Raw genomic sequence first — 61,615 nt, 5'->3', positions numbered from 1 at the left:
TGCTGGTTCATATGGCAATCCATGTTTAACTTTTTGAAAAAGGCCAATCTGTTTTCCAAAGTGGCTTTACAATTTTTAAAAGCATTCCCACCAGCAATGCATAAATGTTCCCTCACTCCACGTCCTCACTGGAACTTGGAAATGCACGTTTTTCAAAAAATTTAGCCACTCAAACAGGTATTTCATTGTGGTTTTAATTTGCATTTTTCTAATGGCTTAGTGATGTTGACTATCTTTTCATGTGATTGTGTGTATATTCTTTGGAGAAATATTTAAGCCTTCATTCATTTTTAAATTGGGTTATCTTTCTGTTATTGAGTTTTAAGGGTTCCTTCCAAAATAACTTAAGTTAAAAATATATTTTAAAAAGTACATTAAATAATAGCACAATTGGGCAAAGATAGTGAAGGCGATATAGTAGTACCCCCTTTTCTGTGGAGGATATGTCCCAAGACCCCAGTATTTGCCTGAAACCACAGAGAGCACCAAATCCTACATATACTATGTATTTTCCTATGCATATATACCTATGATAAAGTTTAATTTTTTAATTAGGCATAATAAGAGATTAGCAATAAACAATAATAAAATATAACAAAATGCCTGGCTGGTTTGCATCAGTGCGTCCTCCCATGCACCAAAAGGCCATCGGTTCCATTCCAGGTCAGGGCACATACCCAGGCAGGGCACATACCCAGTCAGAGCACATACCCAGTCAGGGCACATACCCAGGCAGGGCACATACCAGGGTTGCAGGCTCGCTCCCCAGTAGCTCCCGGAGGGTGCAGGAGACAAAAGATCAATGTATCTCTCTCTCCCTTTCTCTCTCTAAAATCAATAAAAACATATTTTAAAAAACATATAACAATATACTGTAATAAAAGTTATGTGAATGTGGTCTCTCTCAAAATGTCTCACGGTTGTATGTAGTGTGTGGATACCTTCGACAAAGGAATGATTCATATCCTGTGCAAGACGGGGCAGGAGAGCACAAGTTGCTACTCAGAAAAGGGTGCAACTTAAAACTTATTATTGTTTATTTCTGGAATGTTCCATATAATGTTGTCAGGCCAGGCCAGCGTTGGCCCAGGATAACTAAAACAGTGGAAAACAAAACCACGAGTAAGTGTGTGGGTGTAGGAGGAGGGGCGGGCGGAGGAAGACGACTGCATACAACTCAGGGACTTACTTGAGCAACACCAACTCAGATGTTCAGAGCAAGAATTCTGGTCACATCATCCAAATTCAAACCCCAGCTCTGCAAAGTGCTGTGCCTGACATTTTAGTCAAGATATTTAATAACCTCTCTGGGACTAAGTGTCTCCCGCTTGAAAACGGGAACGGCCAGGTCAGGTAGTTGTTGGAACAAATGAAATGACGGCTGGGAGCACTTACTCAATGCTTGGGACGGATAAGCACTCTAGAAATGCGAGCCATTACGTGACGCGACGCGGCCCGCAGTTCTACAGGTTCAGCGGGCAGGCCATGCTCTCCCCAATTGCAAGAACGAACACGCCGTGTTAGCCGCCACCGGGCACAGACCTTTATGCGCATGTCAAGCTTGCGCCGGCGCCCGCCCCTCGCTCGGAGCCGCAGTGCCAGCGCCGCCTGACTTCCGTTTCCGGGGTTGTCGAGAGTCGGCTTCCGGCGGCGTGACCAGAGCACGTTGAGTCGGCGGCGTGCCGGAGCCGGAAAGGTCTGCGCTGCGGGCCGGTAAACGGGCGGCGGGTGGGAGTGGCTGGGTGTGAAATCGCTAACCCTTGCGAGGGAGGGGCGGCCTGGGTCTTGATCCTTGGGGTGGTGCCGCGCCGGACTTCGGCCTGGTGTCATTGTGGAGCCCTTCTCGCTGTCTCTCCCTGTCCTTGACCGCCTCTCGCCATTCCTGTAACGAGGGCCCAGCGGGTGGGTGTCCGGAGACGCGGTTTTCATTCCAGCCCGAGCCACTGATGGGCCCCCTGACCTTGGGCAGGATATGTCCTTTTACGGACTTGGGTCTCCTTATTTATTTATTTAACCAATCAGCTTTTTAAAAAATATATATTTTTTATTGATTTCAGAGAGAAAGGGAGAGAATCATTGATCAGCTGCCTCCTGCACGATGGATCGTGGATCGAGCAGCAACCAGGGCATATGTCGTGACCTCCCGGTTCTTAGGTTGACGCTCAACCACAGAGCCGCCACTGGCGGTGCTAGCCTCCTTCTTTAGAAGCTGGAGGTCTTATTCACAGTGATTGTGAGCTCATTAAGGGCAGGAATTGACTTTTATTAGTGTTAGACACTGTCGCTTGACCCTGGTTATGGAACAAGGACACTGTAGGTACTCGGTGCCTACTTCTAGGTTGCAAAACCTTAAAACATCTGGTGAGAGCTATTGATCTCCACTTCCCACCTCTCTAACCCCAACCCCAACCATGCTCAGGTACTGGGAATTTGGCTTACTACTTCAGATATTTCACAGATCTCTCTTGATGCCCAGTCATGGGTTCCGGAGCCTGGTCAGTAATAGGCACTAAAATATGTGTAGTCAGTGAAGTTGTTTATCATTTTTAAACGCATGAATCACTATCTCCTTCACAGGAGGAAGATAGATATCCTATTAGCAAGTTTTAATTATGGGCCTGGAAGTATGCTATTCTCACTTAAGTCTCCCAACAACTCTAGAGGAAGATATTCTTTAATTCCCATTTTGCAGATGAGGAAATTGAGGCATAGGAAAATAAACCTGTTTTATGTCATTCAACCTATGAATGGTGAGGACAGGAAGTCAAATCTGTGTCTGAAATTCCAATTCCCATGTTCTTAAATGCTATCTAAAAAAGGCCAAGATGCAGAAATGTATTTGAATGCGCTCTAGTAGCCTCTGTTTTTGGAGTGTTAACTATTATAGTTATGAGGTGGCTATTATCAACATAGATGATCCCAAACCAAACATTGTGTGCTGTGAAAATTCTTTTATTTGTCTTTCTTCTTTTTCCCCCATAGTATCTATATTGCTTATTTAATAATATATTTTACATCTATGCCCATGTTATTCAACCCTTTTATCTTTAGTGAATACTGATTCAGGCATTGTTGACTGAATATGGCTATATCAGTTGTGTTGCCTTGTTCTTCTAGCCCTCCAAAACAGATGTTTTTATTTATAGTTGATATATGAGGTGATAATGTTTGGAGATTATTTTTTTCTTTTCTGTACTGCTTTTGAAGGGACTATATCAAGAATTTTGGAAGCATTGCCAACATGTCTGATGTTCAAGAAGCCACTAACCAACTTTTGCATGTGAACCTTCATGAGAACCAGAGATCTATACACGTGACAGAAAGTGTCCCCAGAAGTGAGTCCGAGCATCTTCGAGTCACTATTGGAGCCACTGTACCTACTGGTTTTGAGCAAGTAGCTGCAGATGAAGTGAGAGAGAAATTGAGATCATCATGCAAAATCAGCAAAGATCGGGGCAAGATATATTTTGACATTTCAGTGGAAAGTCTGGCTCAGGTTTGAATGAAGCAATTTTAAAATAGTTTTCTAAATAGATCATTTTATGGGTATTTCCTATTGTATTTTGTATTGGGTACTGATTTGTAAGATTGACTGGTAGGTTTGTTACATTTTTAGAAGTGATACTAATATTTCCTGAGGATGAATTCACCAGGAGAGTTTCATGTACCTGAAGAAATTCTGGATATCCGCTATACATCTTTGAATTTACTTTAGCATCTAGCTGAGGTTTAGATTTTGGGAGTGAAGCATAAAAGGAGAGTTTTTTTTTTAATCTGTATTAAAAAATACTTGTTCAAAAGTAATTAGGAATCACTGCAGGTGAGAAGTGAAGGTCAGCAAACTGCCATCCCATTAGAATAAAACAGCTAAGCTATATCTCATTACCACTTAAGCAACATGAGGACAGGGATTGCCTTTTTTATTTTTTTTTAAGTCTCCCAAGCTAGAAATCCCACACCCCCAAATGTGTGGGATGAATTGGTAAGCAGGTGTTTTCCATCCAGTATTTTAGTTAATAACCTCAATAGCTTTGTGAAGATAGGCATGATTATCTTCATTAGTCATTAGGCTTAGTAATATGTAATCTGCCCAGGGTTGCTCAGCTAGTAATCATAGAGCTGGAGCTCAAGCCCTATGCTCTTAACCCCAATATACAGTGTACCCCAGAGAGCTATGAGGGAAATATGATAAAGCTTCTCTTGACTGTCTGTATTTCCCTTCTCCCCCAAACCTGTGTTGCTCACATAACACACTAAGCTTCTATTCTTTCATCTGTCCTTCCTTTTCTCTAGAGGAATAGAAAATGTTAGATAACCAAAAAGATGGGAGACTGGGTAAATGGAAAAAAATTTAAATACAAATTATAGGCACAGTAGACCCCCCCACCCCAAATCCATGGAGAAACATTCCAAAAACCCCAGAATCCTATATATACTATGTTTTTTCCTATAAGTATGCTTATGACAAAGTTTAATTTATGAATTAGGTGATTTCATGGATATAAGATTGATTTTTGCCATATATCTTAGCAACCTCAGCATACAGTTTTTTTCTTTCCTTATTCAGTCAGGAACTTTCACCTTTTCACTTAAAGGAAACACTTTACTGCTTCTCTTGGGCATATTCAAATTGCTAGCATCACCACTCTTACACTTTTGGGCCATTCTTAAGTAAAATAATGGATACTTGAACACAAGCACTATGATACCATGACATGGCACTAAGTGACTAATGGGTGGTTAGCATATACACTCTGGATACACTGGACAAAGGGATGATTCATTTCTTAGATGGGACAGCATGAGATTTCATCAAGCTACTCAGAACAGTGTGCAATTTAAAACTTAAGAATCCTTTATTTCTAGAATTTTCCATGTAATATTTTCAGACAGTGGTTGACCACAGATAACTGAAACCACAGATGAGAGGGGATTGCTCTATTAGGTGCTTTAAAGTCTTCGTACGTAATTTTTGTATTTAAATGTCAATAGTTTGTGTGATTCAAAAGCTTTCTCAGAAATTTGTTTCCAACATTATTTTCCTCACCAGGTTCATCGTCTGAGATCAGTTGATAATTTATTTGTGGTTGTTCAGGAGCTTAAAGATTTCCAGTTCAAAGAAACAAAGGTGAGCTATCCCAACCAAACATGGTAGCTGATTTTCAGCCATCATCCCCCAAAAGATTATTTCTACTTTTCATGTTCTATCCTTTAGCATTACTGCTGCTTTTATCATATAGAATACTGGGAAAGTTTTTACAAGAAAATTTAGAGATTTGTTGACAGTCCATCCCAAAAGTTGTTTCTAAAATTTTTTTTATTGATTTGAGGAAGAATCATTGGTTGATTCTTGTATGTACCCTGACTGGGGATCAAACCTCAATCTAGGCGTATTGGGATGGCATTCTAACCAACTGAGCTGTTTGGCCAGGGCCCAAAAGTTGTTTCTAAAAATCAGTATTGGAGGAGGTGGAGAGTGGGCAAAATGAGTGGAGGAGGTCAAAAGGTACAAAATTCTAGGAATAAAGTAAGTAATTGGGATGCAATTTAAAACATGGCAACTATAGTTAATACTGTTATATAGTATATTTCCAAGTTGCTAAGAGAGTAGATCTTAAAAGTTCTCATCACAGGAAAAAATTTTTTGTAACTATGTATGGTGGCAGATGTTAACTAAACTTACTATGATGATCATTTCTCAATATATACAAATATTGTATACCTGAAACTAAAATGTATGTGTCAATTATACCTTATTTTTTAAAAAGATGAAAGAATAAGAAAATATAAAAATTAATATTGGAGCCGAAACCGGTTAGGCTCAGTGGATAGAGCGTTGGCCTGCGGACTGAAAAGTCCCAGGTTCAATTTCAGTCAAGGGCATGTACCTTGGTTGTGGGCACATCCCCAGTGGGGAGTGTGCAGGAGGCAGCTGATGGATGTTTCTCTCTCATCGATATTTCTAACTCTCTATCCCTCTCCCTTCCTCTCTGGAAAAAAATCAATAAAATATATATTTTTTAAAAAGGGAATTAATTAGCAGATCTGTCTTTTTAAAAAATCATTCCACCTAATATTTTTCAGGTTGTGGGCAAAAAACATTTATTTAACTTGCATGGCTATAGTAGTTTGTGCCATAGAAACTGAGAAAATAAAAATCTATGCATTCAGGCAATAATCTAATGCTACATTGAGCATGCAGTCAGTCATACTGCAGCAACAATCCTTCTTTGTTCTATTTTAAGAGTTTAAACTCTTTTGTCTTTAGAACTAAAATAAAGTTTTAAGAAATGTGCCTAAGTTTCTATCCCAAATATTATAATAACCATTTATTTTTTAATAATCAGTTCTAACTGTTGCTCTTCCCTTTCTGTCTGGTTTCTCTTATTAAAACAAGTTAACTCTCAACGGCCTACGTTAGTAAAGAAAAAGGTACTATAAATGCAGAGGTAGTGTAACTGCCAACAGGTCCTTCCAGGTTCTTCTTCATAAATAAAACCGTCCTTGGATACCAAACAGTTGATTATTAACTACAGATCATCCTCCTTCACAAAGCCGTGAGAGCAAAAACTATATGTGTTGTGGCATGCAGAAGTTAGTGGGAGGAGATAGAATTTTTCAACACAGGCCAAAGATCACAACAGGACAAAAATACAAAACTGTGGTCCTGATCGGTTTGGCTCAGTGGATAGAGCGTCGTCCCGGGTTCGATTCCAGTCAAGGGCATGTACCTTGGTTGCAGGCACCTTGGTTGCAGGCACATCCCCAGTCGGGGGGTGTGCAGGAGGCAGCTGATCGATGTTTCTAACTCTCTATCTCTCTCCCTTCCTCTCTGTAAAAAATCAATAAAATATATTTTTAAAAAATTAATATTGGAAACATCAAAATTTAAAAGAAATAAATTTTCACTTTCTTTTTTATTTTTTGACTTTGTTACAAAAGATTAGCTTTGCTAATATATATGGTTTCAAATAGAATTGCTTCCCACCTGTGAGCCAAAGAGCAAGTGACAGTTTGTATCATCTACAAATAACACTTTCCCTCACCATTGGGCTTTTGCCTGGCTTTTTTCTCTAAGTTTAGTTTTTGAAATAAAGCCAAAGTACTATCCCAATAATCCTTCAGTTGTTAAGACAACAGCTTTGTCTCCAACCTGTATTTAGCATCTGATTTGTAAATATTGAGAGGCTGCCTAAGCTGAAGGTTGAAAATAGATCTCGGTAAGGCTTTAGTATTTTTCCACATTGCTTTTTGGTCAGGTTTCCAGAACCAAATGCTTGAAAACTTTTTTCTATTAGTTTTATTGCCTATATGAGAAATAACCTGTTTTTAAAAACTATCATATGGTGCTTAATTCTCTAATTTTTATTTATTGGCAACAGGTTGATTTCCAAAATATCATTCAAAAACCAATCAGCCCTGGCCTGGTGGCTCAGTTAATTTGAGCATCATCCCATACACCAAAAGATAGCAGGTTTGATTCCCGGTCAGGGTGGGAGGCAACTGATATAATGTTTCTCTCACATTGATGTTTCTCTCTTTCTCTCTCCCTTTCTCTCTCTCTAAAAATCAATAAAAAACATATCCTGGGGTGAGAATTAAAAAAAAAAAATACACATACAAAAATAAAGTGGTTTGAACCCACAGCCTAGAAAAAATTAAAACCAGACCTAAAAGAATTCAGAGTGAAAATAGATAAAAGTTGTAATAACCAAAAATGTACTTTCAACACTAGTATTAGATCACTTCAGACAACTGAATCGTTATCTGTGAAACTAGTAAATGATAGGCAGGCTACTAAACATTTTTGCCACGGAGTATTTCAAAATGTTAATAGCCACAAATAAATGTTAGCAGGCATTGAAAAACTAGAAGTTTTAAAAATTTTAATTCTTGTTTCTAACTTGGTGGGTAGATACTATTAAGACAGTGGAACCTCGTTTCTCGAACTTAATTAATTCCAGAAGGCTGTTCGAGAAGCAATTTGTTTGAAAACGGAATCATTTTTTCCCATTAGAAATAATGTAAATTGAATTAATCTGTTCCAGACCCCAAAATGATTCTTTGTTTCAACCTTTCTTATATTCAGTACAGGCCTAATGTACTGTTTAATCTATAAATAAACACTTCTTAAATTTATCAAACCACCTCCTACTAGCCTTAAAGGAATTTTTCACATATCGTTGCCTCCAAAATGCTATCACTGGCTTACTGCCTTTCCTTTATCTAATCAACAACAGTTTTTCTACCTATTCAATTGCCTATGATTGCTGTTTTGTGAGCACTTTCACACGCTTAGCAACATTAGCACTCTTGATGGCCTCTTTATGTTTTAAAATTGTGCTAATCGCCAGCAACAAAAGGATTGCTTGCAAGACTTTTTGTCATGCTGAGGTATCCACATGAAAGGGTTGTTAGGTCGAAAACTGAAGTTTTGGTCCACAGTGTAGACCTTTTTTTCTGAGAACAACTTAGTTGAGAGCCGAATTGTTAGAGATGAGAGATGTTCGAGAAACGAGGTTTGACTGTATTCTCTTAATTCCTGCGTTTTTTTCCATCTTAGAGTTTGTATTATTTTGGTGTTTTTGATCTCTAATTGGTGGTAAATCTGATGTTATGTAATGGTTCTACGTGAGCCAGCTTTTCGGGGTTGTTTTGTAAGTAACTACAAAAGAGGTTGCTGGTGAAGTCCCAAAAGAAGATGAAGTATTAAAGTAGATTTTCAGATCTGTGCATGGGCAACTTCTGTTGTGTGTGACCATGAAAAATTGTTAAGCCCTTCACTTTGTAGACTTTAGTTGCAACATGCCCCAGTAAAACATTGCTTTTAAACATTTGCTTCTAGCTTTTATTCTGTTGACCATCAATTTTATTCTTTGTAGCATTATACTTTCCCTTGTCTTATAAAAAGCCTGTTAGTTTAAGCATTTTAATTGGTATTTTTAAGTATTCAGATGATGTCATGAATCTTTTTTTTTTTTTTAAAGGCTAGCATCTGTGAATTATTTTTCTTTGAACTCTACAAGCTCCTGTTTCTTCTTCTGGTGGCTCACCCCCTCGTTCTGCTTGTCTATCTCTGCCTTGAGCTCTTATTTTTTCAAAGGTATAGCCTCATTACATTTTTTGATGCCATATCCATATGTTTGATTATAGCTTTCAACTGCTCTTCAGCATTGTCTTTCTGGTCAGTTGTTTTTTGTTTTACTCTATTTGTTTTTCTGTTCCTTTCCTCCTTTTTCCTTTCTATGTCCCTGTAAATCTTCTGCTGATAGCATTGATAATTGCTCATCTTTGAATGAGGGAGTTCCTCTTGGACCTGCTATTTAGAGGAGGTTCTCCTGGGAGAAGCCAGAAACTGTTAACACCAGGTCAGCAAGAAATCCCTCTGGTTTGCTTTGAAGTTCCTTCTGACAAAGGGCTGTGGGTGAATGAGTTCTCTTCTTTTTTTAAAAAATAGCTTTACTGAGATAATTTTAAAAAATATATATATATATTTCAGAGAGGAAGGGAGAGGGAGTGAGAGATAGGAACATCAATGATGAGAGAGAATAATTGATCGGCTGCCTCCTGCACATTGTCTGCTGGAGACTGAGCCTACAACCGGGCATGTGCCCTGACCAGGAATCGAACTGTGACCTCCTGGTTCATAGGTCGATGCCCAACCACTGAGCCGCATTGGCCTGACGAGATATAATTTCCACACCATTAAATTAGTTCTTTTTTTTTTAATATATTTTATTGGTTTTTTACAGAGAGGAAGGGAGAGGGACAGAGTTAGAAACATCGATCAGCTGTTTCCTGCACACCTCCTACTGGGGATGTGCCCACAAACAAGGTACATGCCCTTCACCGGAATCGAACCTGGGACCTTTCGGTCCGCAGGCCAACGCTCTATCCACTGAGCCAAACCAGTTAGGGCTAAATTAGTTCTTTTAACTATTACTTCTTCCTAGCCTAAAGAGATCAGCACCTTCGGGGTTATTTACTATATTGAGTACTGTTCCCAATTCTTCCTTACCAATGGACTGCTTTCAGCAAATAGAACTTGTCTGTGAGGTTCCTTGTTCAGTCTCCATTTCTTTCCCCTGCTTCTTCTTGGTACAAACGGAGTCCAGTGCACATACTTCTTCCCTGCTGTTCCCAAGAAGAGTTTATTTGCTGCAGCTATGCAGACTGGTCTACCCTTTATCTGAGATCTATAGGCATTCTTCCTCTATGTCCGTGGTTCTCAACCTGTGGGTCGCGACCCCTTTGGCAGTCGAACAAACCTTTCACAGGGGTCGCCTAAGACCATCCTGCATATCAGATATTTACATTACGATTCATAACAGTAGCAACATTACAGTTATGAAGTAGCAATGAAAATAATTTTAGGGTTGGGTCACAATATGAGGAACTGTATTTAAAGGGCCAGAAGGTTGAGAACCACTGCTCTGTGTCTTCCTGCACCTGTTTGACCTTCACTGCACTTGGGAATTCTTATGTTAGAATTCCCATGTTATGGTTCAAGGTTATGAATATCATGCAGATTCTATTAAGATAGAGTTGGTATTTCTGTTGTTTTTTCTTTTACAATGGTTTCTGAAGAAAGAAAGGGACTGTACCAGTGTTATTCCACCATGCTAAACCTAGATGCCCTTTATAGGAAAATTATTTGTCAATGGAATTAGATCTGCCAAACCTGAAATTACCATTATTTTATCAGGTTTCTTGTAGTATCAAAGCCTTCACTCACTTCCATTTCAAGTTTTAGTTCCATCAGCCAGGATGGATTTCGTTCTGCTTTGATCTTCAATGACATGTACTGTCTACCAGCACTCTGCAGTAGCTTTGTAATGGCAATGTTCTGTGTCTATGCTGTCCAGCATGATAGCCACTGGCCACCAGTGTGTGAAGTGTGGCTAATGTGACTGAATTTTAAATTTTTTAAATCATTTAAATATTGACTACATGTGACTGATGGCTGCTGAATTGGACAGCTGTGTATCACCCATTTTAACATTTAATCACGTTATCCAACAGCTATTGATTGAATACCTTTTGTATATCAAGCACTTTTCTACGAGTGTGGCTTATAGCAATGGTCAAGACAGGTAAAGTCCTTCCCACCCTCCACTTAATTCTGGGAGGAACTTTGGTGGTGAATGTTAGAAATGCTCTCAGCGATGTGGCAGGAATGAGTCAAACACTCGAAACTGGATGGGCAAGGCAAATTTGCTCCTGCAGAAGGGTGCTGTTGCCAGCTGGGAATCCTGGGCAAAGCACGCAAATGGGAAGTCCCTTCAGGGTTTTATTTCCTGACTCGGGTCTGCCCTGCCTTTTACTCTGAACTCTGACTTGATTGGTCAGGGCTCAGAGCTCGGGTTCCCATTATTGTGTGATTGGCTAATTCAGAGGAAGGAGAGGGGTAAGGCGGAGCATAAGATGGCGGTCCCCTGAGACTCTGATGGTCATATCAAAATGGGGGCAAGCTCCTTTCTTTGATGGAAAAGATCGCTGGTTCACTCTCACAGTGAACAATATATAAACCTAGTAACTTTAGATAATGCTAAGCTCTGTAAAGAAAATAAAATGAAAGAGAAGACTTGAGAGGACTAATATTAGTAGAGCAGGTCTCTCAGAGGAAATGCCTTTTAAATTGCTATTAGATAATGAGAAGAAAGCCAGCAGTGCAGAGACCATGTGAACCAAATAACTTCCAAGCAGAGGAAGTGAGGGCGAGAATGATCCTGAAGTGATGTATGAGAAGTAGGCAGGAGTGAGATTATGTTGGGCTTCTTAAAGAATTTCGATTTTTTTAATGTGCATTGGGAAGCTATTGACAGACTCTAAACAAGGGAGGGGAGGGGCACAATCAGATTTCCTTTTTTTTTTTTTCTTTAAGCCTTGCCGAAACAAGGCCACTAGATTTCCTTTTTTAAAGGATGAGTTTAGATACTATTTAGAAATTGGATAGATAAATTTTTAACTGCTCAAAATTTTTTTCTTTTGAAAAATAGTTAATATGGTCCTGGCTGGTGTGTCTTGGTGGTTGGAGCATCAGCCCTCGCATGGAAGGGTCTCAAGTTCAATTCCCGGTGAAGGGCATGTACTTGGGTTACAGGTTTGATCCCCAGCCCTGGTCAGGGGCGAGTGTGGGAGGCAGCCAATGGATGTGTCTCTCTCACATCAATGTTTCTCTCTCCCTCTTTCCCTCCCTGCCTCCTTCCTCCCACTCTCTAAAAATCAATGGAAAAAATATCCTCAGGTGAGGATTAACAAAAAAAAGTTAGTATTTATACATAGCACAAAATTTAAAAGGTAATCAGTGAGAATGAGGTAAGTTGCCCTCCTTTTCTTTCATCCACCCACTTCCCATCTCTGGAGGTAACCACTGTTAATAGTTTCTTATTGCTTACATTTTAATCTTGAAGCTCAACTTCTGATCTATTGTTCTGTCTTGTATTCTTCTTTAGTGATTTAATTTGTATATATCTTAATTTTCAATGAGATTTTTATTTCCTCAATTACAACCATTATTTTATTGACTCTTGTTTTGCACCCCTACCACCCTTAACATAATGATTAGTGTCATCTGCAGGCAAAGTAGGAGTTTATTTGTCTAATTAAAGTGGTGAAAAATTAATGGATTTTATTCTCTGTCCCTTCTAGGAAAAAGTCCTAAAGGATTTTGAAGAATTGGCTGGGAAGCTTCCATGGTCAGACCCTTTAAAAGTATGGAAAATGAACACCAGTTTCAAGAAAAAAAAAACAAAGCGCAAAAAGTTAAATCAGAATTTAAGTAAAGAGAAGATTGATAATGGAGGAGACAAAAGAGATGAGAGAGATGTTAAAAAAGAGTTGTCTAATAATGCCTTAGATTCACATATTTTAGACTACTATGAAAAGCCAGCCATCAAAGAAGAGATATCAACATTAGTAGGTGATGTTTTGGCATCTTGCAAAAATGAGGATGATGAGAGCTCAAAAGAAGACACTGATCCCGAAGTGCTAAAGTTTAGAGTCACATGCAACAGGGCAGGAGAGAAACATTGCTTTTCCTCAAATGAGGCTGCAAGAGATTTTGGGGGTGCTGTTCAAGATTATTTTAAGTGGAAGGCTGACATGACCAACTTTGATGTGGAGGTAGGTACAGGCTCTGATTGTGATGATTCAAGAATGCCATTATAGATTTGTAGAATTTTCAGGCTAACTTAATCTATGGACAATTAAACAGGCCACAGAGCTAATAGTGTGTGGCTAATAAGAGCATGGGCTGTGGAGACTGATATAATCCAAATTTAGATTTTGTACTGTATAACTGGAAAAAATATTCTCTCTGAGCCTGTTTTCAAATAGAGCCATTGTAGTATATATCTCTAAGTGTGTCCTGAAGGTTAAATGAGATAATACATTTTAAGTGTTTGGTGTAATACCTGGTATATACTATGTGCTTAATAGATGAGAACTACTAAGACTTGAGTTTTCTAATTTCTAATCTAGTACTTTGTACAACATTACATGGACTTTCAGATTATAAAATTCAACTAGGGTACCTTTGTTTTAGAGGAAAAAAATTTTTAATATATTTTTTCTTTATTGATTCTAGAGAGAGGAAGGGAGAGAAAGGGAAAGAAGGACAAAGAAACATCAAGCAGTTGCTGCTGCACAAGCCCCTGCCAGGGATTGAACCCACAACTTGGGTATGTGCCCTTTCCAGGAATCGAACCTGCCACATTTTGGTGTACAGGACAATGCTCTAACCAACTGAGCCACACTAGCCAGGGCTAGAGAATTTTTAAAAGAGTTTATTTCAGCCAAACTGACAACATATTCTGGGGATCAATTGATTATTTTTTTAGAGAGAGAGTAGGGGAGGGAGAAAGAGAGAAACATTGATGATAGAGAAACATTGATTGGCTGCCTCCTGCAAGCCCCCTACTGAGGATTGTGCCCTCAATCCAAACCAGCGACCTCTTGGTGCATGGGACAATGGCTCGGCTGGAGTACATTTTTAAAACAAACCCCGGATCTCCTAAAATCAGGACATCATGGTTAATACTCATCCTAGAGCCAGCTCTCCTCTTGCTTAAATTCTGCTAGATTCTCAAACCCAGATACCTCATTTTAATATGCTTACCCTCCTTAGTCTCAATCTATTACATGGGTGATTCACATGTGAACCATACTAAATTGTTTTTAAATCTCTAACAGCTTAAAAGGTCCCCAGCAGCTGATGTTTTTACCAAAAAGTCATTTTCTGTTGCTTTTGGGACACTTGAATCTGGGGCAAGCTACTTATTCTCTCTGTAACTTTTATTATATTTTATATCAAATCAGAACAATAACTCCCCATTCCTTTTTTTCCTCATAAGAATAAAGAGGCTAACTAGAACACTAATGTCCAAAAGTTAGCAAGGAGGCTCAGAGGACAGATACTAGAGCCATACTACCTGGGTTCAGATCCTAATTTACAAGCAGTATGACTTGGGGCAAATAAGCTGACATCTTTGTGCCTCAGTTTTCTCATCTAAAAAAAGTAGGATAATATAGTATCTAGCTCAGGGTGTGAATATGAAATGAGATAATAAATATAAAGTGTGTAGAACACTGGCTTGCATATGGCTAGATAAGTGACAGCTGCTGCTGCTAAGATCATGATGAGACATTTTATTTTTGTTTTAATAGTTTATATTTAATTATATTAGAAAAACTGTAGGACAGAAAACATTTCACAGACATTGAGTCAAATTTTAAAAAACATTAAGTTAGAAAATAATAGGTGATAAAGCAGATGTATTAACAATTACTTAAAAGTTAAAATTTTAGCCCTAACTGGTTTGGCTCAGTGAATAGAGCGTCGGCCTGCGGACTGAAGGGTCCCAGGTTTGATTCCGGTCAAGGGCATGTACTTGGTTGCGGGCATATCCCCAGTGGGGGTTGTGCAGGAGGCATCTGATTGATGTTTCTCTCTCATTGATGTTTCTCTCTATCCCTCTCCCTTCCTCTCTGTAAAAAAATCAATAAAATATATATTTTTTAAAAAGTTAAAATTTTAAAAATGTATATTAAGGCTCGACCTGTGTGACTCAGTGGTTGAGCGTCACCCTATGAACCAGGAGGTCACGGTTTGATTCCCAGTCAGGGCACATGCCTGGGTTGTGAACTCGATCCCTAGTAGGGGGCGTGCATGAAGCAGCCGATCAATGATTCTCTCTTATCATTCATGTTTCTATCTCTCCCTCTCTTTTCCTCTCCGAAATCAATCAAAAAAATTTTTTTTTAAATGTATATTAAGAAACCCATAGACATTCAAAATATGTTTATATTATAAAAATGAAGGGGACATGATTATAACCAACTTACAAATACAGGAAATGAAAAGAATAAAATAGATGTTAAAATTTAAAAGTTATATATATATATATTATATGATATCATTTATATGAAGTTCAAAACAAGATAAAACTAATATATAGTAGAAGTAGTCAGATTAATAATTACTGGGAAGGGCAAAGGAGCATTCTGGTGTGCTGGAAATACTGTATATCTTTATCTGAGTGGCAGTTAAATTCACTGTGTTGCATACTTAAGATTTGTGTACTTTATGTAAAGTATACCTCAATAATAAAGTAAAAAATTTAATAAATTCTGAAATTTAAAAATCCTAGTAATAAGTGCAGTTTGAACAATTCTAAAACTATTTTATTTTATCTTGCTTTATTTTAGGTGCTTTTGAATATCCATGATAATGAAGTCATTGTGGGCATCGCATTGACAGAAGAGAGTCTCCACCGAAGAAATATCACACATTTTGGACCTACAACTCTAAGATCTACTCTTGCTTATGGAATGCTCCGGTAAGAGAATGGGTTACCATCTAGCTTAAAGTGGCAATTTGGTTTCAGGTTTCCCTTCAAAATACTTTAATTTCTTGTGAGGTACTGTGTGGGGGTTTAGTGGATAAAGAATAGGGCAAAAAGCTGATGATCTGTTTCCCTTGTGTCCAGTGTTGATTCTTTATGATCCTGAAAATATCACTTAATTACTATATCAGTTTTATTGATTTTAAAATGGGAAGATAGTTTTCATCTACCTCTTGACTGGCATTGCCACATTGTTTAGAAAGAATATACTGTATGTTGGGAAATAGAGAAAATTTTACTTTGTTTCATTTCTGCCAGTGAAGCAGATGAAAGCAGAGATTTTTTAAAAATGTCTAATGTGTAAATGAACACAGAGAGCATTTACTTATATTTTTAAATTTTATAATCACTGCAACCTAGGAATCATCCTGGAATTTTCCACTTTCCCAAATGTAAGACCCAGCTTCCTTGCTTCTTTTCCCTGTTCCCTTTTATAATAGGTGCTTCTTTCCACCACTCAGACAGGTTGTCTTCTCTAGGTTTCTATTTTTTAGAGTGAAAAATAGGTTTGCTGTGAATCTTCAAGGATTAGTAGTGAGGAGTAAATGCAGAAACATATGCAAAATACCTGTTATATACATGGCATATCCTGGCAGTCCTCTTTTACCTGCTCATCCATGGAGTCACAGTTCAAACACAGTTAGAACCTATCAATTCGATGATAATAATAGAAAACTGGGGACATTTGATTAAGTCTTTATTTATTTAACGAACATCTACTGCCAGGCATGGTGGTGGTGTAGGAGCCAGGGACATGAATAGTTATTTTGGGTGCAATGATTAGAAACCTAAGTAAGCTAGTTTAAGATTTTAAAAAGTGTTGTTGGTGTGAGAAGGGGATTTATTGGAAAAATACTGAGAAGTCTTGGGGAATCCAGAGAAAAACTGAAAGCCATGTTTCAAGAAGAGTAGGAACCAGATCTTGAAAAACTACCTAGACAGTAATTTTTGTCTCTCCCAAGGGTTTGTGTGCTCTTCTCTGCTCATGTGTGTAAATGGCTGCCCGTCATCCACAGTTATGTATTCCCATTTTCAAATGACCAACTCCCTATTGCCTAGGGCAGTGGTTCTCAACCTTCTGGCCCTTTAATACAGTTCCTCATGTTGTGGTGACCCCCAACCATAAAATTATTTTCATTGCTACTTCATAACTGTAATGTTGCTACTGTTATGAATCGTAATGTAAATATCTGATATGCAGGATGGTCTTAGGCGACCCCTTTGAAGGGGTTGTTCGACCGCCAAAGGGGTCACGACCCACAGGTTGAGAACCGCTGGCCTAGGGCTTCTAGTTCTTTATTCTAAATTCTTGGAAGAGAGAATCCGTTTGACATAGTTTTGGTCAAGTGTTCACCCAGACCCTGGCAGCAATGGCTGGGAGTACAGGGTTGCTTACTGTGAACAGGGTTGCTAACGATTCTGTTGCCATGTGTGGAGGGGCAGGAACAGGGAGGTAGAGCTGGAAAGGTATTAAAACAAGAATCCAGTGTTATCCCCAAGAATCTCAAGTCTTGAGAGGGAGGTAAATAATTACCTTACATGTAAAAATACCATAATAGAATGTGGAAAGATTAGCAGGACAAAAGGAGAAACCTAATGAGCTGTCTGAGGAGGGGGTGCTTCAGAGAGGGGGTAACATTTAAGCCACTAACAGTAATGTTTCTAATCCCAACTCTGTCACCTATTAGTTTTGTGTCTATGGACAAGTTTTACATCAGTTTATCTGTAAAATTAGAATAGTAATAGCGACCTAGCTCATAGGGTTATTAAAAGATTAAATGAGATGATGCATGCAAAGAATTAAATCCAAGCCTAGCAAATACAGCAGGTCCTCAAATAACATTGTTTCTTATAGCATTGATGAGATGCCAGAGATGGTGGAACTTAACTCATTTATATCCATTAGCCTGTGATAAAATTGGTTTCTTTATATGTCATTTCCCTTAAAGTTGCAGAACCTATCAATGACATCAAGTGAGGAATTACTGTATTAAGTACTCATAGTAAAGCAAATATTTTTATAGCAAAATTATCTTTAAAATTTATAAGGAAAGGAATACTGAATGTCTAATTTCCACTTCTATTTGAAACATGTTTGTGGTTTTTTATAATGTACCAATACAGGCTTATATGCAAAATAACGTGTTTTCTAAAGGCATACATGTATATTAAAAGATCTAGAGACTAAGTTTCATCTGTAATGAAATGGGATTTTGGATAATAGTAAAAGGATACTTTAGTTATATGTAATGCTTTTTTTTCTTTTAACTGCTAAGATATAGAGTCAACATGTAATTACAGATTGATTTTTTAAATGAATATTGATTGGTGTTTCTTCATTGCTAATGTAATAGGTCCTTGATTTTATAGCTTCAGAAATAGTCACTGTGGAAGCTTCAGCTGTTGGCTGAAGTCTCTTCACATAGGTTGTTTTCTTTTCTCTAGGCTCTGTGCTCCTCAACCTTCTGATATAATAGTTGATCCGATGTGTGGAACAGGGGCAATACCAATAGAGGTAATAACTTTTCTTTAGCTTTTAATAAGCAAGTTACATTCAGAATGTTCTAGAACCAATGAGCATATTAGACATAATGAAATCAAAGGCCCCTTTTCCTCCAAAAAAAAAATATAAAAAACTTGAAGCACTTTCATGTAAGAGTAGATATGAGAATGTAAATGTAGAAAAACCTAAGCTGATATATGATCAAAATGAATGAAATTGTCAAAGGAATTGACAAGTTATATATATATATATATATATATATATAGATTTGTTCACCAAAGTATAAAATACTTTATTTAGAGTACTCCCCTTAAACTTGGAAGTATTACAAAACCCCTCTCTTTTAGAGACTAGAAATCTAAATAGGTATTGAAGAAAAAAATGAATGTTGGGAAATCAGAATCACCTGAAAGGCTTTCATCAAACTCTAGGTCTCTTTTACATCCCCTGTACATCACCCCTCTACATCACCCGCAAGTGTCTGGGCAAAAGAAAAAGCGATGAAGCACTGTGTTCATGGATGAGGGGATATTACCATTTACAAAGAAAGAGGTGTTTGTTACTAAACAGAGGGCAGAACTTTCCCTGCCTTCATGTCAGAAACCTGTTAATCTGCACAAACATTGTTGAGGCCTAGGGGAGTATGCCACCTTATTCCACAAATATGTAGCAGCTAGGTATTTACATTGTGCTGACATGTTTTTTACCTAAAATTGCAAAATCCTTTCAGGGATATGGTAGTTATTATTCAAAAGCCTATATACAATGGAGATTACATTGTATTTTGAAATTCTCAAATATTCCAATATATCAGATTATGCAAAATCTTATCATCACAAAAGGATATAGGTTAGTTTGATTTGGTTGTTTTTTCAAACTACATTTGTATTTAAGGTCTGTAATGCCTACTATAGTGTGCCAGATACTGCTGCGTGAGGGGTTGAATAAAATACTAGACTTGAGTTCTCAGATTTGTTGAGAGTCAGACAGGCATAGAAATAATTTAAAATAGCACAGTGCAGTGACAGACATGTACAAAGTGCTCTGGGGAGGAGCAAATGAGGCAGCTTGGAGAGTTAGGGTTTATGCACACAGCTAGGTCTTGAAAGATTAGTTCAGCAAGCAGAGAAAGAATAAGGGCATTTCAAACAGGGGGTATAGCAAAGTTGACAACATGCAGTGTTTTGCCACTTTAGAAAAGCACTGGACTATTGGATTGGATGTCTTATTTGTTAACAATTGAAATGATTTTTTTCTTTAATCATTTTTTGCAGTTTGTGACTTCTGTTTCAATATATACTCTTGTCTTTTAGGGGGCTACTGAATGGTTTAACTGCTTTCATATTGCTGGTGACAATAATCCATTGGCTGTGAATAGAGCGGCAAATAACATCTCATCTTTACTGACCAAGAGCCAAATTAAAGAAGGGTAAATTTTTTTTCAATCCTCACCTGAGGATACACTTACTGATTTTTAGAGGGGAGGGGGGGAGAGGGGGGAAAAAACAGTGATGTGTGAGAGAACATCGAGGGATTGCTTTCTGTACGTGCTCCAAAGGGGGATCAAACTCACAATCGAGTTATGTGCCTTGACTGGGAATCAAACCCACAACCTATACAGGCCAGTACTCCCAACAACACTCACAACAGCCAGGGCAAAAAAGGGTAAACTTTTTAAAGTTTCTATAGCATATCTTAGACTTAGGTATTGACTTTATATGATTAATACCCCCAGTGTACTATGGCATGATTTAATCAAAATAAACGTATCGAGACTCCATTTAAATTTTAAACAATTGTTTATTGATTTTAAAGAGGGAGAGAAATGTCAATTTGTTGTTCCACTTATGCATTCATTGGATGATTCTTATTTTTCTATTTCTGAACATTTTCTTGTTTTTTAGACCTCTATACCTCACTTTTGTCTGTTCCATCTGTACTATTTCTGCTAGATTTTTTTTAATGTTTTTATTGATTATTAGAGGAAGGGAGAGGGATAGAGAGATCGAAACATTGAAAATGAGAGGAACATCATTGATTGGCTGCCTCCTGCACACCCCCTACTGGGGATTGAGCCATCAACCTGGGCATGTGCTCTGACCAGGAATCAAATCAGCAACCTCTTGTTTCCTGGGTTGATGTTCAACCTCTGAACCACACCAGCTAGGCTTCTTACCTAGATTTTTAATATATTTTTTTTTATTTTGTTGCAATTATTGGTGCTTTTGATTGTAAAACTTTTTTTCAATGTGTTTCTCACCCACCCATTATATCATTTTTCTTAAATTCTTTATCAATAGTATAACCCTTCATTTATGCTCATATTTTGTTTTCCTGTTGTATTTTATTTCTTAAACCAGTAGCTTTGCCTTAATGGAATTTAAATCATGCTATTATTTATTACCTTTTGTCATCTATATTAATATATGACAAAGAGGGAGGGGGATAGAAACATCAATTTGTTGTCCCACTTATTTATGCATTCATTGGTTGATTGTTGTATGTGCCCTGAATGGGGATCAAAAAACCCGCAACCTTGGCATATTGGGATGATGCTCTCACCCAGGGGCGGGGAACATCCAGCCGGTGGCCTGAAAAATATTTGGTCCAGCCCTGCCAAGGCAACTGAAGATAGGACTCGAAATTCAATAAACCTGGGAACTTTTTTCATAGCAACATAAATTTATATTAAGTGAATTATATTAAGCTAATGATGTTATAAATATTCAAATGGCCCTTGGCAGAAAGTTTCCCCACCCCTGAACCAATTAAACTACCTGGCCAGGCCCTGTCCTCTCTTTTTTTTTATCTTACCTTTCTTTGCTTCTTATTTAATAATATGATACAAATACTTGTTTCTTAATCTTAAAGTACCTGTATATTCACTAATTTTACATATCTGCTTTTAGGTCTCCTGTTATTACTATGTAGATTTATCAAACTTTATCCTTCAGAATTGTCACCTCACTTTTTTTTCCCTCTTTAGCATTGATCCAGTGTCTATTTTATCAATGTTTTACATCATCAGTTACATAATTTACTGTTGCAAGTTTTCAGTTGTCTATCACAGTTGTGTTGCAATCTTGTTTTTCCCCTTGATCCTTTCTCTTAAATCGTAAGTGAAGCAGATGAAATCTTTTGCACACCAACCTAACGATTAAAAATCACTTGCTTATTTTTATAAATTTGGCTTTATCTTATAAGCATATACTTTCTTTCTACATTCTACTTTAAAATTTTTGATATTGTCAATATCAATTGATATTTTAGTATTTTGTACTTTATAGCAGTCTTTTCAGAAAAACATTCTTCAGAATATGTTGAAGCACCTTTCCTTTGTCCCCACAGCAAATTGTCCTGGGGCTTGCCCATAGATGCTATTCAGTGGGATATCTGCAATCTGCCATTAAGAACTGGTTCTGTGGACATTATTGTAACAGACATGCCATTTGGAAAAAGGTGGGACTTAGTTTTCTAAAATACGAGTTTTACCTTCACTTGTTATACTAGTACCCATGTGTCTTCTAAACCTGTTTCTGAGTTTATGTAAAAATCTTTCATTCCTTTTAGCAGACTGTCAGCAAAGCAATTTTCACTTAAGGATTATAACAAGACTATTCAAGCACAGGTGGGGTCCAGACGGCCCGCCCCAATTGGGACAGGGGTGGGAAAGTGGGGGGAGGCCAGGGCGGTTGGCCAGCCAGCCCCAACCCAATTGGGGTGGGGTGGGGGCGATTGGGGTTTGAACTGACCAGGGGGAGGGGCTACAGGTAGTTGGCCAGCACAGTTTGCATGTTAGCTTTTTATTATATAGGTTATTGGATTCACCCATTTTTTCTTCTTCTGAAAACTGAGGAATGTATTATATTTTAATCCTGACCATCACAGGAAGTTCATCCTCTTTCTAGACCATTGTTAAATTACATAATTCAAAAAGGTTGAGGAAAACTTGGTTCTATTTCTCAATATAAATTATTTTTAATCACTGATTTGGTTCCTACAATTTGACTGCTCATGCTCATTGAGGACAGTTTATATACTTACAGTTCTCAAAGTTCTTTTCTGTAAACTGATTTATCTGATTCAAAATTCTATGCAACTTTAGGTCTGATCGCTCATTTCATTGACATATAATGCTCTAGCTTCTAAATGGCAACTGTTTTTCATACCTCAGGATCTTACTGCAATGAGTTTTTCTGTTAATTCTCACCCAAGGATATTTTTCCATTGATTTTTTAAGAGTGAAAAGGAGGGGGACAGAAACATGGATTAGACCAGTGGTTCTCAACCTATGGGTTGCGACCCACAGGGGGTTGAACGACCCTTTCACAGGGGCCGCCTAAGACCATCGGAAAACATATATAATTACATATTGTTTTTGTGATTAATCACTACACTTTAATTATGTTCAGTTTGTAACAATGAAATTGGGGGTCACCACACCATGAGGAACTGTATTAAAGGGTTGCGGCATTAGGAAGGTTGAGAACCACTGGATTAGAGAGACACATTGATTGGTTCCTCCCACATGCGCCCTGACCAGGGCCAGAGATCAAGCCGCAACCTGTACATGCCTTTGATTGGAATCGAACCCAGTACTCTTCAGTCTGCAGGCTGACACTCTACCCACTGAGCCAAACAAGCTAGGGCTGCAATGAGTTTTTAATAACTTCTCAGTCTTAGATATTTTTTGCATGTTTGACTCACTGGACCTTCTGTTATAGGATGGGCTCCAAGAAAAGAAACTGGAATCTTTACCCAGCTTGCCTATGGGAGATGAGCCGTATCTGTAAACCAGGGACAGGCCGAGCTGCACTACTTACTCAGGACAAGAAATGCTTTACAAAGGTACAGTGCAATAACTCAAAGACTCAGCCTGAAGACCCAGGAATACAGTGGTGCCTTGACTTACGAGTTTAATTCGTTCCGTGACGGAGCTCGTAACTCAAATTACTCGTATGTCAAATCAATTTTCACCATTACAATGAATTGAAATGCCATTAATCCGTTCCGGACACCCAAAAAACACTGCAATTGTTTTGTTAAATGTTTTTAAATAAGAAAAATGTATTTAAAAATAACGAATATTCTATAAAAACACAATACTGAACAATAGAATGTAGTGCAATAAACTTGTTTTATTAAGTTTAATGTACAGCATTTACCTTGGAGATCAAACGACTTAAAGATGCTGATGGAGTTGGAGGAGAGAGGCTGAACTGAATAACTGAATCTTATTTGCTGATTTTTGCCCTTTTCACCACGCTTTCATCACTTTCATCTACAGGAGTTTTCGATAAAAACCTGTCCAATGAGATCTGTTTCATCCTCCTTTTCAGAATATTTCTGAAATGAGTTAGGCAAGTGTCATTAAATAGCTCCATCGCACGCCCAGTTGCAATTTTTTCTGGGTGTTTCTTTTGAATAAAGTCTGAAAGTTTCTCCCACATTCCCAACATTTCCTTTATCTCACTTATTGAGATAACCTCCTCCTCCTCCGTGTCATCTATTTCATGCAAAACCTCCGTGTGCTGCTGTGTCTGTAGCTCTTTTAGCTCCTGCGTTGTCAGTTCCTCGGAGTGCTCCTCGATGAGCTCGTTGATGTCACCTTCATCCATGTCCAGGCCCATGGACTTGCCGAGAGATACAATCTCCTCCACCACTGCCGCTTCGGGTTCGAGTCTTTCAAAATCCATTTCAGACACTACCTCAGGCCACAGCTTCTTCCATGCAGAAGTCAAGGTCCTCTTTGTAACACCCTGCCAGGCCATATCAATAATTCCGAGGCATATCACGATGTTATAGTGGTCCTTCCAGAACTCTCGAAGGGTGAGGTTTGTGCTCTCTGTCACCTCAAAGCAGTGGCGGAACAGGTGCTTGGTGAAGAGCTTCTTGAAATTAGAAATCACCTGCTGGTCCATTGGCTGCAGGATAGGGGCGGTGTTAGGTGGAAGGTAGAGAACCTTTATAAAGTTGAACTCTTCGAGGATGTCATCTTCAAGGTTAGGCGCGTGAGCAGGTGTATTGTCCAGGACAAGAAGAGCTTGCAGGGGTAGGTTATTTTCCTGGAGAAATTTCTTAACGTCAGGACCAAAGACCAAATTCACCCACTCCACAAAGATCTGCCTGGTGACCCACGCCCTCAGGTTTGCCCTCCACATAACCTGCAGTTTTTCTTTTAGAATCTTATGTGACTTAAAGGCTCTGGGGTTTTCCGAATGATAAACGAGCAGCGGCTTAATCTTGCAGTCGCCGCTTGCATTGGCACACAGTGCGAGGGTTAGCCTATCCTTCATGGGTTTGTGGCCTGGCATCCTCTTCTCTTCTGCCGTTATATAAGTTCTCCTTGGCATCTTCTTCCAGAAGAGTCCTGTCTCGTCACAGTTGAAGACTTGCTGCGGGATGTATCCTTCTGCTGCTATAATTTCAGCAAACGTTTTGAGGTAATCCTCACCTGCCTTTATATCCGCGCTCGCTGCCTCACCATGTCTGACAATGGAGTGAATGCCGGTCCTCTTTTTAAAATTTTCGAACCAGCCCCGACTGGCTTTAAATGGCTCGCCTGATGCCTCGTCCACTGAAGTGCCTGGGGTCTGCTGCAGCAAATCAGCATAAATAGCTCGTGCCTTCTCGCAGATTATAGCCTTTGTCACAGTATCTCCTGCGAGCTGCTTCTCCGTTAACCACACCATTAGCAGCTTCTCCATATTTTCATTTATAGATGTCCGCTGTTTAGAAATTATTTTAACGCCCATGGCTGGAGTTGTAGCCTGTATCAACTCCTTCTGCTTCAGTATGGTGCAGATCGTAGAAGTGCTACGGTTGTACTGCCTAGCCAAGTCGATTACACGCACACCGTGGTCATGTTTTTCGATAATTTCTTTCTTTAATTCAATGTACATCATCCGCTTCTTCTCAGCAATGTCCTTCGCACTTACTTTCTTCAGATCCATGGTTGAAAAAACGAAGTTTTGCAAAATAACTGCAAGCACACACTGATGCTTCAACTAAGAGCTAACCGCTTAAAGTGAACGAGTGAGACATGTGATGCTGGGCTGATGTTGTGGCATTCACTGTGACGTTCGCTGCGCCAACTAGCGGTGGGGTATCTGAAGCTGGCTCATAACCCAAATTTTAGCTCGCAACTCAAAGCAAAAAATCAGCCAGGAGATGGCTCATATCTCAAAAAACTCGTTAGTCGGGACACTCGTAAGTCAAGGCACCACTGTATTAGTTTGAGCAGGATTTGTGTTCCCTTTTCCTAATGTTTCTTATTGGCACCTAAAACTCCTGGTTGGTCTAGAACAGGCCCACAAAATCATTTGGTGGTGAGTTAAATGTTTGGCCAAATATAGCAGGCTAATTTTAAAGTTGATAATTTTGTATGGACTGCAAATGATAGAAATACCCAAATGCCCTTGGCAAAAAAAAAAAAAAAGGTTCTCCACCCCTGGTCTAGAAGCAGGCAAGTCATCGAAGCTAATTACTTTTATGCCTTTTGTGTGCACACAGGCATTATCTGGAATGGAACATGTATGGCGGAAAGTGCACACTGTCTGGGTGAACATAGGTGGTCTTCATGCTGCAGTTTACCTTCTGAACCGTACACCTCAAACTTTTGTTCATCCTTCAGGACAAGATAAAGAGGAACTTCTAAGTGCAAAGAATGATTAATAGTATTTGTGCTTCCTGACACTGGAAATGCCAGAATTTTCTTGCTTTAAGAGAAAAATAGTATTTAGTATTAACAAAAGTAGTTTGCTGTTTAAGTTGGTCTAAAGCTCTTCACCCAGGTTAGCAGGTGTGAATGTAACATCATGGAATTGAAAGTCTTATGAGAAGAACATTTCTTCCTTTGCAGCTGCTCTGAAGAGGTAGCTGGGCAATTGGTACTTTTCCTAAAATGCACTTGAGATTTGGGTTTACATTTTATTTTCAGGCTTTGTACCAGTTCCTGTTGTCACTGTAGCCACCCTGGCCAAATGGAAAAGCAGAGAACATAATCATAGCATCTTAGGCAACATAGATACTGCCTATGTACTTTTGCTATTTAGTTGCTCAAGTTCACTTTACATCAACCTTAAAAAAGGAATTATTACATTTTGTGAAAGTGTTTGCCCCATGATGAGATGAAATCTAACAAGACCTATTGAAAAGTTTACCATCTGCCTTAAAAATTAAAATATGCATGTTATTCAGGTTAATACATAGAGGACTAGGATTTAGCAAAGGAATTACAAAGATACATTTTTATTTGTAAATAGTAGCAAATACATTAATTAGTAGTAGATGAAGAATGGGACCAACAAGTCAAATTTAAAGATTTTATTTTTCAGTACACAAAAGTGGTATTGCTTTTGAAAATCAAACATAAACCTGTCAAAATATTTTTGGTTTCTTAAAAGGACTGATTTATCTTTGAATTAAAAACTTCACCTGAGTTCCTTGTTGTTTTCTCTTGGGTCACTATTCATATTTAGATGCTTTTCCAGCTGCAGAAAGAGTAGAAAATGAAATTACCTGGACACTATTAAGTCCTTGTGGAAACAGTGCTTCCCTGGGTCAGAGTACTTGAGACTTTATGTGGAATTCTTTACAGTATTCAGAGTTTATTTTGTAGTTAGATTTCCAAGGTCATATTAGTAATATAATAGTACTAATAATACTTTTGATGTCTTACATTTAGAATAAAAGGACAGTACTTGAAAGAACAGAGTTCAAATTAGTAGAACAGCCAACATTCCTAGTCTGGTTTTCTCTGATATACTACCTCACACTTGAGAATGAGTGCCATCATCATAATGTAGTTGCATTATGGGATCAACATAAAACTGTTCACCTCTGATAAAAGAAACCATTTAAACCTCTCTGGGTCAGTATAGCCCACAGAACTGGAAAGTATAAGGATCACATCCATGTACACCACTGTTTACCAAATGCTTGGTACAGTCACTTTCAGAGTGGACATTTAATATTTGATGAACAAATGAATATTTTTGCACATTGGCTTAGTTTTTATATCAAATTTGAGCCTGTTCCTTCATAGCTGTAGTCTTAAGTACCACCATAAAAACATGACCAAATTGATTCAAGATTATGCAAATATGTAGAGCATTGTCTGCAATAGTTTGAAGTGTTTCCACCCTAGTATTATGTTTTATAATCTGATGGCAGGAATAGGAAGTGGGCTATCAGGATTCAGAAGATCTGGGATTGAGTTATATATGACACTGTCACCTAACTCATTCTGTGACTTTGGTTTTTAACGTTGAAGTGGGCCTCCTAACACCATGGAAATGTGAAAAGATGGGATGGTAATCTTAATCTGAACACAAAATGAGCGAGTTATAATCTAGATTCTAGACATTTGTTACTGGGAGAGTCAGTATATTTTAGAGGGAAAAATAGCAACATAAACACTGAGACAGATTTTTTTTTTAATTAAATGAAAGGAAGATAGTTATCTCCCAGAGACTGACAGTGGTGAAAAAAGGAAACATTTGTTAAACACTTCTTTTAAAATGGTAACTTTCCAGAAACTGCCAAAACTAGATTCTGGTATATTCAGTGTCAGATATAGCTCAGGTCTTCACTGCAAGAACCAAACAATAAGTTGAAGAATGAAAAAAGGAGATATTTTAAAAAGCCTGTAGAGTTCCTAAAGTAAAATATAACAATAAATAGGCATAGAAAAAGTAATACATTCTTAATTATTAGCATAGCCTTTTCTAAAAATTTCAGGTGAGATGTGGAAATTTCATTGGAGATATAGTAAAAGTTTGAAAATTCCATGAGGAAAAAAAAAATCACATTTAATTATTGTACCTTGGTACATTAAAAAAAAAAAAAAAAGAATCAGCCCAGCCAGTGTGACTCAGTGGTTGAGTATCTTCGACCCATGAACGAGGTCGAAGTTCAATTCCCAAGTCAGGGCACATGCCTGGGTTGTGGGCTAGGTCCCCAGTAGGGGGCATGCAGGAGGCAGCTGATAGATGATTTTCTCTCATTGATGTTTCTATCTCTCCCTGAAGTCAATTAAAACATTTAAAAAAAAAGAAACAGGTCACCTATACCAAATTTTAAAAGTGCACAATGTGAAAAAAAAAGTATCACTGTTTAAAGAGACCTACACTGTCACCCTTATATTTTGCACCAAAGCTAACATATTTGCTAATCAGTTGTGAAGTTGTAGCTATTTGATTATATATATTCATGATAAAAGCAACTTTCACTGGAAAGGAAAATGGTATTTTAGCTTTTCTCAAGATCAAAGTCTAAATTTCCAACTGCCCGTTATAGTTATCCTTATGTGTTCCATCTAAAACTCAACATGAACATACCTTTCTCCACTAAAATCTGCTTTGGGTCCTAGCATACTTGTTCTCCCAGTCATCCAGCCTTAACACTGGGAGTCATTTTTTTTTTTTTTTTAAACTCCATCTAGTTATTCAATAGGCATTTGAGGGTTAACTAGTACATTGTGCTAGAGCAGTTGTTTTTCAAACTTTTTGGCCTCAGGACCGCTTTTTAAAAACTGAGGGGCCCAAATAGCTTTGATTACCATTATTTTTCCATATTATAAATTAAAAAAAAATTAAGACAGTAACAAATATATTATTAGCATTTTCATGGAAGTAACTATTTTCAGAGTGGATTTATTTTACATTTTTTGCAAATCAGTTCTCTCAAATGTCTGCCTTAATTTTTTTCTTTCCACATTCAATTGGTTGAGATATGTTACTTATTTGCATTTTTTTGGTAATTTCATGTATTGGTCATTTGGAAAATATTAGTTCACTTAATATAAATCTCCTAAATGTTGACCCAGTTCATTATATAATATCTAAAAAATCATATTACTATCACTGTATCTCACAAAAAAACAACTATGTACTAGAAAGATGTCAAGCTCCCTGGTAGTGGATACAAATTTTCCCAAAATTCTAAATTTCACTTTAAATTTGAATTTTATCATTGAAAACAGCAGTCAATTGTTTTCCTTTCAAGTCTCACTTCCTTTATATTCCAAAATGTCTGCAAAATAGCCAACTCTGACAACCAAAATGATAGTTATTCTTTCCAAACCGCAGAAGTGCTTTTTCTTGAAACCACTGTCCTTTAGTATGTAGCAGAAGTACTGTATGCAATTTTCCCATTTCATCACTCACATTAATGTTATGTACTCAGGGTCCAGATATAATAAAATTTACTGTTTTCATAATGACATGAAGTGAAACTGCTACATTCTTACCCCTGGGTGTATTCTGCAAATGCATGGCAGGGAAGAACAACTACAGTCTGGTTGTGACTGCCTTGATTTATGCCAAGATGCTGACAGTTTCACCCACCTTTGCCTTTTCACCATATGAAAATATCCTGATAAACCATGAGACTTTATTCAACATTTTAACTATTTCAGGACATATTTTGTTTGTTGCCAAGCTTTCACTTAAAAGTCTCTGACTAGCCAAATAGAGGGTGGGGCAAAAATAGGTTTACAGTTGTGAGTACACAAAGTTTATTCTTGTATTATTTATTCTTGTATTATTTTCCATATGAACTACCAACCTACTTTTGCCCCACCCTGTACAAGCAAAATAACAAGCCCAGCCATGTTTGTAGATTCATCCATTTGTAAGGCTTAAGTACACTTCTACAAAGATAACACAGATTTCATGTCTGCACACAAATCTTTCCTATACAAGTTACTCTATTGTTAAAAAGTAGAGCTACCATTTTTTACTTATCATTATCATCCACTAGTGTCAAATGTATATGGCTTTTTGTTTCTCAGCTATTGTGTTTCTCCAGCCAATGTCCTACAGTAACTTATTTCAGTAGCTTTTCCTTATAGTTTCTTTGAACTTGATTCTTCCTGTAAGAGCTCTGCAATATCTTAAATTCACCTTTTTTAGCATTTTTAGACATAAGGTATGGGTTGAACAAGCAATCTTCTAATCTTTTTTTTAAGTCAATGACCCATTCTTAAATAAGAACAATATAAATTGGTTTATTTTGTGTTGCTAAATTCTAAAATAAATTGTAGTTAAATTTAAAATTTTAGAAGTTTTGAGCAAATATTTACAGCACTATTGCATAACAAGACAACGGGATGTACTTATGTTTATACTTAGGCACAAAGAAAATGACAGGATTTTATATTAATAATTATGTAATACTGAGGGTTGCTGGGATTATAGAAAGTATAACCTAAAAAGTAAGTTAATTCCTAAAAACAAATATTCATACCCTAACCCTACCACATTAGGAAATTCTAGAAAATTTAAGAATATCCTCTGTTCAATTAACATCAGTAATGATCTCTTACATCACACATCATGTAGCGAGAAGTAAATAACAGCTCAGTATTATGAATATTGTTTGACCTAGAAGACCTCCCCATACTTAGGCAACTAGGAAAATAGCCATAAAAAAGTAAAACAAAAACCCACCACTCTCTCAACTACTAATTACACTTGTAAGAGCTGCTATGACATTCAAGTTGGGGATCCAAAGTAGCATAACTGAAGACATCAAGGTTCCCTGAAGAAGTGATGTATTGAGACTGTCCTCCCTCTCAGTGACTGACATTTGGTCAGTTACTGAGTCAACTTATCTCCCATTTTGATTGCCATCACTATACCAGACCTCATCATTTGGTGTCTGTACTACTGTGAAAGAAACTCCTAAGTAGTATCTCTGCCTTCAAATTTCTCCCTTCTTATAATCCATCCTGTATCCAGCAACAGATTAAATTTCTTAAGACTGCTATCAGAGAAAGAATACTGACTTATGCAATTCAAACCAGAATTCCTGGTCCTTAATTTGTTGGTGTGTCTAAAGCAAAGTTGTTTAACCTTTAGTTTCCTACTCTAACTCCGGTTTATATATCAGCACCACACCATAACGACAAAGAGGCCACAATTGGTACTCAATAAATATTAACTTCTTCACCTAAACTATGTTTTCATTAGCTTTTGCGTATAGTGTGCATTAGAATATGCTGCCATTATTTATTATAATAAAAAGTGCGGGATGAGATTTTTAAGCCAAGGTCAGTAAAAAGAGGAAAGGCTGTAAGGAATGTTGACTTGAGTTGACAAGAATTCATATATTATTAGGGTGGTTTAGTTAGCTGGTAAAATAACCAATTCTATAAAACATGATCTGAAAATGTATTACTGTTGTTAGTAGGAAGATTCGATCTTAAACATGTTAGAAAACAATTAGCAAACAAAGGTGACTAAGTACCAGGACAAACTAAAGGTCAGTGATGTTTGTAAATTCTAGGGAAAAAGCTGTAAAGTTGGATTATTTTAGGTAACCATGACTTTGAGATATAATCTAAGAGGCAGAAATAGTCTATCTAGTCACTATGAAGGTAAACATCAAACCAGGAATAATTCATCAGATTTAACCCTGGCCTAAATAAAATAAACGTAAATATTTGATTCAATGCTAACACAGTTCTGTAAGAATTCAGTTTCTCACCCCATCAAGAATGGGGAGTCTTAAATAAGAAAAAATAAAGGTTCTGTAGAAGTATGTCCTCCAATATAAAACAGGATGTAACAAAATCCAACATAATGTAACAAAGCCAAGAATTTCCAACCTGCAAAGTACAGTGCCAGACTCCTGGATGTAACCTAACGAAGTGCCCTACAACTAAGACTGGCATAAAACAGTCAAACCAGTCTTAACCTTGTGATGCTGATCCCTATCATATTCTGGAATAACAGCTGCAAACCATAACTGTACCAAACCTCCTCCATGCATAAAAAATATATGGGAGCAACATTATACAGTTCAAATTTTGCAAATTTAAAAAATATTAAAAGCCTGTACAAACTCTTCAATTCTCCCATGCAAGTTTAAGTACTTAGTTTTTGTCCTAGAAAAAATAGTATGGTTCTACTTCAAAAGGAGAGAGGTTGCTGGTTTATTAAAAAATTATAAAGCCTAAGGAAGTGAAACACAGGAAGAGGATAAGGACAGTGGTTCAAACAGGAAACCTAAGGAAGGGTGAACAGTGAACAGATGAATAGATTGTATTCAGAGACCATGAGGCATCAGTTTCCTTTATGAAGAGAATATTAACAGACTTAGGTTAAGTATGACCTAAAGCTTCTCCATAAAAGAGCTTTGTTTGTGTGTTCTGTGGACTTCAACTATTATTGGAAAATAATTTCACAAATAAATCAATAAAACCAACATTTATTGAGTACAGGTACTGGGAATCAATAGATCTGTATCCTTGAATGCATTTAGTGGTTAAACAAAAAAATGTAACTTTCATGTGCAAAAAACAGTATTTGAAATAATTTAACATCCTGTTTAAAAGAAAAAAATATGACCTGAAAGTTTTCAAAACTATTAACTATCACTACCTTCCTGCTTTTCAAAATGTTTTCCCGTTCAGTTTTTTGGAAGGGAAAAATTCTCCAAAAAACAGTTGAGGAAAAAATTAGAGACATATTGGATCAGAGAGGTGTTTCTCAAGTTGTAGTCATTTTTGTCAGATAAATAGGCATACCATAGCCCCAGGCTGTTTTCACAGTGTGGTGTAGGAGCTGCCAACATCAGAAGCAAATAAGAAACTTAAAAAAAAAAAAGAATGTAATCCTGGTGCCTACCTCCCCTCTGTCTCAAATGAATTTGAAAACTCTGAGCTTGGGACTGAAGATCTGCATTACAAATCAAGTCAATTCTGTGTATTGAAAGTTTGAAGGGTCCTAAGGGTCTCATATTCTATGGAAAAAGTTTTAAATAAACAACTTTTAAAAATATAATTGAAATCTGTAAGGTGCTGTACTAGTACATAACTCAGAAAGCATTTTAGTGTTAAAATATATCTATTAACTTATACTTCATCAAGATGAAACTTAACTTTGTGATGTTCCCTGTAACTTAAAATATGATACTTAGGGCCTCATCTGATGGAAGTTTTTCCAAAAATGAAAACTTGGGGGACTGAACTTTAAGGCTGGTTTTCATTAACATCACATATAGTCTTATTACCATTATGGTTTCATGAAATCCCACTTTCCTAAAATTCATTATACATTCTCTTTTGAAATACAAACTAGTCACTAGTTTTCTCAACACACTGTTGTCCAAGGAAGACTTATTTTTAGTAAGGGCTTGTTGGATTTAGCTCACAGCTAGGTTCAGCTGAAGTACAGAAACAGGTAAAATAAAACAAGCCGGGGGGAAAACTCCTAAATGAGCCACAGAAGTCCAACTTTATTTCCTTACTGCTCAGCATGAAGAGAAAGTTAGCAACATCCATATTAAGTATCTTGCAATCCACAAGTTTGTGGCTATAACTACACTGCCCATACAATTTAAATTACATAAAATTAAAAATTCAGTTCTTTAGTCACATTAGCCACATTTTCAGTGCTCAGTATTAATATATGGTTAGTGGTTACCACATTGGTCAGCACAGATAGAGAACATTTCCATAATTGCAGAAGGTTCTATTGGATAGTGCTAATCTAGAACACTAGCAAGCACACAAAGAACTGTTTAAGAGACCACAATAATCTATCAAACTGTACAAAGACATCTACATGTCATTCTATTTTATTTAGGATTGGCTACACATCAAGGAATATACTAGAAGCTTAGTGTTACTACAAGACTCAACAAGAGCCTGTGCTCAGAATAGTTAAGAGAATTCAAACAAGCAATGACAACAACCTGAGAAGTGCTATGATTCAACATGCTTGTTATGGGATCAGGAGAAAGCACTGCTATTTTTTTTATAGGGAGTCTGGCTATTAGAACGATAGATCAGAGAAGGCAAGATCACAGGGGAGATGATGATACCTGAGTCTTAAGTCTTGAAGGGTAAAGACCATCAAAGTTAGCATTCAGGCAGACAGGACCCTACAAAATGGTATGACTATGTAACTATGATTTGGGTAAACAGTAATCAATTCAGTGTGACTTGAACAGAGAGGTAGTGTTGGCGTGATGTGAAAAATTGCAGCAAGTGAAAAAGCTGTTAAGAACAGAAATTAGCCCATTGAGGGACCTGGTAAATCAGTGATGATGGAATTCATCCTGTAAGTAGTTAGGAGCCAGTGAAGGAGTTGCATCAGTCACTTGGAGGCTCTAGCTATGTTAGAACAATTGTCCTGGCAACATGTAAGATGGATCAGAAGAGGTAACAGAGGCAGAGCCAACTGGTTTATGGCAAATGAACTCAGTAACTAACCGATGAGAACAGAAATCATGGGATGGACTGAAAAGTTATTCAAAGGAGATAAAAAGGATATGTTGCTGAACCTCATGTCTAACTCTCAGTAAAGCAGTAGTCAAGGTCACCTGTACTGAGAGGGTAGGGGGAGAATCCCAGCTGAGGAAAAAGATAATACTGGGTTAAGAGTGAGGCCTCTGCTCAGGTTGGGTGGCCTTAATTGGTGTTGGAACCAATCTGTCTGGTTTCATGACTCACCCATACCAAAACAGGAGAGGAGAAAGCCAATGGTATGTCTGGAGACTGGATGAGCAAGTACAACAAACAGAAAATGGGCTCTAAATATGAGTGAGAGTTGCTAAGGTGCCTGATCCTGGGGATGCAAGGAAGGGGGCCTAAAATTCTAAGATAAAATTTTAAGGTTTAGTTAGGGTTTCTAATGGGGTGAGTATAAAACTCAGTCTGCTTTGGTCTCTCACTTTATCCCCAGGAAAAAGCTACAAAAAGGATTTTAAGTAGTAATAACACGCAGTCTTGCTGTAAAATCAGTCCCAGGTGAATGCCTGGACTCCATTTCCCTCCCCCACGCCTTCCATAATTACTTTGTGACACAAATTCAAGTCTGGGGGAAGACAGAAATTGGGCTCACCCTCAAAATCTGACACCTGCTCAAACCCCTGCAGGACAACGCCCCGGCACCAGGTTAAACCTGGGCAAAAGAATCCCGCCCATAATCTAGTCTAGATTCTAGGAGACTCGACATGGAGGCGATGACGAGATCGCGGGGGAGGGAGGGATTCTTCCAGGCCCAGGGCGGTCCTTAAACCGGAGACAACAGAGAACTCCCATAAAGGTAGTGCGGCGCTCCCCTCCCCCTGTCTGGAAGGGCGCGGCCTTCTCTCCGCCTCCACTGCCGCTCCTTCAGGGTAGCACCTCGTGCCGATTTGGGGAGAACATGCCCCTCCCATCCACACACCAGCAGGACCGACCCCCGCTCCTTTCCTCACTCCCACAGTCCGGGGGCAGATCGGGCTCGTAGAGCTTTTTAGGCGGCGGGTACCCGGGGCGGAGCCGAGGCAGCCGCCACCCAGAAGCCTCCGCCGGGCAACCCGCCCCCTCCTCCAGCGCGCGCTTCCTGCCACGTTGCGCAGGGGCGCGGAGCCAGACACTGCGGCGCTGGGCCTCGCGAGGAACGTACCAACGACCGCCACCCCCGCCGAACCCGCGCAGTGGTTTCGCTCAGTTGGGACCTGAGCCAATAGTAAGGGGCCATTCCCCGGATGCAGCAACCAATCAGATGTGGAGACCAGGCAGGCGGCGGGTAAACCGACTCCCCCGAAGGGGAGGGTGGCGGGACGCCCGCGCAGGAGCCACTTTCACTGACCCTCCTCCCCGCCCCCTGCACACACCCCACGGGAGGCCGACCGCGCCCGTAGGTCCAACTCTCCCCACCTACCTACCCACCCACCCAACCCAGAGAGCAATGCGAGACTCCCTAGGCGGCTGCGCACTCCCGAGCCTGTAACTGACAGACCCTGTACTCCAACCAAAACACGCCATTTGTGTTTTCACACACGGCGGGAGACGCGGCGGCCAATCAGTGACAAGAGCTGAGCCGAGAGCGCTCCTCCCTTTGCAGTAGCAATGGCTCCGTCCGGATTTGAGCCTTTTCCACTCCTCCCTCCCCCTCCGGTGGCCGCCGGGCGGGCCGCATTCCTGCCAGCCTCTCACCTCCTCTTTTCCTTCCAGCGTAACAAACATTATACGCCCGAGTTCCCGCGGGAGAAGGCAACCCCCGAGTACCAGTCAGATCCACGTAGCCACCCGTTTCCCCCACCGTGTCCACCGGCCTCCCTCCCGCCAGAGTCCCGCTCCCCTACCTAGCCGAGGCTCTCTGAGGAGCCGGAGCCCCAGAGCACAGCCTCTTCTCTAGGCGGCCCCGGCGGCTTCCGCTGATTGGCAACAAGTTGGCCAATGGGTGTAGGGCGGTGGGCGGAGAGGCCAATGGCGCGGCGGGAGGGGGCGTGTCCCAGGTGCCCCTGGCGCCGGCGCTGGTAATCCCCGTGCGGTCAGTGGCGTTTCCGCTCGGGCAGCGGCTGAGTGAGCTGCTGCTGCCGCCGCCGCCGCCGCCGCAGCCGCCGGGGGAGGGGCGGCCGCCGCCCGCTTGCGCTCAGAGACTCACGCAGCCCCAGTCCCGCCAGTCCGCCAACATTGTAGTGCCGCCCCCCCTTCCTTTGGCCCTTCCCCCACCCGCCTTTGCTCGCTCCGCCTTTCTGCCCCCACCCCCACCTCACGGGGCAGGGCATTCCCGGCCAGGAAAACGCCGTGGCGCCGCGTTGGGCCTAACTCGAGTCCTCCTGCCTCCCGGGAGTGCCGAGCGCCGCAGCCCGGGCCCAGGCCCGGCAGCGCTGGGACAAGGTAAGGGTCCGACAGAAAAGAGGGACCTACCCTCCCTCACACCGGGCCCCGGGAGGGAAGGGTCACCTCCTCCGTCTCCCCGCGCTCGCTTTCGGGACTTGGGCCTGGCCCTCCCAGGCTCTTAGCAGGAGGATGCTGCCCCTTCTCACCCCCCTCGTCACCCCCCTGGACACCATCGCATTCCTCTTCCCCGGGGAGAGAGGTCCCCTTCGTCATCCAGTCGACCCCACTACCCTTTTCATGTCTTTCCTGGGTCAGGACGCTTCCCCTCCCCCAACGTCTCTTCACCCCTTTTCCTGGGAACTGCCTCGTCCACGTTTACCTTTGACTTGAGGCTAGGCCTCTCGCTGTCCTCTTAACATACACAGGCATACTTTTCCCCCCCTCCCCAAACCCCCGCCCCAACCGCCCCGGTTCGCGCGGCCTGGTGACAACTCTGATGGTTCTGGGGGCCTGTGTCTCTTCATCATGTTCCTGGACGCCTTTCCCCTCGTCCTCGGGTCCCCATCCCAGATGATTGCTTCCTTTCCCACACCAACGGCATTGCCTTCGCCAGCCCCACCTCACATTTTGGGGTTCTCGGTGGCTTCTGCCCCAGTATGTCCGAGAGAGTCCTATTCTTGAATCGGTCGGGTTTGAGCTTGGAGTTGAGCCAGGCTGTGTCGTTCTCCCAGCCTTGGGCGTGGAGAGCGATCCTTTGAGAAGGTCTTTAAAGGCAGAAAAATGTACCCTTGATGAATCCCCATTCCCCCTGCGTGGGAGCTAAGGGATGCGAAGGGAATGACGGTGAGGGAAAAAAAAGCCCTGGTTTCTAAGTAGGTGAACGCGTGAGAGGGAAAGTTTAGCTGTTGGGAAAGCCCCCTCCATGCTAATTTATTCTATGGAGCTCTTTTGCGTCTCACTTGTTAGGAATAACTGATCTTTCCCTTGGATACGGATGCTGCAGCCAGCCCTGCTGGTCTGGGTCAGGGGTGCATGTATGACCTGCATTTTCTGCTTTCTCATGTTACTTGTGCAATGTGTGCACCAGTAACTCGTTTCGTGCCCAGATCTCCGGGTTCCATTGAGCTTTGTCTCTATTTTAGTTCATTTCTCCCTTTTCCTCCCTTGCTCATAGTACTGAAAGAATCCCCAGGTTCTCTGCTAATGTCTTTTCATCATTTGACTAAAGGAGTTGCTTATAAATGACTTGTAACCAAGGCCATACTTAGATTTTTTTGTTGTTGTTGGGCAGATCCAACAAAAAACTTTTGGTTGGGGAGGATCCAGCTGAGTTGAGCATTTATGAGCTTTTCGGGAGAATGTTTGTGTACCCCCTATTTGGGAAAATTTCTTGGTGGTTAATTTTATATCACTGATGCTTTTAGATCACTCAGGGAAAAAGTTATAAGTTGTAATTTTAGATGTGTGGAATCTGAGCTAGGACTAAAGCAAAGAATATTCACATATTCTGGGCCTCTTGAAGAACACAGGAAATTTTTTTTTATTGGATTTCTTCCAGTTTTCTCAGGAGGATCATTCGTTTTCTTCTATAGCCAAAAATTCTGGTCAGTTATGGGATTAGAGTTTTTAAGGTTTACTCAGACTGTCATGAAGATTCAGAAATGAATTATGTCCTTTGGTGGGGCATGACACAAGTCTCTATCTCTAACTGCAAATTTAAATTTGACTGTAAAGAGAGTTCTTGGGAAATTGGCCTTTTAAAGACTAAAGCTTAATCTTCACTCCTAAATTGCTGGCTTAATTAAAATGGCTATCTGGAATTTGGTAAATAGTGGTTTTTCTAATAAAAGGCCCTTAGTTTAAAACTAAAAGGATTTAGGGTGTTTCTTTCTCAAAGCATAATTCCAGCTCTTGGAACATTGATCCAAAAAAAAGTGTGTAAGGAGTGGGGGTGGGGTAAGAAAAAGGTTGTTCTTTGGGTTGGATCACAGGACTGAGTATACAAGGCAGCAGCAGCTGCTGGCTCTGGAACTCTGGTTGCTACGTGAGAAGCTTGAGTAGTGCTGGCTGCCGTCTCCAGGGAAGGACAGCAGTGCAGCCTCCATTAATGCTGTTGGCTGCAGGGAGCTCCACTTAGGCAATAGCTGCTTCAGGACTAAGAAGAAACCTTGCTTTCCTGGGAATTTTCATTGCTGAGCTGGTTTGCATTTTATTGGTGGGGAGATGAGAATTCATAACCTTCTACCCATTTATGGATATCAGCAACATCTAGAAACTGGATCTTAGAGTTTTTCTTTTTTGTTTGTTTCTTGGGGGTTTTTGGCAGATTTTTGGTTTTAATTGTAGATTTGTGCTTGAATAGGACTGAAAGTTTCATTAGAGTTTTAATATTTCAATCGATTTCATATTTTGTGTGTCTCCTTTCGTTTGTTAGGCCATATTTACCTTATTGAATAGATGTTTTGCTAAACATTTTACTAAATTTGTAATCTTAAACTCTAAAAAGAAGCGCCCTTTTCAAAATGACTTGTAAATATAAATCTTTGAAGTATTTTCTTAATTTCTGTATCAGTAATAGACTTCTGCAAATTGAATTATTTCTTTGGAGTTTGACCTATAAAATGAATTCATTACATGCGTATTGGAGGTAGTCTTCTAAGACCACAAGGATGTATGTTTGGCCATGATCCATCTGAGACATAGGACAGACCAGAAGGAATATTCAGAAATCGAATAAATAGTGTACAGGATACTTGAGAAGATGGCCTCTTATGTGGTTTCCCCTCCCCCACAGCTCCTGCACATTAGGAAAATCTTTGATTAAACAGAACAGTTTATTGAGTATGGAAGTACTTGAAGGAGAGGCACCATTCAAATATACCACCAATTTTATACAGTACTTAACAGATGGGTTGTCTCTTCCCCACCCCACAAGGTGCTTGCATGCTATATTTTTTCCCCTCAGAATTTTGTATGATTAGCTTTGTGTAAATGTACTTAAATCTATAATGTATAGCATGACTGGCATTTGTGGCAGGGAACCAAAAGAACGGAAATGAGTTGTGTCATTCACAAATGTGGCTTGTGTTGTCTCAGTGATATACACTGACTAATGAAACGGAACTTTTCATGGATAATATTTTTAGGTGGTTTTAATGTTATCACTATCATATATAAAAGATGCCATATCAGATAAATATGGTTTCACTCATAGTGGTTATTTAACATTTTAGATATGTTTTTTAGCTTAAGTTATATGTTAATGTTACCTTATAAAATAATCACTTGTGTTTTTTCACTTGTGTTTCCTTTTGTTTGGAATCCATCGTGATCTTGATATGATTATTTTCTGAAAGATCATAGAGGCCTTTTTCATAGGATGTATTTAATCAATATGCTTGAAAATTTTTGTATCTTCTGATACTGTTTTGTGTCTAGGAACTTACATACTTTCTGAAGTTATTCTGGCCTTTCTGGGGGAGAATGGTTATTTACTTTTGCCTTTGGATAGGAAAATAACATAGGGCAAAATGCAGATGTGCAGACAACCACTTTTATTTTTTCCTCTTCGTATTGAAATAACTTATGAAACATTAGGCCATAGTTAAGGATAGTCTGTGGTTATTAGGTACATATTATCAATGAGAAATTGGATCATAAATAGAATATAATTTTCTTATAACTTCTAATTCCACTCTGATGATTTGTCAGTTTAATTTGAAACTAAAAGGCCTCGCAGTGAATTTTGTTTATAAAAATTTTTCAGGTATTGGAAACTAAAGCTTGATAGGAATATTTTAAGACAAAACTTACTCTGACTGCAAAATGTGTGAGATAATGTATATTTTAATACAAATGATTGCTATTTGTAATTTGATTTAAAACATCCTTTTATGGGCTTAAAAAGTATGATAGACAGTAATTGGTACCATTTTTTTACAGCTAAAATTTCAAAAATACGTGGTAAAATGGCATTTTTAACCTTTCATTTGATTCAGTGATTGATTTACCTGTAAAGATTTGGGGAAGTTCATGAAAGATGAGAGAATATAATTTCTTTCACTTATCAATACATATTTTGTTAAACCAGAGTCTTATGAAAAGTATCCTGTCGTGTATTTGTCTAAATCGAGTAAAAGATACTCAGTAACTTGGGGGAGGGAGAAGCTGTTAGAAAACATCACTTTAGAGAATTCTTTTATTCTGACTAAATATATTCAGACTCTTTAACACTTTATGAAGCAAATTTGAAATATAACAAAGGAACAATGAAGCTAAATCTCAGTCTACTTTATACTAGCCCTCACTGAGCAAGGAATTTGTAATCCCATCCTGCCTCTCAGTTTTTGCACCATATTGATTTTGTTTGCTGAATACCTCAGGGAGAGATGTAAGGATCACATTAACTATCTTTGATATAAAGACAGGGGAAAGGAATTTTCTGCTTATTGGAATGAGATCTTAGTATTTTTTAAAAACTAAGGTTATTTGGCCAGGTTTGCCTCATGCATTCGACTGTTGGTTTGGTCTGACTGCTTTCTCTTCTGTGCTCTTCCTTTCTTCATAGCATGAGAATTCTGAGTTTTGATGGCAAACTAAAGTAATAAGAATCATTTTCTTAGTCATGTTAGTTATGTATATACACCCAGAGCTGGGAGTACTCCTTGACCTATGTTATGAATCACACACAAAAAAGCAAAGGACATAGGAATTTATACAGAATTTGTTTCTATCTGGGAAATCAAGTTTTTGTTGTGCTACCTAATTGAGGGAAAATGCCAAATTCCTAGCTGCTCTGTTTTAAAAAAGATGAAAACATGGGAGGAGCCTGAGACCTCTGCATCAGGATTTGGTCTGAGTAGAAAGGAAGATTTTTGTTTCAAATTGCCAGCTGCTTATGTCATACTGACTCCCTTATTATGCCTTTAGTTGGCCTGTCAATATGGCCAAACAGCTAGATAAGTGTGGGGCAGGACAAAGGGCTCTTTGCACAGCAGGGAGGCAATGTTGGTGGGGGAGGGGTGGGAGGTAGAAAAGACAGGAGGAGGAGGTTCTTTTCCCTGGGAGATTATTCACTTTGGCATACAATTAAAGAAATCATTTGTATTTCCTACTGAAGCATTGAATTTGTGCCAACCTTATACTGTTAACCTGAAATTTAGTATAGCCCTGAATATATGGTAGGGACCCATCCTCTCCTGCAAGGAAAAATAAAAAATTAAAGCTTTGTGTAGATGAAAAGAAAATAAATTCCATGCACTCCACTCTCCTAAATACAAGTCACCTCCTGAGTAGAGCAGTTCTGGAGCCTCTAGAGCAGAACTCTCATTTAAGAAATGGAAAAGGATATTATAGCTGAATAAAACTTAAATTTCAACATACACATTGTCTTTATTTGAGTTGGAGTTAGACCAAAATAGGTAAAAAAAATAATTTGTTTCCCTTTGTAAAATAGTTGCATATCGTTAATTCCAGTTATATAATGTAGAGAACACCCTCCAGCATTTACATGTTGGCTTGCCATCATGTACAATGCTAACTGAAGAAAGGCTACTTACTGTTTCAGTCTTGCCCTGCTTCCTGAAGAACCTGATATTCCCCAGAGATTTTTCCTTCCCCCACTTTTATAGTGTTGGCACTGCCTTGTTTGATACATCTTGCTTAATTCCCAACTAAAAGTGTGGTGGTTGCATCCATGTTACTAGAATTAATATGAATCTTAGAGTTGGAAGAGATCTGTGGGTTATCTGGCACTTACAGCAAAATTATAATGAAATATTCAAAGTTTGGGCCCAATGGAAGTTTTCATTAATATGTTAAAAGGCTCAGTGTTCTGAACAGTATTTTTAGTTACTTTTAAAATAAATGTTGATACTAGTACATGTGTGTTAGTTGTGGGGTTTTTCTTACCAAAATATTAAAGAATTGCATTCATAGAAAAATTAGATAACAATTATTTGGATTGCAAAAGGATTCCTCCTTAATAAAGGAGTATATGCTGAGTTTCTTTTAAATGCTTAATATATTTTAAGAGAATTTGATGTTTAGAAATAATTCGTTAGAACTCAGTTTTCCAAGAGTACATCTGTTGCTGAAATTAAGATGCCACCTGTATTGCAATGTTATTAAACTAGCCTTAAAGTTTTCCCTTCTATCCAGACTGCAGGAGACTAACTGTAAGGACACTGCAATGCTAATTTTTACTTATGGATCCAGAGATTGTGACTGTTAGCAAAGAAGAGGTGTGTGTTTTAACTTAGTAAAATAACTAAAAACTGCCTTTAATTCACATTGTAATATTAAGCAAGCCTGACCAAACTTTGTGCCTTTTCTCTCTGCAAAAGAAAGATACATGTGTTACCTACTTAACTTTAAATTTCTGTGTGTATTGGTCTTGGCAGCAATGACATAATATTTTGTCTGAAAAGGGATATTTGAGTGACTTAATTATGATTGTCGTTTAGAACTTTTTTATCAGTAAAATAGCAACAATGTTACCATGAGATTTAGTAGGCTATATTTTCTCTCACTATAGAAATTTAAGGTAGTTAGTTGTTCCTTCCCTTTATAATTCATTCACATGGATTATTTCCATAGATTTGTGGGACTAAAATAGAAGCCATCTAGTTCAAACCTGACCTCTATTCCAGACAGTTTTCTCTACATGTAGTAAGACCCACATTGCTAGCTCTGAGGAAAACATTGTCTCTGCGCACATACACATACCCCACTTCCCAGATAATTAGAAATTTTTTCATGGTGGCTTCTACTGCTCCTGTTACCTGAATCTTGCCAGAGGACCTAAAAAGTTCCTGGCAAAAGTATGGTGGGGAGGGGGGCACATTTTGATCCCAACGGTATCGATAACTGCTTTGTCTCCCCAAACAGCTAGTCTCATTTTCAATAAAACCCAGCCAGCAATAGGCTATAATGGAGGTAAAATGTAGCACTGTATCTCATCTTGCCATTGCAGCTGCTCCACCTGATTTCCTGCTATTATTATCCCACAACGCTTCTCCCCAGCAAAAAAGAAACTAGGACAAAAGGGGAAAATTGAATGGTTTAATAGGATTTTTACTATGATTATGGATTTTTTATATGTACTTAAATATGAAGTTCATTTGTCTTATTCCTAAAAGTCAGTAGTTAAAGAGACTTTGTAACTTCAGTGTCTTCTACTTTCTTGATAAACCATTTCAGATTCTTAGCTTTATAGAAAAAAATATTTTTACATATAGTTAATTTTCATTGGCTGTTCACACAGTTGTTATTACGACCAAATGCCACTGCATTATTATTACTGGCTTGAAGGGAGAGACTCTCTTCTGTAGATAATATTTGCAGTTTGTATTGAGAATTACTAATTTGTGTAATTCAGATTTATAACTAAAATAATGTTAAAAATTAAACCTTCATTTATGCTTACCTCTATTGTAGTGGAGGCGAAATTGTTAGAATATAAATTTTTCATTCTTCAGAGTTCTTTCTTCAAGCTGCATAATTAATGTTCTTCAGATCTTCTTTTTCCCATACCACCACTCCCCCCCCCCCCCAAAAAAAAAAACACCAAGAAATTTCATTTTTATCATTTCTATTGTTGCCTTTGGCCGCTGAGATTTTCTCCTTCCCACTCCTGAAATGTGAAGACTCATAAAATCCAGGAATCTAATAATGTGTTCATTGCTGAGTATAGTAAGAGGATTATTTCATAATTCTTAGAAATTATTATCTGAATAGGCTGTTTCAGTATCATGTTAGCATATTTAATAATGTTGGCATGTTAATTTTAACATATGTCCAAGATGTATCTCATTGTTTTAGATTTACACCCATTGTTTGTCGTTTTTATATGAGGTTGTTTCTTTTCTGCGTCGCCCCTCTCTCCCCCCCATGTTCATGGTTTTGTATTGTATTAAATATATTTTATTGATTTTTTTACAGAGAGGAAGGGAGAGGGATAGAGAGTTAGAAACATCAATGAGAGAGAAACATCGATCAGTTGCCTCCTGCACACCCCCCACTGGGGATGTGCCTGCAATCACATGCCCTTGACTGGAATTGAACCCGGGACCCTTCAGACCGCAGGCCGACGCTCTGTCCACTGAGCCAAACCGATCAGGGCCATGGTTTTGTATTTTTGTCCTGTTGTGATCTTTGGCCTGTGTTGAAAAATTCTATCTCCTCCCTCTAACTTCTGCATGCCACAACACATATAGTTTTTGCTCTCACGGCTTTGTGAAGGAGGATGATCTGTAGTTAATAATCAACTGTTTGGTATCCAAGGACGGTTTTATTTATGAAGAAGAACCTGGAAGGACCTGTTGGCAGTTACACTACCTCTGCATTTATGGTACCTTTTTCTTTATTAACGTAGGCCGTTGAGAGTTAACTTGTTTTAATAAGAGAAACCAGACAGAAAGGGAAGAGCCACAGTTAGAACTGATTGTTAAAAAAATAAATGGTTATTATAACATTTGGGATAGAAACTTAGGCACATTTCTTAAAACTTTATTTTAGTTCTAAAGACAAAAGAGTTTAAACTCTTAAAATAGAACAAAGAAGGATTGTTGCTGCAGTATGATTGACTGCACGCTCAATGTAGCATTAGATTATTGCCTGAATGCATAGATTTTTATTTTCTCAGTTTCTATGGCACAAACTACTATAGCCATGCAAGTTAAATAAATGTTTTTTGCCCACAACCTGAAAAATATTAGGTGGAATGATTTTTTAAAAAGATCTGAGGAAAATGTAGAAGCTAGTCCAATTTTTTTTTTTTAATCCTCGCCTGAGAATATGTTCAGAGACAGGGAGAGGGAGACAGGGCGGGAGCCTCGATGTGAGAGAAGTCTCTAGTACACACCCTGACTGGGGATAGAACCTGCAACCTTTTGGTGTACAGGGGGACACTCCAACTGAGCCACCTGGCCAGGGCATTAGTCCAAATTTTTGAAGTCCCCTTTTATTTTTGTTACTGCTAGATAATTTTAGTTTTATTTATGGCAATTAGAACTTTAATGTCATAGATTAGTAATAGAACAAAATAAGGGTAGATTGTCATGATGCCAATGCACATTGTAGGATCTGGCTAAAATTGTACCAAATTGTTGCATATTTAGGCTACTTTTATTTTAAAAGTTTAACTTTTTGTTAATCCTTGCCCAAGGATATTTTTTCCATTGAGTTTTAGGGGGGGGGGGTGCCTTCCACCCCCGCCCCCACCTCCATCGGGGTGCCTGGAATTAAACCCACAACCTAGGTACATGCCCTTGACTGGGCAACGCTGGCCAGGGCAAAAGTTTTTAAACTTATGAAGTGGCATAAAGTACTCACAGATTGAACAGGTAGTTACCTTATGGCACATTATATAAACACTAATTTAAAATATTTACTAAAAATCCAAAAAAAATGAAAATTATGCTGACATATCATATATGGAGTTCTGAAGTTACTGTAGCCATTCCACTTAGACCAAATAGGTAATAATGCCAGCTCCAAGGCTCTTCTTACTTCAGAGCCTAGGCTGGTTGGTCTGACCCAGATGTTTTTACCTCACTCTTCCTTAGTTAATCCCTAGGCTATTAAGATTTGAAGTGTTGCTAGGAATAAAGTATCCGTTCATAAATTGAATAGGAATCCGACTGGGCCTGTGTGAAGACCCATGGGAAGACATGTATTTTTAGAGAAGCAAGGTTCTGGGTTAGTGTAACTTTCCACTTATAGTTTATCATGAAAAGGAATTGCTGGAAGTTTGCAGAGTACACTGAGCAATAAGAAGAGAAGTAGACATCTTTACGAAATAGCTATGTGCCAGGCAAGAGATGAAAAGTTTTTTTTTTTTGTAGAATACCTTAGTTTTTCTGAAAACTTAATATTAGGAATATGTTCCTGTGGAAAGAAGTTACCCAAAGGATTGTGTTGAATATCTTTTGTGAAAATGATTTTAAATTTGAATATTTTACAGATAGAGTGACCATATGTCTTGGTTTCCCTGGGACAGCCCTGGTTTATGACTACTGAATAATTAGTAATGGCACTTCTTTCTCAAAAATGTCCCAATTTGGACCATTAATTATATGCAAGATCATGGGTCTTATTGTCACTACATAGCAATCCATTTATTTGTCTTTTATATAGTTCTTCTGATTCTCGCTGCAAGGATTTATCTTTTGTCCTCTCTGAACCCCCTTTTTTACATGAGTGATTTTTAGGATGCCTTTTTCTTTTCCTTATAGTTGGTAAGGGAGGGGATAGATATATATTTGATTAAATTTTTTTATTATGAAAAAGTCCAAATACAACAAAATAGAGAGAATAGAAAAGGGGACTCCTTTTGGATTTTATTTAAACCAAGATAAGGTCCATACATTGCATTTGGTTGATAAATTTGAGTCTTTCTAATTTATAGGTTCTCTCACTCTCATTTTCATATAATGTAATACACTTATTAAAGGAATTTATCATCTTGTAAAGTTCCTACTCTTTGGATGTTGGAGGTTGCATGTACATGGTGTCACTTAACATCTATCTGTATAAAACCCTAATAGGCAATTAGACGGAACGGCGGAACGACTGGTTGCTATGACATGTGCTGACCACCAGGGGGCGCATGTGGACCATTGCGGGCATCGGCAGCAGGCAGTAGAGCACGCAACATGGCGGGTGTCGGCCACGGTGGGATGGTGGAGCAGCTGAGCAGGGGCACCAGACCAAGGCGGGGCACCGGTTGCTGTCATCGGGGCAAGCCTCTGGTAGTTACTGAAAATTCCTTGCTCCCGTGCACCTTGGTCCTGCCCGGCGCTCACACCTACTGTTGGTGCTGGTCCCGCTTGCACCCGGCATTGAAGCTGCTGCTTGAACCCGCTGCTGGCCCCGATCGCCCCTGAGGGCTTCTCCGCTTCCCCCTGCTCCTGATGGGTGATTGGGTTAGTAGCCGCTGCTCGCACCTGCTGACGGCGCTGGCCCCACTCGCACCCACTGCTGGCGCTGGCCCCAGTCTCTCTCTGCCGTCAGCAGGTGCAAGCGGGGCTGCTGGCAAATGGGACCGGGGCCATGGCAGGAGGGGCTGGGTGGGGGCATGGAGGAGGAGCTGAGAACTGCCCCCGTGCCCACCGCAACCTCGCAGCCCACAGTTCCTTTCAAGGTGCATGAATTCATGCACTGTCCCCTAGTATTCTATAAGATGACAACCCACACACGTCCATATTGCATGTAAATAGTGATTAGATCAATTGCAAGTACACTTTTATAAGAATACTATGTACTTCCTTGAGAGTTACCTAATACCTACTTGTCTATGTGATGTTAAGCAGCTGTTGATATTTATTGCCTAGATCAGCTATTCTTAAGCTGTACACTCTAAAAAATTAAAGGCCCCAAAGACCTTTTGTTTGTGTGGGTTATATCAAGATTTACCAGATTTAAAACTGAGAAAAAAAATCTTAATTATCAATTGATTTTAAAATAACAGTAACAAATCCTGCTTACCTAAGTAACATGATTTTTGTGGAAAATACCTAATTTTTTTAAGTGGCATTATTTTCCATTTTTCCAAATCTCCTTAGTATCTATCTATCTGGCTTAATGAAAGACAACAGTTTTCTCATAGCTCCTTCTGCATTTAATTTGTGTTTGTTTTGGTTGAAGAATATGAAGAAAATTTGTTCTCACACAGATAAGTAGTTGAAAAGGGAAAGATCACCCATATTTCCTGAAAGAATCTGGGGAACTTCAGGAGTTCCAAAAACACAGTTTGAGAACAACAGGCCCAGATTATTTCCATTACTAGAGGCCCAGTGCACAAAATTTGTGCATGTGTAGGGTCCCTGGGCCTGGCTGGTGATGGGGGGCGACCAGCTGGGTGATCAGCGTCCCCTGCTGGCACCCGCCTTGGCCGGCCTGGCATCGCCTGCTCGCCGGCACCACCCCCTGCTGCCGCTGCCAGTTGCCTCCCTCTGTGGGGCGATGGGGGGGGGGGGGGGAGGTGGCTGGCACAGTCATTCTGCCGTTAGGTCAATTTGCATATTAGGTTTTTATTATATAGGATGATTGTGAAGTAGTGATATTTTATCACTACTTCATTTTTTTCTGTAATTATTTGCTTACCTTAAGATGCATTTGAATACAAAAGGCAAGATTGGTGCCTGTTCTTCCCCTTACTAGTTTTCTAAATAATGTTTGGTAACCTAGCAACCTCCAAAGGTGATCAATGAAGCGTTATTATTGTGTACTTTTTAAAAAATCCTTACCCGAGGACATATTTTCAAAGAGAGGAAGGGAGAAGGAGAGAGAGAGAAACATTGATTGGTTGTTTCCCATGCGCACCCTGACTAGGAATCACACCTGCAACCTTTTGGTGTATGGAATGATACTCCAACCAAGCCATACCAGCCAGGGCATTATTGTGTATTTGTGGTTTTAAATATATTTATGTGTTTCAGTCCCTTGTAATTATTATTTTTGACATTCAAATTTTCCCACAATTGGGTCTTGACTCTTAACACATTGTGTGCGGACCAGTAGTTTTATTGCTAGCTTTACTCAGTGGCCAGATAAATTTCTATTGAACGAGTACAAAACCATTTTACATAAATGTTAAAGGCATGCTTTAAAATTAAATATCCATTGCATTTTGAAGTTATTTATTACATGTTCTTACAAGCTAATATCTTTTTAAAGTATGATACTTTGTAAAACATTGTGTAATGTGAAGAGAGAATTCGCGTGATTGTCCACTATGTGTTAAGTTTTTTTTCCTCATTCTCAATCAGTACCTGGCTTTTTTTTTTTTTTTTTAATTGGTTCTTTGCTTTCTCATATGACAAGATGTTCCATTGCTCTTGGTTTGGTTCTTGTTTCTAGACCTTTTCAATGGACAGAACTAAAAAGTGGTTTCTTTTCTGCTCTCTTTGTTTCTTTTTTTAAATCTCAGTTGTTGGTGTTTGTTTGATAACTTTTATTTTGAATTCAATACTATATGATATTTAAATAATCCTAATCTTTCCCCACACCCAAAATTCCAATTTTTGCTAACACCAATGTAATTACTCTTTGATTTATCCCACAATACATGCAAAACAGTTTTAGAATCTCAGAACAGTATGATACTGGAAAGTGGAGTTGTTTATTTTTGACCTTAGGATATGTCCCTCTAAAAAATACGGTCAGATTACAGTGTTTTAAAATCACTTGGAATAGTTCTCTATGTGGTTATGCCACCAACTTGATACACAGAGGTAAATTTTTTTAGTCATTTCAGATTTTTCAGGGACTGCTTTTTGTTTTGTAATTACATAAAATGTGGTTACTAAGTGAAATTTATATCTGTATACAGAGAAATCTGACTTCTAGTCTTTTCCACCCTGTCCCCTTTCTGTCCCTATATGTAAGACTTAATAGATTATTCATGATTACAGTGTTTCTTTTTTTATCCTGGTACTTTTATTGTAACAGAAGAAGCATTTAAGTTCATTTACTAAAAGTATCTGCTTCTAGATTTTTCAGTAACTAATAAGTATTTTTAGGCCATGGAAGAGGAACACTGACTTTTCTGGGTTTTTTCTGGTGACCACAATTTCTTGCCTTAATATAAACAGTCAAGATAGGAAACTTCCTAATCTCTCTTGAAATGTTAGATAATTTTCCATTTATCTCTGATGATTTCAGACACTTAAATCTGACTAACACTTGGGACACTGGTTCTACTTGTAATAGAACGCTGTCATTTAACATTTCTTGAATGAATAAAATTTAAGAAATTTAGATCTGAAATTTAGATATTATCTTAGAAAGAATGTAATCTACTTTTTAACTTAGTCATTTAAAGTTCAGAGTGCTTGATTTTATAAGTTTTAAATTAAATCTGAAACCTGTTTAATAATGTCTCTTTTATTCTAATAGCTGAAAGAAGTTGCAGTATCATAGTTCAGCAATATATGTCACATTCTAATATGATATATTTATATTATAGGCTAAAAACTATTAAATCAGGCTATTCATATGGTGAAGCAATTGGGTTCAGATTTTAGTTTGCAGTTTTCTTATTCTGGCCTTGGCAAGTTTCTTAGCTTTGGTGAGTAATTCTTTGGCAAATTTAATTCTTTGGCTAAGTAGGAATATTACCTTCCTCATAAAGATGATGTGGGCATCACATGAACTAATGGATGTAAAGTGATTGAGGGAACAGTGGTTGCTACAAAAATAAGCATCCAATAAATGTTAGCTTTTATTTGAAAATTGTTATTGTTACGAAATTTTGATCAATTCTTTAAACTCTATATGCACCTTACTTAGGATAAGTAGTGCTTATTACATGCTGTAAATACAGCACCTCATTTTCATGATTCCATTCGTTATATGAAAAGAACCAACTGTTAACAAAGGAATAATCAGGGTCTAACTAAAATTTGAGGCTTCTGGCTTCACAATGTGCCAGTGCTTACCAAATAAATATATTCACATTAAAAAGACTTAATAGAGCCCAAACCGGTTTGGCTCAGTGGATAGAGCGTCGGCCTGCGGACTGGAGGGTCCTGGGTTCGATTCCGGTCAAGGGCATGTACCTTGGTTGCGAGCACATCCCCAGTCGGGGGCGTGCGGGAGGCAGCTGATCGATGTTTCTAACTCTCTATCCCTCTCCCTTCCTCTCTGTAAAAAATCAATAAAATATATTTTTTAAAAAAGACTTTATAGAAAAAAAAAGACTTAATAGGTAAGGGAGCTTTAAGGAAACATTTTCTTACCATCAGGTTGCTCGTTAGTTTAGCTGTTTTGGTTTGTTTGCTTTTCTTAGCTTTATTGAGATAAAATTGTAATATATTTACAGTGTTCAACATGATGATTTGATATACATATACATTGTGAAAGGATTCCAGCAAGTAAGTTAATTAGCACATTAATCCCTTACATTTGTTTCCTTTCTTGATTGTAGGGGTGAGAATCTTTAAGTTCTAATCTCTTGGCAAATTTCAGTCATACAGTACTAGTACATACAGTATTATCAACCAGAGCAGGCGTGGGGAACCTTTTTTCTGACAAGGGCCATTTTGATATTTATAACATCACTCGTGGGCCATACAAAATTAATCAGCTTAAAAATTAGTCTGTCATATTTTGTCAAACATGATTAACTCACCCCTAATGCCTTGGCAGCTCCAGGCCCAATGATACTGCAGGCCTTATACAACCTGAGGGCCAGACGTTCCCCAACCCCTCAACTAGAGTCACCATGTTATACATTAGATCCCAGACCTTATTAGTTTTTATAACTGAAAGTTTGTACCCTTTTACTAACCTTTCCTCATTTCTCCTTCAGCCCCTGGCAAACACGATTCTACTCTCTGTTTCTATAGTAGTAAATTTGATTTTTTTTTTTTTTTAACGATTCCACATATAAGTAATACCATGCAGTATTTGTCTTTCTCTGTCTGGCTTACTTTACTGAGCATAATGCCTTCGGGGTTCATCCATGTTGTCTCATGGCGGAATTTTCTTGTTTTTATGGTTGAATAATATTTTGTTGTAGGTAAATAGCTAGATATAACATTTTCTTAGTCCATTCATCTTTTGACAGATACTTAAGTTGTTTCCATACCCTGGCTATTGTGAATAGTGCTGCAGTGAGCATGGGAGTCCAGGTGTTATCTCTTCCAGATGGTGATTTTCCCCCTTTTGGATATATTCCCCAAAGTGGAATTGCTGGATCATATGGTAGTTCTATTTTTAATTTCTTGAGGAACCTCCATACTGTTTTTCATAGTGACTGTACCAGTTCCATTCCCACCAACAGTGTACAAGGGTTCCCTTGTATCCACATCCTATCTATCATTTATTATCTCTTTTTGGTGATAACCCAGAATATTTTTCCATTCATTTGTGTCTTCAATTCCTTTCATCAATGTTTTTATTGTTTCACTGTGCAGATCTTTCATTTCCTTGGTTAAATATATTCCTAAAGTATTTTATTCTTTTTGGTGCTATTGTAAGTGAGATTGTTTTCTTTATTATTCTTTCCTGTAGTTCTCTGTTAGTGTATAAAATGCAACTGACTTTTGTTTATTGATTTTCTATCCGGCAACTTTACTGAATTTGTTTAGTCTGTTTTTTGGTGGAGTCTTCAGAGTTTTCTAGATGTAGTACCATGTCATCTGCAAACAGAGAATTTTATTCTTTCTGATTTGGAGGTCTTTTGTTGCTAATTGCTCTGGATTTTCAGTACTATTTGAATAAAAATGGCAAGAGTGTGCTTCATATTCGTGTTCCTGGTCTTAAAACAAAAGCTTTCAGCAATTCACCATTGAGTATGATGTTAGCTGTGTGTTTGTTCTATTATGTTGAGATACATTCTATCTATATCCAATTTGTTGAGAGTTTTTATGAAAAAAAAAATGTTGAATTTTGTCATACATTTTCTTCATCTATTTGTTTTTTATTCTTCATTTTGTTAATGTGGTACATCACATTTATTGATTTGGATGGTTGAACCTTTTTTGTTGTTAATCCTCACCTGAGAATATTTTTTCATTGAATTTTAAAGAGAGTGGAAGGGAGGGGGAGAGACAGAGAAACATCAATGACACTTCAATTGGTTGCCTCCCGTGTGCGCCCTTACCAGGGCTAGGGTTCAAGCCTGCAACCTAGGTAAGTGCCCTTGACTGGAATCAAACCCAGGACCCTTTAGTCCAATGGCCAATGCTCTATCCATTGAGCCAGACCAGATAAATCTCACTTGAGGAACCTCCTTTTACTGTATGTACTGTATGTACTGTGTGATCCTTTTACTGTATGTACTGTTGAATTCATTTTGCTAATATCTTGTTGAAGACTTTTGTATCTTATGTTCATCAGGGATATTGGCCTGTAGTTTTCCTTTTTTTTATAGTATTTTTGTCTGGCTTTAGTATCAGAGTAATGCTAGCCTCATAAAATGAGTTTGGAAGTGTTCCCTCTATAATGTTTTAGAAGGTTCCTCCCTCCCTCCCTCCGTCCCTTCCTTCCTTTCTTCCTTTCTTTCTTTCTTTTAATCCTCACCCGAGGATATGTTTATTGATTTGAGAGAGGGGGAGAGAAAAGAGAGAGAAAAATATCTATGTGTGAGAGAAACATTAACTAGCCGACCTGCCCTGATGAGATCGAACCTGAGACCTAGGTATGTGCCCTGACGTGGAATCAAACCCAGAGCCTTTTGGTGTATGGAAGGACTTTCCAACCAACTGAACCACATCGGCCAGGGCAGTTTTATTTGTTTTTAATATGTTAGGATTACAGTGAGATTTAAGAATGCCAAAATGAATTCAGATTGGATGACAAGTCCTTAGGATTCCAGCCAGAATCTTTTAATTATACCTTATATTACCTATCTTTTTTTTTAATTTAGTTTATTGATTTGAGAGAGGAAGACAGTGAGAGAAACATCTATTTGTTGTTCCCCTTATTTATGCATTCACTGGTTGCTTCTTGTATGTGCCCTGACTGGGGCTCAAACCTGCAACCTTGGCGTATTAGGATGACGCTCTAACCAACTGAGCTACCTAGCCAGGGTCCTAACTTATTATTTTAGATATGGGGAGTTCTAGGAAAGAACAAATGGTGGGCTAATGTTATCTTTCCCTTCCCCACAAAACAAAACAGGAATTAAAATGTACACTTTTTTAGAGGTATGTGCTAAATGTTGAAATTTGTTGTTTGGTGTTTGCTTTAGAGTGGAGGAGAGTTAACAGATAAACAAGATTGAATATGAGTTGATAGAGTGGAGGAGAGTTAACAGATAAACAAGATTGAATATTGTTGAAATAGTAAGTAAATGAAGTTCTTTATAAAATTTTACTTTATACTTATTTAAAATTTTTCATAATAAAATGTTTTAAAGTTTAAAACTTTAAACTTGTTACAGCAGGCAAGTAAACATAATCAGATTTTTCAGTCTCTCCCCATCAGTGCGACTTGCCCTCTGAACCCAATTTCTCTTATAGCTATCAAAAGGAAAATAGAGTGGCTACGTAGGTATATAATGACTTTATACTAAGAGGAAATGTTAATATTTTAAAGAGGTATACACAGATTCTGGAAGGTATTCCTGACAGGAAGATTGAAGAAGCAAATGGGAAATTAATAGTATGTTTAGTATACAATAGATTTCATTTTATAAAATAGTTGAATATCTGAAAAGGTATCTTATAAATACCAAATCAGTGCCAGTCAAGATTTCTCTAAGAAAATTAATAGGCTATTTAGGGTGTAGGTTATTCTGTAACTGTTGGCAAATCTTAGTATTAGTGGATTTGGCGAATTACTAACAGGACTCAAACTGTAAATTCCTCTCCTGTACTTCATACTATTGGCTTGGAAGTAGGAAAGTGGTTCCTATTTACATTTCTTATTTTCTCTACTTCTTTAATGTAACCCAGCATATCAAAAGTTGGGTGCTTGCAATGTGTCAAATATCTTGCTAGGTTCTCTTATGAATGTTATGTCACTTAATTCTCAAAATAGTGCAGTGGGATGGTTTACAAATGAACAAACTGAACTAGAGTGGTCACATAGCTAGTAATAGGGTGAGTCAACTCCTTATGATTCCAGAATCTTTTCATTATACCACATTCCCTATTTTATTTAAAAAGCCTTCCACCTTCACCAATATAATCTTGCCCTTTTCTCTCCTCCTGACTTTGGGTACTGCTACCCATCTAAGTTTTGGCAGTTTTTACTTTAGGATTCTTTGCCTAAAGTTGGATGGGGCTCCTGGATCTGGGTAAAGAAAGGAAAAAAATATATTTTTTTATCGGGCATCATCCCCTACTAGAGTGATTATTCATTATCTTTGGTATTAAAAAAAAAAAGTTAATGAGCCTCTTCCAGTCACCCATACCTTCCTTATAAGTCAGTCAGTTGCAGGCTCCCTATATCGAGTCTGGCTGCAGTTCAGGAAGGGTTATAGAACAAGGGCCTATGAATCCCTAGAAGTTTTACAAGGTTTATCGGTGTTTTTCTGAGGAAAATATTCATGGTCTTTATCAGAGTCTAATAGAAGTCTGTGATCACTCTTCGAAAAGGTTAAGAAATATAGGTGCCCTAGGATTTGGTTGCTAAGCAACCAACTAGATATTAGACTCGGTTCTTCTTGGGCCTAAAAAGGTGTGTCCCTTTGATCTATTGGGCCAAATTGAGTACCACCACAATGCCCACTGTGAGCATACTTGTTTTCTTATAAAGAAACTAGAGGCCCAATGCACGGTATGGGGCTTGGCCCTCGCAGCTGTGGCGGCTTGCCTCGGGCCTCGCAGCCCCTGCTTCATCCAGAAGGTCATTCAGCCGTCCGATCTAATTAGCATATTATGCTTTTATTATTATAGATGATCAGTTATTTCAGTTTTTATTTATTTTTTGTTAATTCTCACCAGAATATTTTTTCCTTGACTTTTTTAGAAAGAGTGGAAGGGAGGGGGAGAGACAGAGAAACATCTTTGTAAAAGAGACACATCGATTGGTTGCCTCCCACTCATTTTTAGTTTTGAAAATTCAGATAATTTTGCTACTAAAGATTGTAGCCTACTTAGTTTTATTTGTATTAACTTGACATAGATGCACTCTAAATTGTGCTTGGTAAACTCAATTTTTTTCCAAAAGAAAATGCTTTTTTTTTTTAAAGGAAGGTATTAATAACAGGTCTAGAAGCCAGATAAGAATTCCTAAAGGAATCTGTATTTTGGTAGCATAAGGGATGGTAACAAGCAGCTCCCAAACATTGGCTTGTAAATTAGTATTTCTATGTTGTTATAAACTGATAGCCAAATAAACATTTATTATAGATCTCCTCAAAGAAGAGATTAGGCAAATACTGTCTCCTTTGAGCAGTTCACCAAAGAAGGGTTGGTAGGAATTCCTGTAAGTATGTGTGTTCAAAGTTTGAAATCAGCTAGAAAAACAGTAACAAGGTAGTTATGCTCATACTAAGAATCAATTTTTGAATATTGATACTAGAGCAAATGGAAGCCTAGTGGGTTTCCTTCTTGCTTTAATAAACAAATGGGGAAAGAATTGGAATTTCAGTGTGAAACAATATTGACTCTTAGTGGATTCTTAAGAAATCCTAAACTCATTGAAGAGCCATGGGCCATGCAATATTTTTTTAGAATTCAGAGATGATCATGAAGACCACATTGCTTTAACAGGGGCTTTCTGGTCCTTTGGCCCATTAGGTCAAAGGGGATACCTTCTTAAGTAGAAGTCTTCTTTTTGTTTCTTTTTTGTTTTTGTTTTTGTTTTTTGTTACCCAAGTATCATTTGATATATTTATCTGGGTATAAATTATCATGTAGTCCTGTAATGGCTAAATGAAAAATGGTTCTTAAGGATATAAGATGAAAGGATATGGTACAGAAGTATTGTCAATTGTCTAATTATTATTCATGGATGCTAGTACTTTGTGGGCCAGGAGCCCCAGTTGCAAAGGATCTAATATTGTTTTACTGTATTTTCCTAATCAACAAATAAAAAATTTTGCACTTTTCGAAGTCCAAGATTAAGATATTGGCAGGATTGGTTTCTCCTGAGGCCTCTCTCCTTGGTTTGCAGGTGACCTGCCCTCTTGCTGCCTCTTCACATTATCCTTTCTCTGTGTGCATGCATTCTTAGTGTCTCTTCATGTCTCCAAATTCCCTTTTCATATAAGGATACTGATCATATTGGCTTAGGGCCCACTCAGTGGCCTCGTTTAAAAAAATTTTTTTCAATTGAAGTAGGTTAATTAACGTACTGGTTGCAGGTGTACAACATAATGATTCAGTCCAAATGCATTGCAAAATGATCATAACAGTCTAGTTAACATCCTTTACCTTACATGGTTACCAAAAGTATTATTTTTCTTGTGATATAAACTTTTGAGATCTACTCTCAGCAACTTTCAGGTATGCAGTACAGTATTAACTGTAGTCACCATGCTGTATGTTGTATCCCCATGACTTATTTACTTTATAACTGGAAGTTTCTACCTTTTGATCCCCTCCATTGATTTCTCCTACCCCACCCCAGAATTTTTGCACTTTTAAAAAACTCCTTTTTTTCCAAAAGATTGGAAACCAAGTTATTGGTGGTCTATAAGAGATTTCTCATAATCTGGGGTATAGGATTATTTTTTTTTTATGATGTCTTAGTTTGGCCCAGCTGGTGTGGTTCAGTGGTTGAGCATCTACTTCTGAACCAGGAGGACACAGTTCAATTCCCGGTCAGGGCATATACCCGTGCTGAGGGCTTGATCCCCAGTGTGGGGCGTTCAGGAGGCAACCGATCAAAGATTCTCTCTCATCATTGATGTTTCTATTTCTCTCTCCCTCTCCCATCTTCTCTGAAATCAATAAAAATATTTTTTTTTAAAAAGATGTCTTAGTTTTTATATTGCACACTAAGTACTTGGTTACCAAGTACCGGAAAATGAAATATAGTATTCAGAAGCAGTAAAATTCAGCATTTAGAAATATTTACTCAGTAAAAAATAAGTTTGTAAATAGAAGACTTCTCAACAAAGAGGGAAAATAACAGGTAAGTGCTAAAATACTTAGTGTTTTACTTTATTCAGTGCTAGAATTCTGGGCTTTATTTAGGGTCAAACTGTGATATGACAGGAAAACCCACAGAGATGATTAAAGGAGAATAAAATAACAGAAAATTTAGCATAATATATAATTGTGATTTTTTTTGCATAAGGATTTGGAGCAGCTTACTATGCCAGTTATATTCATTAACTAAAAAGTACTATTTTGTCAGTGTCCTGGGGCTAATTTATTATAAGAATTAATGAATGAGAATTTTGGCCTAAATACAGCTGAAATGTTTACTGAAACTGGACCAAAGATTAGCATCCGTGTAGAGGCTTAATCATTTTTTATATTAAGATATCAGAGAAAAGTTTTACAATATTTTGATGTTTTGTATGATGGGAATTCTTGAAGTTCTTGGGTCTCATAACAAACCATCATAGATGCTCATCCTCTAGGAAAATAATGTACTACTCACCATTCCAAAGGTTTCATTTTGCTCAGGAATCTACTGTATGAGTAAAAATAGACTCGTTTTATGCATAGACCAAACACTGTACAGGAATAGGCAAAAGTAAGTTTATTGATGACAAAGAACTCTGTATTCAAGTGTGTTTGAGTATAGCAAGTAGACTACAAGAATATGTAAATAATGAAGGCCAGCAATTCCAGCCACTTACGAGATTGTACATAAATGCACTGTGACATTGTGGCATTCTTTTGGGTTAATAAAGCTATTATAATAATCATAACCTGTAAGTCTTTTTCCATACGAACAACTATAAACCTACTTTTGCCCTAACATGTATATCAATGTTTTGTTTTTAGTTTATGTCTTTCATCACCATTACTTTTTAAATTACAAATTATTCTGAGTAATTCTATTATCAGTATAGCTTCTGGTGATAATGTAGACTTCCCATTATGTTTGTGGGAGTGTAATACGGTTTTTACTTTCTGAGAGGTGGTTCAGCATCGCTAATAAATATGCTCATGCCATTCTAGCAGTTCCACTTTTAGGAATGTGTCTTAAGGAAATGTTTGTGCACATGTATAAACAAAAGTATACACACACACACACACACACACACACACACACACACACACAAAAGGCCCAGTGCACGAAATTCGTGCACAGGTAGGGTCCCTAGTGACTGCCAGCTGCCAGCTGGGGCCTCCCTTTCCTGGGCTGCCTGCCTGCCCCGCCAAACTGATGGCCCCACCAGCTCCCAGGCTCTGAGGGAGCCTGGTGGCAGCCCTGCTGCTGCTGCTGGTCACTGCCTGTGGGGCCCGATTGCCCCGCCACTGCCTGGCACCCAGGCGCTGAGGGAGCGGGGCAGCAGCCCCGCCCCCCACCGCCCCGGCTGGTCACCCTGCGATCAGATCAGCAGGGCATTGGGCCCCTGCACAGCTCCCTCAGTGCATGGGAGCCTGGCGGTGGTGTGGTAATCAAATCGGAGGGGCGATCGGGCCCCACCCAGCGACCAGTGTCTCACACCCACCGTAGCCTGGCGCTGCCCACTCACCTGCTCCACCATCCCGCCCTGGTCCCACTCTCATCTGGGCGCATCAGGGCCTGCAGCGCCTCCTCTGCCAGTGCCGAGTCACCAACACCCGCCATGTTCCGCACCACCCCCTGGTGGTCAGTGCACGTCATAGCAAGTGGTTGAACTCCCTACAGAACTCCCAGTCGAGAGGACAATTTGCATATTAGGCTTTTATTACATAGGATATGTATACACAAACCATTCAGTGCAGCATTGTGTGTGTCATGGAAAATTAGCGACAATCTAAACATCAACCCACAGAAGACTGACTTAAATTGCGGTAGATCCATGGGATAAAATACCGTGCCATCATTTAAGAGGAAGAAGTAAATTTGTATATCTCCTTTGAATATAGAAAGATGTCTAAAACTTACTACTAAATGAACAAAGCAGATTACAGAACAGTAGGGTTATTTTATTTTTGGAATATCTTTGGAAAATGGAATTGTAAGAATTTCACTTTATTTTATGCTTTTGTGATGTTTGAATAATTTTTACAAGCAGTTTTTAAATAATAAGATTAATGATTCAGCTATCAGGACGTGAGGGGAATCCGATTGGACATATTAGAATTATTAAGCTCTAAATGCCCTTACTGCTATATACTTACCTACCTGGTCTGCCAAATAATCACAGAACATGTATGGTCAGGTTCTGTTCATCTGTGTTTTACAGGTTCTTGCTGCCCATTGTCCTTCATTCTTAATAGAATTTTCCATGAGACCAATCAGTAAGTTTTGTCTAAATAGTTTAAGAGATTTATAAAATAATCTCTTTCCCTAAGAGACTCCTCTGTGTCAGTGATAAACGATGGGATGCTTTTGGGATTTTCTTTCTTTGTAGGGAGGGTGATGTTTTCTCTTCAGAATGACTCATTAAGTGTAAAGGCATACTTTAGGATTGTTTTTCCCCTTCATGGTTGTGAAAATGCAATACTTGGCACATAGGCAAACCTAAAGAGTTTGCAAATTGCTTCCCCTCTCTGGATAAGAGAAACATCTTAAAATAGCACATAACATAGCTTTTATAAATAGTAGTTACTTTGTTTGTTGAATGAATGAATGCAGAAAAACTGGCAAATCTAGATAATATAAATTCCAAAACAGTCAAGAATTTTAATATGGATTTGTTTGTCTAACACAGCACCAATAATTGGTGCTGAGTTTTACAGTTTTTTTGTTTTAATTCAGATGTAGCTCTCTAAAATAAGTATTAATTACTTTAATAAATAGAAGCTATATGTTAAATCCTAATTTTTTTTCTGAACTCTCCACCACTGTGTGTGTGACTTCTTACAGTTAAAATATATGTAGTCTGTTTCTTCATCTATAAAATAATGAATTAGACTTTATCCTAAAACTCTAAATTTTTTATCAACTTCAGAAATTTTACCTAAACTACAGAAAGTGTAACAGATATTAATGCCTTATAAATGTGCATAACCCATTTCTTCTAGAGTAAGTAAATCTGGTTCCCATTTCAGTGTTTGAAAATGAAAGCGGTTTGGACAGAGGAGGCAAATGTAGAGGTATGAAAGGTTCTTTTCCTATCTAGTCTGGTACATG

At 38.5% G+C, this 61,615-nt stretch overlaps 1 protein-coding gene and 1 long non-coding RNA gene across 9 annotated transcripts; one reads left to right on the top strand and one right to left on the bottom strand.

Annotated features, from left to right (window-relative positions):
* Positions 1-1,563: 1,563 nt before the first annotated feature.
* THUMPD3 (THUMP domain containing 3) lies at positions 1,564-26,848 on the top strand. Of its 6 annotated transcripts, none has more exons than XM_006083899.3 (10): positions 1,564-1,696; positions 3,208-3,496; positions 5,051-5,128; positions 12,652-13,125; positions 15,709-15,839; positions 18,351-18,420; positions 19,722-19,837; positions 21,757-21,867; positions 23,133-23,256; positions 25,921-26,848. In XM_006083899.3, exons 2-10 carry the CDS (start codon positions 3,242-3,244, stop codon positions 26,080-26,082), a joined length of 1,521 nt encoding a protein of 506 aa, XP_006083961.1. In that variant the 5' UTR covers positions 1,564-1,696; positions 3,208-3,241; the 3' UTR covers positions 26,083-26,848. The 6 variants fall into 6 exon arrangements, with proteins under 6 accessions (XP_006083961.1, XP_014306873.1, XP_014306874.1 ...); XM_014451387.2 differs by having other exon boundaries at positions 1,618-1,713; XM_014451388.2 differs by lacking the exon at positions 1,564-1,696 and adding an exon at positions 1,761-1,902.
* LOC111824923 lies at positions 26,719-39,900 on the bottom strand. 3 transcript variants are annotated; one of them, XR_002828013.1, is made up of 2 exons: positions 37,598-39,900; positions 26,719-26,900 (listed from the first exon to the last, which is right to left on the bottom strand). It is a non-coding gene; the product is annotated as an uncharacterized LOC111824923 (long non-coding RNA). The 3 variants fall into 3 exon arrangements; XR_002828012.1 differs by lacking the exon at positions 37,598-39,900 and adding an exon at positions 36,493-36,830; XR_002828011.1 differs by lacking the exon at positions 37,598-39,900 and adding an exon at positions 36,344-36,486.
* Between the last annotated feature and the right edge of the window lie 21,715 nt (positions 39,901-61,615).

Source organism: Myotis lucifugus, unplaced genomic scaffold (genome assembly GCF_000147115.1).
Source record: "Myotis lucifugus unplaced genomic scaffold, Myoluc2.0 scaffold_8, whole genome shotgun sequence".
NCBI classification, from domain to species: Eukaryota; Metazoa; Chordata; class Mammalia; order Chiroptera; family Vespertilionidae; genus Myotis; species Myotis lucifugus.
This window is presented reverse-complemented; position numbering and strand designations above follow the sequence as displayed.

Excerpts from the sequence above, each read along its gene's own strand:
- THUMPD3 (XM_023749714.1), top strand. Across the intron at positions 5,129-12,651 it reads TCCAGTTCAAAGAAACAAAG|GAAAAAGTCCTAAAGGATTT; the intron begins GTGAGCTATCCC and ends TGTCCCTTCTAG. Across the intron at positions 15,840-18,350 it reads CTTGCTTATGGAATGCTCCG|GCTCTGTGCTCCTCAACCTT; the intron begins GTAAGAGAATGG and ends TCTTTTCTCTAG.